A 72089-nucleotide genomic window follows, 5' to 3' on the forward strand; every position below is an offset into this window, starting at 1 on the left:
CAGAAATTTCATCGGAATTAAATAAAAAAGGCACAATGCCGACTTATGTACAAGAAAACTGACACTTCTTACTGTCTATGTTTGAACCAATCATGTGACACTAGTTATAGATTCCGATGCTTCACTTCGGTTTTACTGTATCCCTCTGACCTTCTTATTGACGATGAAACACAGAAATTGCATCGGAATTAAATACTAAAGGCACAATGACGACATAAGTACAGAAAAACTGACTCTTCTTACTGTCAATGTTTGAACAATTCCTGTGACACTAGTTATTGATTCCGATGCTTTACTTCAGGTTTACTGTATACCTCTGACCTTCTTATTGACGAAGAAACACAGATATTGCATCGGAGTTATATACAAAAGGCACAATGCCGACTTAAGTACAAGAAAACTGACTCTTCTTACAGTCTATGTTTTGAACCATTCCTGTGACACTAGTTATAGATTCCGATGCTTCACTTCAGGTTTACTGTATCCCTCTGACCTTCTTGTTGACGATGAAACACAAAAATTGCATCGGAATTAAATACAAAAGGCACAATGCCGTCTTAAGTACATGAAAACTGAGTCTTCTTACTGTCTATGTTTTGAACCATTCCTGTGACACTAGTTATAGATTCTGATGCTTCACTTCAGTTTTAATGTATCCGTCTGACCGTCTTATTGACGATAAAACACAGATATTGCATCGGAATCAAATACATAAGGCACAATGCCGACTCAAGTGCAAGTACTCGGGCTCTTCTTACTGTCTATGATTTGAACCTTACCTGTGAGACCGGTTTCAGATTGCGATGCTTCACTTCAGGTTTACTGTATCCCTTGGACCTTCTTATTGACGACGAACTCTGAAATTGCATCGGAATTAAATGGAAAATGCACAATGCCGACTTCAGTACAAGATAACTGACACTTTTTCTAGTCTATGTTTTGAACCAATCCTGTGACACTAGTTATAGATTCCGATCCTTCATTTCAGGTTTACTGTATCCCTCTGACCCTCTTATTGACGATGAAACACAGAAATAGCATCGGAATTAAATACAAAAGGTACAATGCCGACTTAAGTACAAGAAAACTGACTCTTCTTACTGTCCATGTTTTAAACCATTCATGTGACACTATTTATAGATTCCGATGCCTTACTCCAGGTTTACTGTAACCCTCTGACCTTCTTATTGACGATGAATCACAGAAATTACTTCAGAATTAAATACAAAAGGCACAATGCCGACTTACGTACAAGAAAGCTGACTCTTCTAACTGTCTATGTATTGTACCATTCATGTGACACTAGTTATAGATTCCGATGCTTCACTTCAGGTTTACTGTATCCCTCTGACCTTCTTATTGAAGATGAAACACAGGAACAGCATCGGAATTAAATACAAAAGGCACAATGCCGACTTAAGTACAAGAAAACTGACTCTTCTTACTGTCTATGGTTTGAACCATTCCTGTGGCACTAGTTATAGATTCCGATGCTTCACTTCAGGTTTACTGTATCCCTCTGACCTTCTTATTGACGATGAAACACAGAAATTGCATCTGAATTAAATACAAGAGGCACAATGCCGACTTAGGTACAAGAAAACTGACTCTTCTTACTGTCTATGATTTAACCATTCATGTGACACTAGTTGTATATTCCGATGCTTTACTCCAGGTTTACTGTATCCCTCTGACCTTCTTATTGACGATGAATCACAGAATTTGCTTCGGAATTAAATACAAATGGCACAATGCCGACTTAAGTACAAGAAAACTGACTCTTCTTACTGTCTATGTTTTGATCCATTCCTGTGTCACTAGTTTTAGATTCCGATGCTTCACTTCAGTTTTACTGTATCTTCGTGACCTTCTTATTGACGATGATACACAGAACTTGCATCGGAATTAAATACAAAAGGCACAATGCCGACTTATGTACAAGAAAACTGACTCTTCTTACTGTCTATGTTTGAACCATTCATGTAACACTAGTTATAGATTCCGATGCTTCACTTCAGGTTTACTGTATCCCTCTGACCTTATAATTGACGATGAAACACAAAAATTGCATCGGAATTAAATATAAAAGGCACAATGCCGACTTAAGTACATGAAAACTGAGTCTTCTTACTGTCTATGATTTGAACCATTCCTGTGACACTAGTTATAGATTCCGATGCTTCACTTCAGTTTTAATGTATCCGTCTCACCGTCTTATTGACGATGAAACACAGAAATAGCATCGGAATTAAATACAAAAGGCACAATGCCGACTTATGTACAAGAAAACTGACTCTTCTTACTGTCTATGTTTTAAACCATTCATGTGACACTATTTATAGATTCCGATGCTTTACTCCAGGTTTACTGTATCCCTCTGACCTTCTTATTGACGATGAATCACAGAAATTGCTTCGGAATTAAATACAAATGGCACAATGCCGACTTAAGTACAAGAAAACTGACTCTTCTTACTGTCTATGTTTTGATCCATTCCTGTGTCACTAGTTATAGATTCCGATGCTTCACTTCAGGTTTACTGTATCCCTCTGACCTTCTTATTGACGATGAAACACACAAATTGCATCGGAATAAAATAGAAAAGGCACATTGCCGACTTGAGTACAAGAAAACTGACTCTTCTTGCTGTCTATGTTTGAACAATTCCTGTGACACTAGTTATAGATTCCGATGCTTCACTTCAGTTTTAATGTATCCGTCTCACCGTCTTATTGACGATGAAACACAGATATTGCATCGGAATTAAATACATAAGGCACAATGCCGACTCATGTGCAAGTACTCTGTCTCTTCTTACTGTCTATGATTTGAACCTTTCCTGTGAGACCGGTTTCAGATTCCGATGCTTCACTTCAGGTTTACTGTATCCCTTGGACCTTCATATTGACGACGAACTCTGAAATTGCATCGGAATTAAATGGAAAATGCACAATGCCGACTTTAGTACAAGATAACTGACTCTTTTTCCTGTCTATGTTTTGAACCATTCCTGTGACACTAGTTATAGATTCCGATGCTTCACTTCAGGTTTACTGTATCCCTCTGACCTTCTTATTGACGATGAAACACAGAAATAGCATCGGAATTAAATACAAAAGGCACAATGACGACTTAAGTACTAGAAAACTGACTCTTCTTACTGTCTATGGTTTGAACCATTCCTGTGACACTAGTTATAGATTCCGATGCTTCACTTCAGGTTTACTGTATCCCTCTGACCTTCTTATTGACGATGAACCACAGAAATTGCATCGGAATTAAATACAAGACGCACAATGCCGTCTTAAGTACAAGAAAACTGACTCTTCTTACTGTCTATGATTTAACCATTCATGTGACACTACTTATATATTCCGATGCTTTACTCCAGGTTTACTGTATCCCTCTGACCTTCTTATTGACGATGAATCACAGAAATTGCTACGGAATTAAATACAAATGGCACAATGCCGACTTCAGTACAAGAAATCTGACTCTTCTTACTGTCTATGTTTTGATCCATTCCTGTGTCACTAGTTATAGATTCCGATGCTTCACTTCAGGTTTACTGCATCCCTCTGACCTTCTTATTGACGATGAAACATACAAATTGCATCGGAATAAAATAGAAAAGGCACAATGCCGACTTAAGTTCAAGAAAACTGACTCTTCTTAATGTCTATGTTTTGAACCATTCCTGTGACACTAGTTATAGATTCCGATGCTTCACTTCAGGTTTACAGTATCCCTCTGACCTTCTTGTTGACTATGAAACACAGAAATTGCATCGGAATTAAACACAAAAGGCACAATGCCGACTTTAGTACAAGAAAACTGACTCTTCTCACTCCCTATGTTTTGAACCATTCATGTGACACAAATTATAGTTTCCGATGCTTCACTTCAGGTTTACTGTATCTTTGTGACCTTCTTATTGACCATGATACACAGAACTTGCATCGGAATTAAATACAGAAGGCACAATGCCGACTTATGTACAAGAAAACTGACCCTTCTTACTGTCTATGTTTGAACCATTCATGTAACACTAGTTACAGATTCCGATGCTTCACTTCAGGTTTACTGTATCCCTCTGACCTTCTTATTGACGATGAAACACAGAAATTGCATCGGAATTAAATACAAAAGGCACAATGCCGACTTAAGTACATGAAAACTGACTCTTCTTACTGTCTATGTTTTGAACCAATCCTGTGACACTAGTTATAGATTCCGATGCGACACTTCAGTTTTAATGAATCCGTCTGACCGTCTAATTGACGATGAAACACAGATATTGTATCGGTATTAAATACATAAGGCACAATGCGGACTCAAGTGCATGTACTCTGGCTCTTCTTACTGTCTATGATTTGACCCTTTCCTGTGAGACCGGATTCAGATTCCGATGCTTCACTTCAGGTTTACTGTATCCCTTGGACCTTCTTATTGACAACGAACTCAGAAATTGCATCGGAATTAAATAGAAAATGCACAATGCCGACTTCAGTACAAGATAACTGACTCTTCTTACTGTCTTTGTTTTGAACCATTCCTGTGACACTAGCTATAGATTCCGATGCTTCACTTCCGGTTAACTGCATCGCTCTGACCTTCTTATTGACGATGAAACACAGAAATTGAATCGGAATTACATACAAAAGGCACAACGCCGACTTAAGTACAAGAAAACTGACTCTTCTTACTGTTTATGTTTTGAAAGGTTCCTGTGACACTAGTTATAGATTCCGATGCTTCACGTCAGGTTTACTGTATCCCTCTGACGTTCTTATTGACGATGAAACACAGAAATTGCATCGGAATTAAATACAAAAGACACAATGCCGACTTAAGTACAAGAAAACTGACTCTTCTTACTGTCTATGTTTTAAACCATTCATGTGACACTATTTATAGATTCCGATGCTTTACTCCAGGTTTACTGTATCCCTCTGACCTTCTTATTGACAATGAATCACAGAAATTTCTTCGGAATTTAATACAAAAGGCACAATGCCGACTTAATTACAAGAAAACTGACTCTTCTTACTGTCTATGTTTTCATCCATTCCTGTGACACTAGTTATAGATTCCGATGCTTCACTTCAGTTTTACTGTATCCGTCTGACCGTCTTATTGACGATGAAACACAGATGTTGCATCGGAATTAAATACATAAGGCACAATGCCGACTCAAGTGCAAGTACTCTGTCTCTTCTTACTGTCTATGATTTGAACCTTTCCTGTGAGTCCGGTTTCAGATTCCGATGCTTCACTTCAGGTTTACTGTATCCCTTGGACCTTCTTATTGACGACGAACTCATAAATTGCATCGGAATTAAAATGGAAATGGACAATGCCGACTTCAGTACAAGATAACTGACTCTTTTTCCTGTCTATGTTTTGAACCATTCCTGTGACACTAGTTATAGATTCCGATGCTTCATTTCAGGTTTACTGTATACCTCTGACCTTCTTATTGACGATGAAACACACAAATTGCATCGGAATAAAATAGAAAAGGCACAATGCCGACTTAAGTACAAGAAAACTGACTCTTCTTAATGTCTATGTTTTGTACCATTCATGTGACCATAGTTATTGATTCCGATGCTTCACTTCAGGTTTATTGTATCCCTCTGACCTTCTTATTGACGATGAAACACAGAAATAGCATCGGAATTAAATACAAAAGGCACAATGCCGACTTAAGTACAAGAAAACTGACTCTTCTTACTGTCTATGGTTTGAACCATCCCTGTGACACTAGTTATAGATTCCGATGCTTCACTTCAGGTTTACTGTATCCCTCTGACCTTCTTATTGACGATGAAACACAGAAATTGCATCTGAATTAAATACAAGAGGCACAATGCCGACTTAAGTACAAGAAAACTGACTCTTCTTACTGTCTATGATTTAACCATTCATGTGACACTAGTTATATATTCCGATGCTTTACTCCAGGATTACTGTATCCCTCTGACCTTCTTATTGACGATGAATCACAGAAATTGCTTCGGAATTAAATACAAATGGCACAATGCCGACTTAAGTACAAGAAAACTGACTCTTCTTACTGTCTATGTTTTGATCCATTCCTGTATCACTAGTTATAGATTCCGATGCTTCACTTCAGGTTTACTGTATACCTCTGACCTTCTTATTGACGATGAAACACACAAATTGCATCGGAATAAAATAGAAAAGGCACAATGCCGACTTAAGTACAAGAAAACTGACTCTTCTTAATGTCTATGTTTTGAACCATTCCTGTGACACTAGTTATAGATTCCGATGCTTCACTTCAGGTTTACTGTATCCCTCTGACCTTCTTGTTGACGATGAAACACAGAAATTGCATCGGAATTAAATACAAAAGGCACAATGTTGACTTTAGTACAAGAAAACTGACTCTTCTTACTCTCTTTGTTTTGAACCATTCATGTGACACAAATTATAGATTCCGATGCTTCACTTCAGTTTTACTGTATCTTTGTGACCTTCTTATTGACGATGATACACAGAACTTGCATCGGAATTAAACACAAAAGGCACAACGCCGACTTATGTACAAGAAAACTGACTCTTCTTACTGTCTATGTTTTGAACCATTCCTGTGACACTAGTTATAGATTCCGATGCTTCACTTCAGTTTTAATGTATCCATCTCACCGTCTTATTGACGATGAAACACAGATATTGCATCGGAGTTAAATACATAAGGCCCAATGCCAACTCAAGTGCATGTACTCTGGCTCTTCTTACTGTCTATGATTTGACCCTTTCCTGTGAGACCGGTTTCAGATTCCGATGCTTCACTTCAGGTTTACTGTATCCCTTGGACCTTCTTATTGACAACGAACTCAGAAATTGCATCGGAATTAAATAGAAAATGCACAATGCCGACTTCAGTACAAGATAACCGACTCTTCTTACTGTCTTTGTTTTGAACCATTCCTGTGACACTAGTTATAGATTCCGATGCTTCACTTCAGGTTTACTGTATCCCTCTGACCTTCTTATTGACGATGAAACACAGAAATAGCATCGGAATTAAATACAAGAGGCACAATGCCGACTTAAGTACAAGAAAACTGACTTTTCTTACTGTGTATGTTTTGAACCATTCCTGTGACACTAGTTATAGATTCCGATGCTTCACTTCAGGTTCACTGTACCCTCTGACCTTCTTATTGACGATGAAACACTGAAATTGCATCGGAATTAAATACAAAAGGCTCAATGCCGACTTAAGTACAAGAAAACTGACTCTTCTTACTGTCTTTGTTTTGAACCATTCCTGTGACACTAGCTATAGATTCCGATGCTTCACTTCAGGTTAACTGTATCCCTCTGACCTTCTTATTGACGATGAAACACAGAAATTGCATCGGAATTAAGTACAAAAGACACAATGCCGACTTAAGTACAAGAAAACTGACCCTTCTTACTGTCTCTGTTTTAAACCATTCATGTGACACTATTTATAGATTCCGATGCTTTACTGCAGGTTTACTGTATCCCTCTGACCTTCTTATTGACGATGAATCACAGAAATTACTTCAGAATTAAATACAAAAGGCACAATGCCGACTTAAGTACAAGAAAGCTGACTCTTCTAACTGTCTATGTTTTGTACCATTCATGTGACACTAGTTATAGATTCCGATGCTTCACTTCAGTTTTAATGAATCCGTCTGACCGTCTAATTGACGATGAAACACAGATATTGTATCGGAATTAAATACAAAAGGCACAATGCCGACTCAAGTGCATGTACTCTGGCTCGTCTTACTGTCTATGATTTGACCCTTTCCTGTGAGACTGGTTTCAGATTCCGATGCTTCACTTCAGGTTTACTGTATCCCTTGGACCTTCTTATTGACAACGAACTCAGAAATTGCATCGGAATTAAATAGAAAATGCACTATGCCGACTTCAGTACAAGATAACTGACTCTTCTTACTGTCTTTGTTTTGAACCATTTCTGTGACACTAGCTATAGATTCCGATGCTTCACTTCCGGTTAACTGTATCCCTCTGACCTTCTTATTGACGATGAAACACAGAAATTGAATCGGAATTACATACAAAAGGCACAACGCCGACTTAAGTACAAGAAAACTGACTCTTCTTACTGTCTATGATTTGAACCATTCCTGTGACAGTAGTTATAGATTCCGATGCTTCACTTCAGGTTCACTGTATCCCTCTGACCTTCTTATTGACGATGAAACACAGAAATTGCTTCGGAATTAAATACAAAAGGCACAATGCCGACTTAAGTACATGAAAACTGACTTTTCTTACTGTTTATGTATTGAACCATTCGTGTGACACTAGTTATAGATTCCGATGCTTCACTTCAGGTGTACTATATCCCTCTGACCTTCTTATTGACGATGAAACACAGAAATTGCATCGGAATTAAATACAAAAGGCACAATGCCGACTTAAGTACAAGAAAACTGACTCTTCTTACTGTCTACGTTTTGAACCATTCCTGTGACACTAGTTATAGATTCCGATGCTTCACTTCAGGCTCACTGTATCCCTCTGACCTTCTTATTGACGATCAAACACTGAAATTGCATCGGAATTAAATACAAAAGGCACAATGCCGACTTAAGTACAAGAAAACTGACTCATCTTACTGTCTACGATTTGAACCATTCCTGTGACACTAGTTATAGATTCCGATGCTTCACTTCAGGTTTACTGTAACCCTCCGACCTTCTTATTGACGATGAAACACAGAAATTGCATCGGAATTAAATACAAAAGGCACAATGCCGACTTAAGTAGAAGAAAACTGACTCTTCTTACCCCTCTATGTTTTGAACCATTCCTGTGACACTAGTTATAGACTCCGATGCTTCACTTCAGGCTCACTGTATCCCTCTGACCTTCTTATTGACGATCAAACACTGAAATTGCATCGGAATTAAATACGAAAGGCACAATGCCGACTTAAGGACAAGAAAACTGACTCTTCTTACTGTCTATGATTTAAACCATTCCCGTGACACTAGTTATAGATTACGATGCTTCACTTCAGGTCCACTGATTCCCTGTGACGTTCTTATTGACGATGAAACACAGAAATTGCATTGGAATTAAATACAAAAGGCACAACGCCGACTTAAGTACAAGAAAACTGACTCTTCTTACTGTCTATGTTTTGAACCATTCCTGTGACACTAGTTTAAGATTCCAATGCTTCACTACAGGTATACTATATCCCTCTGAACTTCTTATTGACGATGAAACATAGAAATTGCATCGGAATGAAATAGAAAAGGAACAATGCCGACTTAAGTACAAGAAAACTGACTCTTCTTACTGTCTATGTTTTTAACCATTCCTGTGACACTAGTTATAGATTCCGAAGCTTCACTTCAGGTTTACTGTATCCCGCTGACCTTATATTGACGTTGAAACACAGAAATTGCATCGGAATTAAATACAAAAGGCTCAATGCCGACTTAAGTACAAGAAGACTATCTCATCTTACTCTCTATGTTTTGAACCATTCCTGTTACGCTAGTTATAGTTTCATATGCTTCACTTCAGCTTTACTGTAGCCCTCTGACCTTCTTATTGACGATGAAACACAGAAATTGCATCGGAATTAAATACAAAAGGCACAATTCCGACTCAAGTTCCAGAAGACTGGCTCTTCTTACTGTCTATGTTTTGAACCATTCCTTTGACACTAGTTATAGATTCCGATGCTTCACTTCAGGTTTACTGTATCCCTCTGACCTCCTTATTGTCGATGAAACGCAGAAATTGCATCGGAATTAAATACAAAAGGCACAATGCCGACTCAAGTACAAGAAGTCTGAATCTTCTTACTGTCTATGATTTGAACCATTCCTGTCACACTAGTTATGGATTCGGATGCTCGACTTCAGGTTCACAGCCTCCCTCTGAACTTCTCATTGGCGGTGAAACAAAGTAATTGCATCGGAATTAAATACAAAAGGCACAATGCCGACTTAATTACAAGAAAACTGACTCTTCTTACTGTCTATGTTTTGAACCATTCCTGTGACACTAGTTATAGATTCCGATGCTTCACTTCAGGTTTACTGTATCCCTCTGACCTTCTTATAGACGATGAAACACAGATATCGCATCGGAATTAAATACAAAAGGCACAATGCCGACTTAAGTACAAGAAAACTGACTCTTCTTACTGTCTATGTTTTGAACCATTCCTGTGACACTAGGTATACTTTCCGATGTTTCACTTCAGGTTTACTGTATCCATCTGTCCTTCTTATTGACGAGGAACACAGAAATTGCATCGGAATTAAATACAAAATGCACAATGCCGACTTAAGTACAAGAAAACTGAGTCTTCTTACTGTCTATGTTTTGAACCATTCCTGTGACACTAGTTATAGATTCCGATGCTTCACTTCAGGTTTACTGTATCCCTCTGACCTTCTTATTGACGAAGAAACACAGAAATTTCATCGGAATTAAATACAAAGGGCACAATTAAGACTTAAGTACAAGATAACTGACTCTTGTTACTGTCTATGTTTTGAACCATTCCTGTGACACTAGTTATAGATTCCGATGTTTCTCTTCAGGTTTACCGTATCCCTCTGACCTTCTTATTGACGATGAAACACAGAAATTGCATTATAATTAAATAGAAAACGCACAATGCCGACTTAAGTACACGAAAATTGACTCTTCTTACTGTCTATGTTTTGAACCATTCCTGTGACACTAGTTATAGATTCCGATGCTTCACCCCATGTTTACTGTATCCCTCTGACCTTCTTATTGACGATGAAACACAGAAAGTGCATCTGAATTAAATACAAAAAGCACAATGCCGAAATAAGTTCAAGAGAACTGACTCTTGTTAGTGTCTAAGTTTTGAACCTTTCCTGTGACACTAGTTATGGATTCCGATGCTTCACTTCAGCATTACTGTATCCCTCTGACCTTCTTATTGACGATGAGACACAGAAATTGCATCGGAATTAAATACAAAAGGCACAATGCTGACTCAAGTACAAGAAGGCAGGCTCTTCATACTGTCTATGTTTTGAACCTTTCCTGTGAGACCGGTTTTAGATTCCGATGCTTCACTTCAGGTTTACTGTATCCCATGGACCTTCTTATTGACCACGACACACAGAAATTGCATCGGAATTAAATACAAAAGGCACAATGCCTACTTAAGTACAAGAAAACTGACTCTTCTTACTGTCTATGTTTTGAACCATTCCTGTGACACTAGTTATAGATTCCGATGCTTCACTTCAGGTTTACTGTACCCTCTGACGATCATATTGACGATGAAACACAGAAATTGCATCGAAATTAAATACGAAAGGGACAATGCCATCTTAAGTACAAGAAAACTGACTCTTCTTACTGTCTATGTTTTGAACCATTCATGTGTCTCTAGTTATAGATTCCGATGCTTCACTTTAGGTTTACTGTATCCCTCTGACCTTCTTACTGACGATGAAACACAGAAATTGCATCGGAATTAAATACAAAAGGCACAATGACGACTTAAGTACAAGAAAACTGACTCTTCTAACTGTCTATGTTTGAACCATTCCTGTGACACTAGTTATAGATTCCGATGCTTCACTTCAGGTTTACTGTATCTCTCTGACCTTCTTATTGACGATGAAACACAGAAAGCGGATCGGAATTAAATAGAAAAACCACAATGCCGACATAAGTTCAAGAAAACTGACAATTCTTAGTGTCTACGTTTTGAACCACTCCTGTGACACTAGTTATGGATTCCGATGCTTCACTTCAGCTTTACTGTATCCCTCTGGCCTTCTTATTGACGATGAAGCACAGAAATTGCATCAGAATTAAAGACAAAAGGCACAACGCTGACTCAAGTACAAGAAGGCTGGCTCTTCATACTGTCTATGTTTTGAACCTTTCCTGTGAGACCGGTTTTAGATTCCGATGCTTCACTTCAGGTATACTGTATCCCATGGACCTTCTTATTGACCACGAAACACAGAAATTGCATCGGAATTAAATACAAAAGGCACAATGCCTACTTAAGTACAAGTAAACTGACTCTCCCAACTGTCTATGTTTTGAACCATTCCTGTGACACTAGTTATAAATTCCGATGCTTCACCTTAGGTTTACTGTACCCTCTGACGATCTTATTCACGATGAAACACAGAAATTGCATCGAAATTAAATACAAAAGGGACAATGCCAACTTAAGTACAAGAAAACTGACTCTTCTTACTGTCTATGTTTTGAACCATTCATGTGACACTAGTTATAGATTCCGATGCTTCACTTCAAGCTTACTGTATCCCTCTGACCTTCTTTTTGACGATGAAACACAGAAATTGCATCGGAATTAAATACGAAAAGCACAATGCCGACTGAAGTACAAGAAAACTGGCTCTTCTTACTGTCTATGTTTTGAACCATTCCTGTGACACTAGTTATGGATTCCGATGCCTCACATCAGGTTTACGGTACCCTCTGACGATCATTTTGACGATGAAACACAGAAAATGCATCGTAATTAAATACGTAAGGGACAATGCCAACTTAAGTACAAGAAAACTGACTCTTTTTACTGTCTATGTTTTGAACCATTCCTGTGACACTAGTTATAGATTCCGATGCTTCACTTCAGGTTTACTGTATCCCTCTGACCTCCTTATTGTCGATGAAACACAGAAATTGCATCGGAATTAAATACAAAAGGCACAATGTTGACTCAAATACAAGAAGTCTGGCTCTTCTTACTGTCTATGCTTTGAACCATTCCTGTCACACTAGTTATGGATTCGGATGCTCGACTTCAGGTTCAGTGCCTCCCTCTGAACTTCTTATTTGCGGTGAAACACAGTAATTGCATCAGAATTAAATACAAAAGGCACAATCCCGACTTAAGTACACGAAAACTGACTCTTCTTACTGTCTATGCTTTGAACCATTCCTGTGACACTAGTTATAGATTCCGATGCTTCACTTCAGGTTTCCTGTATTCCTCTGACCTTCTTATAGACGATGAAACACAGAAATTGCATCGGAATTAAATACAAAAGACTCAATGCCGACTTAAGTACAAGAAGACTCTCTCATCTTACTCTCTATGTTTTGAACCATTCCTGTGACACTAGTTATAGATTCCGATGTTACACTTCAGGTTTACCGTATCCCTCTGACCTTCTTATTGACGATGAAACACAGAAATTGCATCGGATATAAATAGAAAAGGCACAATGCCGACTTAAGTACACGAAAATTGACTCTTCTTACTGTCTATGTTTTAAACCATTCCTGTGACACTAGTTATAGATTCCGATGCTTCACCTCAGGTTTACTGTATCCCTCTGACCTTCGTATTGACTATGAAACACAGAAATTGCAACGGAATTGAATACAAATGGCACAATGCCGACTTAACTACAAGAAATCTGACTCTTCTTACTGTCTATGTTTGAACCATTCCTGTGACACTAGTTATAGATTCCGATGCTTCACTTCAGGTTTACTGTATCCCTCTGACCTTCTTATTGACGATGAAACACAGAAATTGCATCGGAATTAAATACAAAAGGCACAATTCCGACTCAAGTACAAGAAGACTGGCTCTTCTTACTGTCTATGCCTTGAACCATTCCTGTGACACTAGTAATAGATTCCGATGCTTCACTTTAGGTTTACTGTATCCCTCCGACCTCGTTATTGACGATGAAACTCAGAAATTGCATCGGAATGATATACAAAAGGCACAATGCCTACTTAAGTACAAGAAAACTGACCCTTCTTACTGTCTATGTTTTGAACCATTCCTGTGACACTAGTTATAGATTCTGATGCTTCACTTCAGGTGTACTGTATCCGTCCGACCTTCTTATTGACGATGAAACACAGAAATTTCATCGGAACTAAATACAAAAGCACAATGCCTACTTAAGGACAAGATAACTGACTCTTCTTACTGTCAACGTTTTGAACCATTCCTGTGAAACTGGTTACAGATTTCGATGCTTCACATCAGGTTTATTGTATCCCTCTGACCTTCTTATTGACGATGAAACACAGATATTGCATCGGAATTAAATACAAAAGGCACAATGCCGTCTTAAGTACACGAAAACTTAATCTTCTTACTGTCTATATTTTGAACCATTCCTGTGACACTAGTTATAGATTCCGATGCTTCACGTCAGGTTTACTGTATCCCTCTGACCTTCGTATTGACGATGAAACACCGAAATTTCATCGGAATTAAATACAAAAGTGACAATGTCCACTTAAGTACAAGAAAACTGACTCGTCTTACTGTCTATGTTTTGAACCATTCCTGTGACACTAGTTAAATATTCCGATGCTTCACTTCAAGCTTACTGTATCCATCTGACCTTCTTATCGACGATGAAACACAGAAATTGCATCGGAATTAAATACAAAAGGCTCTATGCCGACTTAAGTACAAGAAGACTGACTCTTCTTACTGTCTATGCTTTTAACCATTCCTGTGACACTAGTTATAAATTCCGATTCTTCACTTCAGGATTACTGTATCCCTTGGCCCTTATTATTGACGACGAAACACAGAAATTGCATCGGAATTTAATACAAAAGGCACAATGCCGACTTAAGTACGAAAAAACTGACTCTTCTTACTATCTATGTTTTGAACCATTCCTGTGACACTAGTTATAGATTCCGATGCTTCACTTCAGGTTACTGTATCCCTCTGACCTCCTTATTGACGATGAAACACAGAAAATGCATCGGAATTAAATACAAAAGGCACAATGCCGACTCAAGTACAAGAAGACTAGCTCTTCTTACTGTCTATGTTATAAACCATTCCTGTGACACTAGTTATAGATTCCGATGCTTCAATTCAGTTTTACTGCATCCCTCTGACCTTCTTACTGACGATGAAACAAGAAATTGCATCGGAGTTAAATACAAAAAGCACAATGCCGACTTAAGTACAAGAAAACTTACTCTTCTTACTGTCTAAGTTTTGAACCATTCCTGTGACACTAGTTATAGATTCCGATGCTTCACCTCTGATTTATTGTATCCCTCTGACTTTCTTATTGACGATGAAACACAGAAATTGCATCGGAATTAAATACAAAAGCACAATGCCCACTTAAGTACAAGATAACTGACTCTTCTTACTGTCTATGTTTTGAACCATTCCTGTGCTAGTAGTTATAGATTCCGTTGCTTCACATCAGGTTTATTGTATCCCTCTGACCTTCTTGTTGACGATGAAACACAGATATTGCATCGGAATTAAATACAAAAGGCACAATGCCGTCTTAAGTACAAGAAATCTGAATCTTCTTACTGTCAATGATTTGAACCATTCCTGTGTCACTAGTTATAGATTCCGATGCTTCACTTCAGGTTTACTGTATACCTCTGACCTTCTTATTGACGATGAAACACAGAAATTTCATCGGAATTAAATACAAAAGACACAATGTCCACTTAAGTACAAGAAAACTGACTCGTCTTAGTGTCTATGTTTTGAACCATTCCTGTGACACTAGTTATTTATTCTGATGCTTCACTTCAAGCTTACTGTATCCCTCTGACCTTCTTATTGACGATTAAACACAGAAATTGCATCGGAATTAAATACAAAGAGCACAATGCCGACTGAAGTACAAGAAAACTGACTCTTCTTACTGTCTATGTTTTGAACCACTCCTGTGACACTAGTTATGGATTCTGATGCTTCACTTTAGGTTTACGGTACCCTCTGACGATCTTATTGACGATGAAACACAGAAATTGCATCGTAATTAAATACAAAAGGGACAATGCCAACTTAAGTACAAGAAAACTGACTCTTCTTACTGTCTATGTTTTGAACCATTCCTGTGACACTAGTTATAGATTCCGATGCTTCACTTCAGGTTTACTGTATCCCTCTGACCTTATATTGACGATGAAACACAGAAATTGCATCGGAATTAAATACAAAATGCTTAATGCGGACTTAAGTACAAGAAGATTCTCTCATCTTACTCTCTATGTTTTGAACCATTCCTGTCACTAGTTATAGATTCCGATGTTACACTTCAGGTTTACCGTATCCCTCTGACCTTCTTATTGACGATGAAACACAGAAATTGCATCGGAATTAAATAGAAAAGGCACAATGCCGACTTAAGTACAAGAAATCTGACTCTTCTTACAGTCTATGTTTGAACCATTCCTGTGACATTAGTTATAGATTCCGATGCTTCACTTCAGGTTTACTGTATCCCTCTGACCTTCTTATTGACGATGAAACACAGAAATTGCATCGGAATTAAATACAAAATGCACAATTCCGACCCAAGTACAAGAAGACTGGCTCTTCTTACTGTCTATGCCTTGAACCAATCCTGTGACACTAGTAACAGATTCCGATGCTTCACTTTAGGTTTACTGTTTCCCTCCGACCTCCTTATTGACGATGAAAGTCAGAAATTGCATCGGAATGATATACAAAAGGCACAATGCCTACTAAAGTACATGAAAACTGACTCTTCTTACTGTCTAAGTTTTGAACAATTCCTGTGACACTAGTTAAACATTCTGATGCTTCACTTCAGGTGTACTGTATCCGTCCGACCTTCTTATTGACGATGAAACACAGAAATTGCATCGGAATTAAATACAAAAGCACAATGCCTACTTAAGGACAAGATAACTGACTCTTCTTACTGTCTACGTTTTGAACCATTCCTGTGCCACTGGTTACAGATTTCGATGCTTCACATCAGGTTTATTGTATCCCTCTGACCTTCTTATTGACGATGAAACACAGATATTGCATCGGAATTAAATACAAAAGGCACAATGCCGTCTTAGGTACACGAAAACTTAATCTTCTTGCTGTCTATGTTTTGAACCATTCCTGTGACACTAGTTATAGATTCCGATGCTTCACTTCAGATTTATTGTATCCCTCTGACCTTCTTATTGACGATGAAACACAGAAATTGCATCGGAATTAAACACAAAAGGGACAATGCCGACTCAAGTACAAGAAGGCTGGCTCTTCATACTGTCTGCGTTTTGAACCTTTCCTGTGAGACCGGTTTTAGATTCCGATGCTACACTTCAGTTTTACTGTATCCCATGGACCTTCTTATTGACCACGAAACACAGAAATTGCATCGGAATTAAATACAAAAGGAACAATGCCTACTTAAGAACATGAAAACTGACTCTTGTCACTGTCTATGTTTTGAACCATTCCTGTGACACTAGTTATAGATTCCGATGCTTCACTTCAGGTTTACTGTACCCTCTGACGATCTTATTGACGATGAAACACAGAAATTGCATCGGAATGAAAAACAAAAGGGACAATGCCAACTTAAGTACAAGAAAACTGACTCTTCTTACTGTCTATGTTTTTACCCTTACTGTGACACTACTTATAAATTCCGATGCTTCACTTCAGGTTTACTTTATCCTTCTGACCTTATATTGACGATGAAACACAGAAAATGCATCGGAATTAAATACAAAAGGCTCAATGCCGACTTAAGTACAAGAAGACTGTCTCATCTTACTCTCTATGCTTTGAACCATTCCTGTGACACTAGTTATAGATTCCGATGCTTCGCTTCAGCTTTACTGTATCCCTCTCACCTTCTTATTGACGATGAAACACAGAAATTGCATCGGAATTAAATACAAAAGGCACAATTCCGACTCAAGTACAGGAAGACTGGCTCTTCTTCTGTCTATTTTTTGAACCATTCCTGTGACACTAGTTGTAGATTCCGATGCTCACGTCAGGTTTACTGTATCCCTCTGACCTCCTTATTGTCGATGAAACACAGTTATTGCATCGGAATTAAATACAAAAGGGTTAATGCCGACTCAAGTAGAAGAAGACTGGCTCTTCTTACTGTCTATGTTTTGAACCATTCCTGTGACACTAGTTATGGATTCGGATGTTCGACTTCAGGTTCACTGCCTCCCTCTGAGCTTCTTATTAGCGGTGAAACACAGAAATTGCATTGGAATTAATTACAAAAGGCACAATGCCGACATAAGTATAAGGAAACTGACTCTTCTTACAGTCTATGTTTTGAACCATTCCTGTGACACTAGTTATAGATTCCGATGCTTCACTTCAGGTTTACTGTATCCCTCTGACCTTCTTATAGACGAAGAAACACAGAAATTGCATCGGAATTAAATACAAAAGGCACAATGCCGACTTAAGAACAAGAAAACTGACTCTTCTTAATGTCTACGTTTGAACCATTCCTGTGCCACTAGTTACAGATTTCGATGCTTCACATCAGGTTTATTGTATCCCTCTGACCTTCTTATTGACGATGAAACACAGATACTGCATCGGAATTAAATACAAAAGGCACAATGCCGTCTTAAGTAGATGAAATCTTAATCTTCTTACTGTCTATGTTTTGATCCATTCCTGTGACACTAGTTATAGATTCCGATGCTTCACTTCAGGTTTACTGTATCCCTCTGACCTTCGTATTGACGATGAAACACCGAATTTTCATCGGAAGTAAATACAAAAGTCAAAATGTCCACTTAAGTACAAGAAAACTGACTCGTCTTACTGTCTATGTTTTGAACCATTCCTGTGACACTAGTTATATATTCCAATGCTTCACTTCAAGCTTACTGTATCCCTCTGACCTTCTTATTGACGATGAAAGACAGAAATTGCATCGGAATTAAATACAAAAGGCTCAATGCCGACTTAAGTACAAGAAGACTGACTCTTCTTACTGTCTATGCTTTGAACCATTCCTGTGACACTAGTTATAGATTCCGATTCTTCACTTCAGGTTTACTGTATCCCTAGGACCTTATTATTGACGACGAAACACAGAAATTGCATCGGAATTAAATACAAAAGGCACAATGCCGACTTAAGTACAAAAAAACTGACTCTTCTTACTGTCTATGTTTTGAACCATTCCTGTGACACTAGTTATAGATTCCGATGCTTCACTTAAGGTTTACTGTATCCCTCTGACCTTCTTACTGACGATGAAACACAGAAATTGCATCGGAATTAAATACAAAAGGCACAATGCCGACTTAAGTACAAGAAAACAGACTCTTCTTACTGTCAATGCTTTGAATCACTCCTGTGACACTAGTTATAGTTTCGGATGCTTCACTTCAGGTTTACTGTATCCCTCGGACCTTCTTATTGAAGATGAAACATAGAAATTGCATTGGAATTTCAAACAAAATGCACAAAGCCGACTTAAGTACAAGAAGACTGACTCTTCTTACTGTCTATGTTTTGAACCATTCCTGTGCCACTAGTTACAGATTCCGATGCTTCACTTTAGGTTTATTGTATCCCTCCGACCTCCTTATTGACGATGAAACTCAGAAATTGCATCGAAATTAAACAAAAAAGGCACAATGCTGACTTAAGTACAAGAGGACTGGCTCTTCCTACTGTCTAAGATTTGAACTATTCCTGTGACACTAGTTATAGATTCCGATGCTTCACTTCAGGTTTACTGTACCCTCTGACGATCTTATTGACGATGAAACACAGAAATTGCATCGGAATGAAATACAAAAGGGACAATGGCAACTTAAGTACAAGAAAACTGACTCTTCTTACTGTCTATGTTTTTACCCTTACTGTGACACTACTTATAAATTCCGATGCTTCACTTCAGGTTTACTTTATCCTTCTGACCTTATATTGACGATGAAACACAGAAAATGCATCGGAATTAAATACAAAAGGCTCAATGCCGACTTAAGTACAAGAAGACTGTCTCATCTTACTCTCTATGTTTTGAACTATTCCTGTGACACTAGTTATAGATTCCGATGCTTCGCTTCAGCTTTACTGTATCCCTCTCACCTTCTTATTGACGATGAAACACAGAAATTGCATCGGAATTAAATACAAAAGGCTTAATGCCGACTCAAGTAGAAGAAGACTGGCTCCTCTTACTGTCTATGTTTTGAACCATTCCTGTGACACTAGTTATGGATTCGGATGCTCGACTTCAGGTTCACTGCCTCCCTCTGAACTACTTATTAGCGGTGGAACACAGAAATTGCATATGGAATTAATTACAAAAGGCACAAAGCCGACATAAGGATAAGAAAACTGACTCTTCTTACTGTCTATGTTTTGAACCATTCCTGTGACACTAGTTATAGATTCCGATGCTTCACTTTAGGTTTACTGTATCCCTCTGACCTTCTTATAGACGAAGAAACACAGAAATTGCATCGGAATTAAATACAAAAGGCACAATGCCGACTTAAGTACAAGAAAACTGACTCTTCTTAATGTCTACGTTTTGAACCATTCCTGTGCCACTAGTTACAGATTTCGATGCTTCACATCAGGTTTATTGTATCCCTCTGACCTTCTTATTGACGATGAAACACAGAAATTGCATCGAAATTAAATACAAAAGGCACAATGCCGACTTAAGTACAAGAAAACAGACTCTTCTTACTGTCAATGCTTTGAATCACTCCTGTGACACTAGTTATAGTTTCGGATGCTTCACTTCAGGTTTACTGTATCCCTCGGACCTTCTTATTGAAGATGAAACATAGAAATTGCATTGGAATTTAATACAAAATGCACAAAGCCGACTTAAGTACAAGAAGACTGACTCTTCTTACTGTCTATGTTTTGAACCATTCCTGTGACACTAGTTATAGATTCCGATGCTTCACTTTAGGTTTATTGTATCCCTCCGACCACCTTATTGACGATGAAACTCAGAAATTGCATCGGAATTAAATAAAAAAGGCACAATGCTGACTTAAGTACAAGAGGACTGGCTCTTCCTACTGTCTAAGTTTTGAACTATTCCTGTGACACTAGTTATAGGTTCCGATGCTTCACTTCAGGTGTACTGTATCAGTCTGACCTTCTTATTGACGATGAAACACAGAAATTGCATCGGAATTATAAACAAAAGGCACAATGCCCACTTAAGTACAAGAAAACTGACTCTTCTTACTGTCTATGTTTTGAACCATTCCTGTGCCAGTAGTTATAGATTCCGATGCTTCACACCAGGTTTATTGTATCCATCTGACCCTCTTATTGACGATGAAACACAGATATTGCATCGGAATTAAATACAAAAGGCACAATGCCGTCTTAAGTACAAGAAATCTGAATCTTCTTACTGTCTATGTTTTGAACCATTCCTGTGACACTAGTTCTAGATTCCGATGCTTCACTTCAGGTTTACTGTATCCCTCTGACCTTCTTATTGACGATGAAACACAGAAATTTCATCGGAATTAAATACAAAAGACACAATATCCACTTAAGTACAAGAAAACTGACTCGTCTTACTGTCTATATTTTGAACCATTCCTGTGACACTAGTTATTTATTCCGATGCTTCACTTCAAGCTAACTGTATCCCTCTGACCTTCTTATTGACGATGAAACACAGAAATTGCATCAGAATTAAATACAAAAAGCACAATGCCAACTGAAGTACAAGAAAACTGACTCTTCTTACTCTCTATGTTTTGAACCATTCCTGTGACACTAGTTATGGATTCCTATGCTTCACTTCAGGTTTGCGGTACCCTCTGACGATCTTTTTGACGATGAAACACAGAAATTGCATCGTAATTAAATACAAAAGGGACAATGCCAACTTAAGTACAAGAAAACTGACTCTTCTTACTGTCTATGTTTTGAACCATTCCTGTGACACTAGTTATACATTTCGATGCTTCACCTCAGGTTTACTGTATCCCTCTGAACTTCGTATTGACTATGAAACACAGAAATTGCAACGGAATTAAATACAAAAGGCACAATGCCGACTTAAGTTCAAGAAATCTGACTCTTCTTACTGTCTATGTTTGAACCATTCCTGTGACAATAGTTATACATTCCGATGCCTCACTTCATGTTTACTGTATCAGTCTGACCTTCTTATTGACGATGAAACACAGAAATTGCATCGGAATTATATACAAAAGGCAAAATGCCTACTTAAGTACAAGAAAACTGACTCTTCTTACTGTCTATGTTTTGAACCATTCCTGTGACGCTAGTTATAGATTCTGATGCTTCACTTCAGGTGTACTGTATCCCTCCGACCTTCTTATTGACGATGAAACATAGAAATTGCATCGGAATTAAATACAAAAGCACAATGCATACTTAAGTACAAGATAACTGACTCTTCTTACTGTCTACGTTTTGAACCATTCCCGTGCCACTAGTTACAGATTTCGATGCTTCACATCAGGTTTATTGTATCCCTCTGACCGTCTTATTGACGATGAAACACAGATATTGCATCGGAATTAGTTACAAAAGGCACAATGCCGTCATAAGTACACGAAAACTTAATCTTCTTACTGTCTATGTTTTGAACCATTCCTGTGACACTAGTTATAGATTCCGATGCTTCACTTCAGGTTTACTGTATCCCTCTGACCTTCGTATAGACAATGAAACACCGAAATTTCATCGGAATTAAATACAAAAGTCACAATGTCCACTTAAGTACAAGAAAACTGACTCGTCTTACTCTCTATGTTTGTAACCATTCCTGTGACACGAGTTATATATTCCGATGCTTCATTTCAAGCTTACTGTATCCCTCTGACCTTCTTATTGACGATGAAACACAGAAATTGCATCGGAATTAAATACAAAAGACTCTATGCCGACTTAAGTACATAAGACTGACTCTTCCTACTGTCTATGCTTTGAACCATTCCTGTGACACTAGTTATAGATTCCGATTCTTCACTTCAGGTTTACTGTATCCCTTGGACCTTATTATTGACGACGAAACACAGAAATTGCATCGGAAATAAATTCCAAAGGCACAATGCCGACTTAAGTACAAAAAAACCGACTCTTCTTACTATCTATGTTTTGAACCATTCCTGTGACACTAGTTATAGATTCCGATGCTTCACTTCAGGTTTACTGTATCCCTCTGACCTCCTTATTGACGATGAAACACAGAAAATGCATCGGAATTAAATACAAAAGGCACAATGCCGACTCAAGTACAAGAAGACTGGCTCTTCTTACTGTCTATGTTATAAATTATTCCTGTGACACTAGTTATAGATTCCGATGCTTCAAATCAGTTTTACTGCATCCCTCTGACCTTCTTATTGACGATGAAACACAGAAATTGCATCGGAATTAAATACAAGAGGGACAATGCCAACTTAATTACAAGAAAACTGACTCTTCTTACTGTCTATGTTTTGACCCTTACTGTGACACTCTTTATAAATTCCGATGCTTCACTTCAGGTTTACTGTATCCCTCTGACATTATATTGACGATGAAACACAGAAGATGCATCGGAATTAAATACAAAAGGCTCAACGCCGACTTAAGTACAAGAAGACTGTCTCATCTTACTCTCTATGTTTTGAACCATTCCTGTGACACTAGTTATAGATTCCGATGCTTCGCTTGAGCTTTACTGTATCCCTCTCACCTTCTTATTGACGATGAAACACAGAAATTGCATCGGAATTAAATACAAAAGGCACAATTCCGACTCAAGTACAGGAAGACTGGCTCTTCTTACTGTCTATGTTTTGAACCATTCCTGTGACACTAGTTATAGATTCCGAGCTCACGTCAGGTTTACTGTATCCCTCTGACCTCCTTACTGTCGATGAAACACAGTTATTGCATCGGAATTAAATACAAAAGGCTTAATGCCGACTCAAGTAGAAGACGACTGGCTCTTCTTACTGTCTATGTTTTGAACCATTCCTGTGACACTAGTTATGGATTCGGATGCTCGACTTCAGGTTCACTGCTTCCCTCTGAACTTCTTAGTAGCGGTGAAACACAGAAATTGCATTGGAATTAATTTCCAAAGGCACAATGCCGACATAAGTACAAGAAAACTGACTCTTCTTACTGTCTATGTTTTGAACCATTCCTGTGACACTAGTTATAGATTCCGATGCTTCACTTCAGGTTTACTGTATCCCTCTGACCTTCTTATAGACGATGAAACACAGAAATTGCATCGGAATTAAATACAAAAGGCACAATGCCGACTTAAGTACAAGAAAACCGACTCTTCTTACCGTCTACGTTTTGAACCATTCCTGTGAACTAGTTACAGATTTCGATGCTTCACATCAGGTTTATTGTGTCCCTCTGACCTGCTTATTGACATTGAAACACAGATATTGCATCGGAATTAAATACAAAAGGCACAATGCCGTCTTAAGTACACGAAATCTTAATCTTCTTACTGTCTATGTTTTGAACCATTCCTGTGACACTAGTTATAGATTCCGATGCTTCACTTCAGGTTTACTGTATCTCTCTGACCTTCGTATTGACAATGAAACACCGAAATTTCATCGGAAGTAAATACAAAAGTCACAATGTCCACTTAAGTACATGAAAACTGACTCGTCTTACTGTCTATGTTTTGAACCATTCCTGTGACACTAGTTATATATTCCGATGCTTCACTTCAAGCTTACTGTATCCCTCTGACCTTCTTATTGACGGTGAAACACAGAAATTGCATCGGAATTAAATACAAAAGGCTCAATGCCGACTTAAGTACAAGAAGACTGACTCTTCTTACTGTCTATGTTTTGAACCATTCCTGTGACACTAGTTATAGATTCCGATGCTTCACTTAAGGTTTACTGTATCCCTCTGACCTTCTTACTGACGATGAAACATAGAAATTGCATCGGAAATTAATACAAAACGCACAATGCCGACATAAGTACAAGAAAACTGACTCTTCTTACAGTCAATGCTTCGAATCACTCCTGTGACACTAGTTATAGTTTCGGATGCTTCACTTCAGGTTTACTGTATCCCTCGGACCTTCTTATTGAAGATAAAACATAGAAATTGCATTGGAATTTAATACAAAATGCACAAAGCCGACTTAAGTACAAGAAGACTGACTCTTCTTACTGTCTATGTTCTGAACCATTCCTGTGACACTAGTTATAGATTCCGATGCTTCACATTAGGTTTACTGTATCCCTCCGACCTCCTTGTTGACGATGAAACTCAGAAATTGCATCGGAATTAAATAAAAAACTCACAATGCTGACTTAAGTACAAGAAGACTGGCTCTTCTTACTGTCTAAGTTTTGAACTATTCCTGTGACACTAGTTATAGGTTCCGATGCTTCACTTCAGGGGTACTGTATCAGTCTGACCTTCTTATTGACGATGAAACACAGAAATTGCATCGGAATTATATACAAAAGGCACAATGCCTACTTAAGTACAAGAAAACTGACTCTTCTTACTGTCTATGTTTTGAACCATTCCTGTGCCAGTAGATATAGATTACGATGCTTCACACCAGGTTAATTGTATCCCTCTGACCTTCTTATTGTTGATGAAACACAGATATTGCATCCGAATTAAACACAAAAGGCACAATGCCGTCTTAAGTACAAGAAATCTGAATCTTTTTACTGTCTATGTTTTGAACCATTCCTGTGACACTAGTTATAGATTCCGATGCTTCACTTCAGGGTTACTGTATCCCTCTGACCTTCTAATTGACGATGAAAAACAGAAATTTCATCGGAATTAAATACAAAAGGCACAATGTCCACTTAAGTACAAGAAAACTGACTCGTCTTACTGTCTACATTGTGAACCATTCCTGTGACACTAGTTATTTATTCCGATGCTTCACTTCAAGCTAAATGTATCCCTCTGACCTTCTTATTGAGGATGAAACACAGAAATTTCATCGGAATTAAATACAAAATGCACAATGCCAACTGAAGTACAAGAAAACTGACTCTTCTTACTCTCTATGTTTTGAACCATTCCTGTGACACTAGTTATGGATTCCGATGCTTCACTTCAGGTTTACGGTACCCTCTGACGATCTTATTGACGATGAAACACAGAAATTGCATCGTAATTAAATACAAAAGGGACAATGCCAACTTAAGTACAAGAAAACTGACTCTTCTTACTGTCTATGATTTGAACCATTCCTGTGACACTAGTTATACATTTCGATGCTTCACCTCAGGTTTACTGTCTCCCTCTGACCATCGTATTGACGATGAAACTCAGAAATTGCATCGGAATTAAATACAAAAGGCACAATGACAACTTAAGTACAAGAAAACTGACTCTTCTTACTGTCTATGTTTTGAACCATTCCTGTGACACTAGTTATAGATTCCGATGCCACACTTCATGTTTACTGTATCAGTCTAACCTTCTTTTTGACGATGAAACACAGAAATTGCATCGGAATTATATACAAAAGGCACAATGGCTACTTAAGTACAAAAAAACTGACTCTTCTTACTGTCTATGTTTTGAAGCATTCCTGTGAGACTAGTTACAGATTCTGATGCTTCACTTCAAGCTTACTGTATCCCTCTGACCTTATATTGACGATGAAACACAGAAAATGCATCGGAATTAAATACAATAAGCTCAATGCCGACTTAAGTACAAGAAGACTGTCTCATCTTACTCTCTGTTTTGAACCATTCCTGTGACACTAGTTACAGATTCCGATGCTTCACTTCAGCTTTACTGTATCCCTCTCACCTTCTTATTGACGATGAAACACAGAAATTGCAACGGAATTAAATACAAAAGGCACAATGCCGACTTAAGTACAAGAAATCTGACTCTTCTTACTGTCTATGTTTGAACCATTCCTGTGACACTAGCTATAGATTCCGATGCTTCACTTCAGGTTTACTGTATCCCTCTGACCTTCTTATTGACGATGAAACACAGAAATTGCATCGGAATTAAATACAAAAGGGACAATGCCGACTTAAGTACAAGAAGGCTGGCTCTTCATACTGTCTACGTTTTGAACCTTACCTGTGAGACCGGTTTTAGATTCCGATGCTTCACTTCAGGTTTACTGTATCACATGGACCTTGTTATTGACCACGAAACACAGAAATTGCATCGGAATTAAATACAAAATGCACAATGCCTACTTAAGTACTGGAAAACTGACTCTTCTTACTGTCTATGTTTTGAACCATTCCTGTGACACTAGTTATAGATTCCGATGCTTCACTTCAGGTTTACTGTACCCTCTGACGATCTTATTGACGATGAAACACAGAAATTGCATCGGAATGAAATACAAAAGGACAATGCCAACTTAAGTACAAGAAAACTGACTCTTCTTACTGTCTATGCTTTGACCCTTACTGTGTCACTACTTACAAATTCCGATGCTTCATTTCAGGTTTACTGTATCCCTCTGACCTTATATTGACGATGAAACACAGAAAATGCATCGGAATTAAATACAAAAGGCTCAATGCCGACTTAAGTACAAGAAGACTGTCTCATCTTACTCTCTGTTTTGAACCATTCCTGTGACACTAGTTACAGATTCCGATGCTTCACTTCAGCTTTACTGTATCCCTCTCACCTTCTTATTGACGATGAAACACAGAAATTGCATCGGAATTAAATACAAAAGGCACAATTCCGTCTCAAGTACAGGAAGACTGGCTCTTCTTACTGTCTATGTTTGAACCAATCCAGTGACACTAGTTATAGATTCCGATGCTTCACGTCAGGTTTACTGTATCCCTCTGACCTCCTTATTGTCGATGAAACACAGTTATTGCATCGGAATTAAATACAAAAGGCACAATGCCGACTCAAGTACAAGAAAACTGGCTCTTCTTACTGTCTATGTTCTGAACCATTCCTGTGACACTAGTTATGGATTCGGATGCTCGACTTCAGGTTCCTGCCTCCCTCTGAACTTCTTATTGGCGGTGAAACACAGAAATTGCATTGGAATTAATTACAAAAGGCACAATGCCGACTTAAGTACAATAAAACTGACTCTTCTTAGTGTCTAAGTTTTGAACCATTCCCGTGACACTACTTATAGATTCTGATGCTTCACTTCAGGTTTACTGTATCCCTCTGACCTTCTTACTGACGATGAAACATAGAAATTGAATCGGAATTAAATACAAAAGGCACAATGCCGACTCAAGTACAAGAAGACTGTCTCCTCTTACTGTCTATGCTTTGAACCAATCCTGTGACACTAGTTATAGAATCCGATGCTTCACTTCAGGTTTACTGTATCCCTCTGACCTTCTTATTGACGATGAAACACAGAAATTGCATCGGAATTAAATACATAGGCACAATGCCGACTCAAGTACAAGAGAACTGACTCATCTTGCTGTCTATGTTTCGAACCATTCCTGTGACACTAGTTATAGATTCCGATGCTTCACTTCAGGTTTTTTGTATCCCACTGACCTTCTTATTGACGATGAAACACAGAAATTCCATCGGAATGAAGTACAAAAGGCACAATGCCGACCCATGTACAAGAAGACTGGCTCCTATTACTGTCTATGCTTTGAACCATTCCTGTGACACTAGTTATAGATTCCGATGCTTCACTTCGGGTTTACTGTATCCCTCTGACCTTCTTACTGACGATGAAACATAGAAATTGAATCGGAATTAAATACAAAAGGCGCAATGCCGACTCAAGTACAAGAGGACTGTCTCCTCTTACTGTCTATGCTTTGAACCAATCCTGTGACACTAGTTATAGATTCCGATGCTTCACTTCAGGTTTACTGTATCCCTCTGACCTTCTTATTGACGATGAAACACAGAAATTGCATCGGAATTAAATACATAGGCACAATGCCGACTCAAGTACAAGAAGACCTGCTCTTCTTACTGTCTGTGGGGTGAACCATTCCTGTGACACTAGTTATAGATTCCGATGCTTCACGTCAGGTTTACTGTATCCCTCTGACATTCTTATTGACGATGAAACACAGAAATTGCATCGGAATTAAATAGAAAGGCACAATGCCGTCTTAAGTACAAGAAAACTGACTCTTCTTGCTATCTATGTTTGACCCATTCCCGTGACACTAGCTAATGATTCCGATGCTTCACTTCATGTTTACTGTATCCCTCTGACCTTCTTATTGTCGATGAAACACAGAAATTGCATCGGAATTAAATACATAAGTACAGTGCCGACTCAGGAACAAGAGACTGGCTCTTCTTACTGTCTATGGTTTGAACCAATCCTTTGACCCTAGTTATAGATTCCGATGCTTCACTTCAGGTTTACTATATCCCTCTGACATTCTTATTGACGAAGAAACACAGAAATTGCATCGGACTTAAATAGAAAAGGCACAATGCCGTCTTAAGTACAAGAAAATTGACTGTTCTTACTATCTATGTTCTGACCCATTCCCGTGACACTAGTTATTGATTCCGATGCTTCACTTCATGTTTACTGTATCCCTCTGACCTTCTTATTGTCGATGAAACACAGAAATTGCATCGGAATTAAATACAGAAGCACAATGCCGACTGAAGTACAAGAGAACAGACTCTTCTTACAGTCTATGTTTTGAACCATTCCTGTGACACTAGTTATAGATTCCGTTGCTTCACTTCAGGTTCACTGTATCCCATTGACCTTCTTATTGACGGTGAAACACAGAATTTGCATCGAAATGAAATACAAAACGCACAATGCCGACTCAAGTTCAAGAAGACTGGCTCTTCTTACTGTCTTTGTATTGATCGATTCCTGTGACACGAGTTATAGATTCCGATGCTTCACTTCAGGCTTACTGTATCCCTCTGACCTTCTTATTGTCGATGAAACACAGAAATCGCATCGGAATTTAATAGAAAAGGCACAATGCCGACTTAAGAACATGAAAACTGATTCATCTTACTATCTATGTTTTGAGCCATTCCTGTGACACTAGTTATAGATTACGATGCTTCACTTCAGGTATACTATATCTCTCTGACCTTCTTATTGACGATGAAACACAGCAATTGCATCGGAGTTAAATACAAAAGGCACAACGCCAACTTAAGTACAAGAAAGCTGACTCTTCTTACTGTCTAAGTTTTGAACCATTCCTGTGACACTAGTTATAGTTACCGATGCTTCACTTCAGGATCACTGTTTCCCTCTGACCTTGTTATTGACGATGAAACGCTGAAATTCCTTCGGAATTAAATACAAAAGGCACAATGCCGACTTAAGTACTAGAAAACTGACTCTTCTTACTGTCTATGTTTTGAACCATTCCTGTGACACTAGTTATAGATTCCGATGCTTCACTTCAGGTTTACTGTATCCCTCTGACCTCCTTATTGACGATGAAACACAGAAATTGCATCGGAATTCAATACAAAAGGCACAATGCCGACTCAAGTACAAGAAGACTGACTCTTATTACTGTCTATGTATTGAACCGTTCCTGTGCCACTAGTTATAGATTCCGATGCTCCACTTCAGGTTCACTGTATCTCTCTGACCTTCTTATTGACGATGAAACACTGAAATTCCATCTGAATTAAATACAAGGGCACAATGCCGACTTAAGTACAAGGAAACTGACTCTTCTTACTGTCTATGATTTGAACCATTCCTTTGACACTAGTTATAGATTCCGATGCTTCACTTCAGGGTTACTGTATCCCTCTGACCTTCTTATTGACAATGAAACACAGAAATTGAATCAGAATTAAATAGAAAAGGCACAATGCTGACTTAAGTACAAGAAATCTAACTCTTCTTACTGCCTATGCTTTGAACCTTTCCTGTGAGACCAGTTTTAGGGTCCGATGCTTCACTTCAGGTTTACTGTATCCCTTGGACCTTCTTATTGACGATGAAACACAGAAATTGCATCGGAATTAAATACAAAAGGCACAATGCCGATTTAAGTACAAGAAGACTGACTCTCCTTACCTACTATGTTTTGAACATTTCCTGTGAGACCAGTTTTAGATTCTGATGCTTCACTATATGTTTACTGTATCCCTTGGACCTTCGTATTGACGATGAAACACAGAAATTGCATCGGAATTAAATACAAAAGGCACAATGCCTACTTAAGTTCAAGAAGACTGACTCTTCTTACTGTCTATCTTTTGAACATTTCCTGTGAAACCAGTTTTAGATTCCGATGCTTCACTATATGATTACTGTATCCCTTGGACCTTCTTATTGACGATGAAACACAGAAATTGCATCAGAATTAAATACAAAAGGCACAATGCTGACTTAAGTACAAGAAGACTGACTATTCCTACTGACTATGATTTCAACATTTCCTGTGAGACCAGTTTTATATTCCGATGCTTCACTATATGTTTACTGTCTCCCTTGGACCTTCATATTGACGATGGAACACAGAAATTGCATCGGAAATAAATAGAAAAGGCACAATGCGGACTTAAGTACAAGAAAACTGACTCTTCGTACTGCGTATGTTTTGAACCATTCCTGTGACACAAGTTATAGATTCCGATGCTTCACTTCATATATACTATATCTCTCTGACCTTCTTGTTGACGATGAAACACAGAAATTGCATCGGAATTAAATACAAAAGGCACAATGCCGACTCAAGTACAAGAAGACTGGCTCTTCTTACTGTCTATGCTTTGAAACTTGCCTGTGAGACTGGTCTTAGATTCCGATGCTTCACTTCAGGTTTACTGTATCCCTTGGATCTTCTTATTGACGACGAAACACAGAAATTGCATCGGAATTAAATAGAATAGGCAAAATGCCGACATAAGTACAGGAAAATTGACTCTTCTTACTGTCTATGTTTTGAACCATTCCTGTGACACTAGTTACACATTCCGATGCTTCACTTCAGGTTTACTGTATCCCTCTGACCTTCTTATTGACGATGAAACACAGAAATTGCTGCGGAATTAAATACAAAAGGCAAAATGCCGACTAAAGTACAAGAAATCCGACTCTTCTTACTGTCTTTGTTTTGAGCCATTCCTATGACACTAGTTATAGATTTCGATGCTTCACTTCAGGATTACTGCATCCCTCTGACCTTCTTATTGACGATGAAACACAGAAATTGCATCGGAATTAAGTACAAAAGGCACAATGCCGACTTAAGTGCAAGAAATCTGACTCTTCTTACTGTCTATGTTTTGAACCATTCATGTGGCACTACTTATAGATTCCGATGCTTCACTTCAGGTTTACTGTATCCCTCTGACCTTCCTATTGACGATGACACACTGAAATTCCATCGGAATTAAATTCAAAGGCACAATGCCGACTTAAGTACAAGGAAACTGACTCTTCTTCCTGTCTATGATTTGAACCATTCCTGTGACACTAGTTATAGAATCCGATGCTTCACTGAAGGTTTACTGTATCCCTCTGACCTTCTTATTGACGATGAAACACAGAAATTGAATCAGAATTAAATAGAAAAGGCACGATGCTGAGTTAAGTACAAGAAAACTAACTCTTCTTACTGTCTATGTTTTGAAACTTTCCTGTGAGACCAGTTTTAGCGTCCGATGCTTCACTTCAGGTTTACTGTATCCCTTGGACCTTCTTATTGACGATGAAACACAGAAATTGCATCGGAATTAAATACAAAAGGCACAATGCCGACATAAGTACAAGAAAACTGACTCTTCTGACTGTCTATGTTTTGAACAATTATGTGACACTAGTTATAGATTCCGATGCTTCACTTCAGGTTTACTGTATCCCTCTGCCCTTCTTATTGACGATGAAACACAGAAATTGCATCGGAGTTAAATACAAAAGGCACAATGCCAACTTAAGTACAAGAAGACTGACTCTTCTTACTGTCTAAGTTTTGAACCATTCCTGTGACACTAGTTATAGATTCCGATGCTTCACTTCAGGATCACTGTATCCCTCTGACCGTCTTATTGACGATGAAGCACTGATATTCCTTCGGAATTAGGTACAAAAGGCACAATGCCGACTTATGTTCAAGAAAACTGACTCTTCTTACTGTCAATGTTTTGAACCATTCCTGTGACACTAGTTATAGATTCCGATGCTTCACTTCAGGTTCACTGTATCCCTCTGACCTTCCTATTGACGATGACACACTGAAATTCCATCAGAATTAATTACAAAGGCACAATGCCGACTTAAGAACAAGGAAACTGACTCTTCTTACTGTCTATGATTTGAACCATTCCTGTGACACTAGTTATAGAATCCGATGCTTCACTTCAGGTTTACTGTATCCCTCTGACCTTCTTATTGACGATGAAACACAGAAATTGAATCAGAATTAAATAGAAAAGGCACAATGCTGACTTAAGTACAAGAAAACTGACTCTTCTGACTGTCTATGTTTATAACCATTATGTGACACTAGTTATAGATTCCGATGCTTCACTTCAGGTTTACTGTATCCCTCTGACCTCCTTATTGACGATTAAACACAGAAATATCATCGGAGTTAAATACAAAAGGCACAATGCCAACTTAAGTACAAGAAAACTGACTCTTCTTACTGTCTGTGTTTTGAACCATTCATGTGACACTAGTTATAGATTCCGATGCTTCACTTCAGGTTTACTGTATCACTCTGACCTTCTTATTCACGATGAAACACAGAAATTGCATCGGAATTAAATACAAGAGGGAAAATGCCGACTTAAGTACAAGAAAACTGACTCTTCTGACTGTCTATGTTTTGAACCATTATGTGACACTAGTTATAGATTCCGATGCTTCACTTCAGGTTTACTGTATCCCTCTGACCTTCGTATTGACGATGAAACACCGAATTTTCATCGGAAGTAAATACAAAAGTCACAAAGTCCACTTAAGTACAAGAAAACTGACTCGTCTTACTGTCTATGTTTGAACCATTCCTGTGACACTAGTTATAGATTTCGATGCTTCACTTCAGGTTTACTGAATGCCTCTGACCTTCTTATTGACGATGAAACAAAGAATTCGCATCGGAATTAAATACAAAAGGCACAGTGCCGACTTAAGTACAAGAAGACTGACTCTTATTACTGTGTATGTTTGAACCACTCCTGTGACACTAGTTACAGATTCCGATGCTTCAATTCAGGTTCAATGTATCCCTCTGACCTTCTTATTGACGATGACACACTGAAAATCCATCGGAATTAAATAAAAAGGCACAATGCTGACTTAGGTTCAAGAAAACTGACTCTTCTTACTGTCTATGTTTTCAACCATTCCTGTGACACTAGTTATAGATTTCGATGCTTCACTTCAGGTTTACTGAATGCCTCTGACCTTCTTATTGACGATGAAACAATGAATTTGCATCGGAATTAAATACAAAAGGCACAGTGCCGACTTAAGTACAAGAAGACTGACTCTTATTACTGTCTATGTTTTAAACCATTCCTGTGACACTAGTTATAAATTCCGATGCTTCAGTTCAGGTTCACTGTATCCCTCTGACCTTCTTATTGACGATGACACACTGAAATTCCATCGGAATTAAATACAAAGGCACAATGCCGACTTAAGTACAAGGAAACTGACTCTTCTTACTGTCTAAGATTTGAACCATTCCTGTGACACTAGTTATATAATCCGATGCTTCACTTCAGGTTTACTGTATCCCTCTGACCTTCTTATTGACGATGAAACACAGAAATTGCATCGGAGTTAAATACAAAAGGCACAATGCCAACTTAAGTACAAGATAACTGTATCTTCTTACTGCCTAAGATTTGAACCATTCCTGTGACACTAGTTATAGATTCCGATGCTTCACTTCAGGTTCACTGTATCCCTCTGACCTTCCTATTGACGATGACACACTGAAATTCCATCGGAATTTAATACAAAGGCACAATGCCGACTTAAGTACAAGGAAACTGACTCTTCTTACTGTCTAAGATTTGAACCATTCCTGTGACACTAGTTATATAATCCGATGCTTCACTTCAGGTTTACTGTATCCCTCTGACCTTCTTATTGACGATGAAACACAGAAATTGAATCAGAATTAATTGGAAAAGGCACAATGCTGACTTAAGTACAAGAAAACTGACTCTTCTGACTGTCTATGTTTTGAACCATTATGTGACACTAGTTATAGATTCCGATGCTTCACTTCAGGTTTACTGTATTCCTCTGACCTTCTTATTGACGATTAAACACAGAAATATCATCGGAGTTAGATACAAAAGGAACAATGCCAACTTAAGTACAAGAAAACTGACTGTCCTTACTGTCTGAGTTTTGAACCATTCCTGTGATACTAGTTATAGATTCCGATGCTTCACTTCAAGATCACTGTATCCCTCTGACCTTCTTATTGACGATGAAACACTGATATTCCTTCGGAATAAAATACAAAAGGCACAATGCCGACTTTCGTTCAAGAAAACTGACTCTTCTTACTGTCTATGTTTGAACCATTCCTGTGACACTAGATATAGATATCGATGCTTCACTTCAGGTTTACTGAATGCCTCTGACCTTCTTATTGACGATGAAAGAAAGAATTTGCATCGGAATTAAATACAAAAGGTACAATGCCGACTTAAGTACAAGAAAAATCACTCTTCTTAGTGTCTACGTTTTGAAACTTTCCTGTGAGACCAGTTTTAGGGTCCGATGCTTCACTTCAGGTTTACTGTATCCCTTGGACCTTCTTATTGACGATGAAACACAGAAATTGCATCGGAATTAAATACAAAAGGCACAATGCCGACATAAGTACAAGAAAACTGACTCTACTGACTGTCTTTGTTTTGAACAATTATGTGACACTAGTTACAGATTCCGATGCTTCACTTCAGGTTTACTGTATCCCTCTGACCTTCTTATTGACGATGAAACACAGAAATTGCATCGGAGTTAAATACAAAAGGCACAATGCCAACTTACGTTCAAGAAAACTGACTCTTCTTACTGTCTATGTTTGAACCATTCCTGTGACACTAGTTATAGATTCCGATGCTTCACTTCAGGTTCACTGTATCCCTCTGACCTTCCTATTGACGATGACACACTGAAATTCCATCGGAATTAAATACAAAGGCACAATGCCGACTTAAGTACAAGGAAACTGACTCTTCTTACTGTCTAAGATTTGAACCATTCCTGTGACACTAGTTACAGATTCCGATGCTTCACTTCAGGATCACTGTATCCCTCTGACCTTCTTATTGACGATGAAACACTGATATTCCTTCGGAATAAAATACAAAAGGCACAATGCCGACTTACGTTCAAGAAAACTGACTCTTCTTACTGTCTATGTTTGAACCATACCTGTGACACTACATATAGATTTCCATGCTTCACTTCAGGTTTACTGAATGCCTCTGACATTCTTATTGACGATGAAACAAAGAATTTGCATCGGAATTAAATACAAAAGGTACAATGCCGACTTAAGTACAAGAAAACTGACTCTTCTTACTGTCTGTGTTTTGAACCATTCATGTGACACTAGTTATAGGTTCCGATGCTTCACTTCAGGTTTACTGTATCACTCTGACCTTCTTATTCACGATGAAACACAGAAATTGCATCGGAATTAAATACAAGGGGGACAATGCCGACTTAAGTACAAGAAAACTGACTGTTCTGACTGTCTATGTTCTGAACCATTATGTGACACTAGTTATAGATTCCGATGCTTCACTTCAGGTTTACTGTATCCCTCTGACCTTCTTATTGACGATGAAACACAGAAATTGCATCGGAGTTAAATACAAAAGGCACAATGCCAACTTAAGTACAAGAAAAATCACTCTTCTTAGTGTCTAAGATTTGAACCATTCCTGTGACACTAGTTATAGATTCCGATGCTTCACTTCAGGAACACTGTATCCCTCTGACCTTCTTATTGACGATGAAACACTGATATTCCTTCGGAATAAAATACAAAAGGCACAATGCCGTCTTAAGTTCAAGAAAACTGACTCTTCTTGCTGTCTATGTTTGAACCATTCCTGTGACACTAGTTATAGATTTCGATGCTTCACTTCAGGTTTACTGAATGCCTCCGACCTTCTTATTGACGATGAAACAAAGAATTTGCATCGGAATTAAATACAAAAGGCACAGTGCCGACTTAAGTACAAGAAGACTGACTCTTATTATTGTCTATGTTCTGAACCATTCCTGTGACACTAGTTATAGATTCCGATGCTTCACTCCAGGTTCACTGTATCCCTGTGACCTTCTTATTGACGATGCCACACTGAAATTCCATCGGAATTAAATAAAAAGGCACAATGCCGACTTAAGTACAAGGAAACTGACTCTTCTTACTGTCTATGATTTGAACCATTCCTGTGACACTACTTATAGGATCCGATGCTTCACTTCAGGTTTACTGTATCCCTCTTACCTTCTTATTGACGATGAAACACAGAAATTGAATCAGAATTAAATAGAAAAGGCACAATGATGACTTAAGTACAAGAAAACTAACTCTTCTTACTGTCTATGTGACACTAGTTATAGAATCCGATGCTTCACTTCAGGTTTACTGTATCCCTCTTACCTTCTTATTGACGATGAAACACAGAAATTGAATCAGAATTAAATAGAAAAGGCACAATGATGACTTAAGTACAAGAAAACTAACTCTTCTTACTGTCTATGTTTTGAACCATTCATGTGACACTAGTTATAGATTCCGATGCTTCACTTCTGGTTTACTGTATCCCTCTGACCTTCTTATTGACGATGAAGCACAGAAATTGCATCGGAGTTAAATACAAAAGACACAATGCCAACTTAAGTACAAGAAAAATCACTCTTCTTAGTGTCTAAGTCTTGAACCATTCCTGTGACACTAGTTATAGATTCCGATGCTTCACTTCAGGTTCACTGTATCCCTCTGACCTTCTTATTGACGATGACACACTGAAATTCCATCGGAATTAAATTCAAAGGCAGAATGCCGACTTAAGTACAAGGAAACTTACTCTTCTTACTGTCTATGATTTGAACCATTCCTGTGACACTAGTTACAGAATCCGATGCTTCACTTCAGGTTTACTGTATCCCTCTGACCTTCTTATTGACGATGAAACACAGAAATTGAATCAGAATTAAATAGAATAGGCACAATGCTGACTTAACTACAAGAAGACTGACTCTTATTACTGTCTATGCTTTGAGCCATTCCTGTGACACTAGTTATAGATTCCGATGCTTCACTTCAGGTTTACTGTATCCCTCTGACATTCTTATTGACGATGAAACACAGAAATTTATTCAGAATTAAACAGAAAAGGCACAATGCTGACTTAAGTACAAGAAAACTAACTCCTCTTACTGTCTATGTTTTGAAACTTTCCTGTGAGACCAGTTTTAGGGTCCGATGCTTCACTTCAGGTTTACTGTATCCCTTGGACCTTCTTATTGACGATGAAATACAGAAATTGCATCGGGACTAAATACAAAAGGCCCAATGCCGACTTAAGTACAATTAGACTGACTCTCCTTACTGACCATAATTTGAACATTTCCTGTGAGATCAGTTTTAGATTTCGATGCCTCACTATATGTTTACTGTATCCCTTGAACCTTCTTACTGACGATTAAACACAGAAATTGCATCGGAATTATATACAAAAGGCAGAATGCCTAATAACTACAAGAAGACTGACTATTCCTACTGACTATGATTTCAACATTTCCTGTGAGACCAGTTTTATATTCCGATGCTTCACTATACGTTTACTGTATCCCTTGGACTTTCTTATTGACGATGGAACACAGAAATTGCATCGGAAATAAATAGAAAAGGCACAATGCGGACTTAAGTACAAGAAAACTGACTCTTCGCACTGCGTATGTTTTGAACCATTCCTGTGACACTAGTTATAGATTCCGATGCTTCACTTCAGGTATACTATATCTCTCTGACCTTCTTATTGACGATGAAACACAGAAATTGCATAGGAATTAAATACAAAAGGCACAATGCCGACTCAAGTACAAGATGACTGACTCTTCTTACTGTCTATGTTTTAAAACTTTCCTGTGAGACCGGTTTTAGATTCCGATGCGTCACTTCAGGTTTACTGTGTCCCTTGGATCTTCTTACTGACGACGAAACACAGAAATTGCATCGTAATTAAATAGAATAGGCACAATGCCGACTTAAGTAGAAGAAAACTGACTCTTCTTACTGTCTATGATTTGAACAATTCCTGTGACACTAGTTACACATTCCGATGCTTCACTTCAGGTTTACTGTATCCCTCGGACCTTCTTATTGACGATGAAACACAGAAATTGCAGCGGAATTAAATGCAAAAGGGAAAATGCTGACTTAAGTACAAGAAATCCGGCACTTCTTACTGTCTTTGTTTTGAACCATTCCTGTGACACTAGTTATAGATTTCGATGCTTCACTTCAGGTTTACTGTATCCCTCTGACCTTCCTATTGACGATGAAACACAGATATTGCATCGGAATTAAATATGAAAGGCACAATGCCGACTTAAGTACAAGAAATCTGACTCCTCTTGCTGTCTATGTTTTGAACCATTCCTGTGACACTAGTTATCGTTTCCGATGCTTCACTTCGGGTTTACTGTATCGCTCTGACCTTCTTCGTGACGATGAAACACAGAAATTGCATCGGAATTAAATACAAAAGGTACAATGCCGAATTAAGTACAAGAAAACTGACTCTTCTTACTGTCTATGTTTTGAACCAATCCTGTGACACTAGTTATAGATTCCGATGCTTCACTTCAGGTTTACTGCATCCCTCCGACCTTCTTATTGACGATGAAACACAGAAATTGCATCAGAATTAAATAGATAAGACACAATGCCGACTTATCTACAAGAGAACTGACTCTTCTTACTGTCTATGTTTTGAAGCATTCCCGTGACACTAGTTATAGATTTCGATGCTTCACTTCAGGTTCACTGTATCCCTCTGACTTTCTTATTGACGATGAAACACAGAAATTGCATCGTAATTAAATACAAAAGCACAAAGCCGACTTCAGTACAAGACAACTGATTTTTCCTACTGTCTATGTTTTGAACCTTCCTGTGACACTAGTAACAGATTCCGATGCTACACTTCATGTTTACTGTATCCCTCTGACATTCTTATTGAAGATGAAACACAGAAATTGCATCGGAATTAAATACAAAAGGCACAATACCGACTTAAGTACAAGAAGACTGACTCCTCTTACTGTTATGTTTTGAACTATTCCTGTGACACTAGTCACAGATTCCGATGCTTCACTTCAGCTTTACTGTATCCCTCTGACCTTCTTATTGTGGATGAAACACAGAAATTGCATGTTAATTAAATACAAAAGGCACAATGACGAATCAAGAACAAGAAGACTGGCTCCTTCTACTGTCTATGCTTTGAAACATTCCTGTGACACTAGTTATAGATCCCGATGCTTCACTTCAGGTTTACTGTATCCCTCTGACCTTATTGAAGATGAAACACAGAAATTGCATCGGAATTAAATACAAAAGGCACAATGCCGACTTAAGTACGAGAAGACTGACTCTTCTTACTGTCTATGTTTTGAACTATTCCTGTGACACTAGTTATAGATACCGATGCTTCACTTCAGCTTTACAGTATCCCTCTGACCTTCTTATTGACGATGAAACACAGAAATTGCATCGGAATTAAATACAAAAGGCACAATGCCGAATCAAGGACAAGAAGACTGGCTCTTCCTACAGCCTATGTTTTGAACCATTGCTGTGACACTAGTTATAGATCCCGATGCTTCACTTCAGGTGTACTGTATCCCTCTGACCTTATTATTGACGATGAAAAACAGAAATTGCATCGGAATAAAATACAAAATGCACAATGCCGACTTAAGTACAAGAAAACTGGCTCTTCTTACTGTCTATGTTTGAACCATTCCTGTAACACAAGTTGTAGTTTCTGATGCTTCACTTCCGGTTTACTGTATCCCTCTGACCCTATTATTGACGATGAAACACAGAAATAGGATCGGAATAAAATACAAAAGGCACAATGCCGACTTAAGTACAGGAAAACTGACTCTTCTTACTGTCTATGTTTTGAACCATTCCTGTGACACTAGTTATAGATTCCGATGCTTCACTTCAGGTATACTGTATCCCTCTGACCTTGTTATTGACGATGAAACACAGATATTGCAAGGGAATTAAATACAAAAGGTACAATGCCAACTTAAGTACAAGAAAGCTGACTCTTCTTACTGTCTGTGTTTTGAACCATTCATGTGACACTAGTTATAGATTCCGATCCTTCACTTCAGGTTTACTCTATCACTCTGACCTTCTTATTCACGATGAAACACAGAAATTGCACCGGAATTAAATACAAGAGGCACAATGCCGAATTAAGTACAAGAAGACTGACTCTTCTTACTTCCTATGTTTTGAACCATTCCTGTGACACTAGTTGTATATCCCGATGCTACACTTCAGGTTTACTGTATCCCTCTGACCTTCTTATTGACGATGAAACACAGAAATTGCATCGGAATTAAATAGAAAATTCACAATGCCGACTTAAGTACAAGAAAACTGAGTCTTCTTACTGTCTATGTTTTGAACCACTTATGTGACGCAAGTTATAGACTCCGATGCTTCACTTCAGGTTTACTGTATACCTCTGACCTTCATATTGACGACTGAAACACAGAAATTGCATCGGAATTAAATACAAAACTCACAATGCCGACTTAAGTACAAGAAAGCTGACCCTTCTTACTGTCTATGCTTTGATCCATTCCTGTGACACTAGTTATTGATTCCGATGCTTCACCTCAGGTTTACTGTATCCCTGTGACCATCTTATTGACAATGAAACACAGAAATTGCATCGGAATTAAATACAAAAGGCACAATGCGGACTTAAGTACAAGAAAACTGACTCTTCTTACTGTCTATGCTTTGAACCATTCATGTGACACTAATCATAGATTCCGATGCTTCACTTCAGGTTTACTGTATCCCTCTGACCTTCTTATTGACGATGAAACACAGAAATTGCATGGGAATTAAATAGAAAAGGCACAATGCCGAATTAAGTAGAAGAAGAATGACTCTTCTTACTGTCTATGTTTTGAACCATTCCTGTGACACCAGTTATAGATTCCGATGCTACACTTCAGGTTAACTGTATCCCTCTGACCTACTTATTGACGATGAAACACAGAAATTGCATCGGAATTAAATACAAAAGGCACTACGTCGACTTAAGTACAAGAAAACTGACTCTTCTTACTGTCTATGTTTTGAACCATACCTGTGACACTAGTTATAGATTCTGATGCTTCACTTCAGATTTACTGTATACCTCTGACCTTCTTATTGACGATGAAACACAGAAATTGCATCGGAATTAAATACAAATGGCACAATGCCGACTTAAGTACAAGAAAACTGACTCTTCTTACTGTCTATGTTTTGAACCATTTCTGTGACACTAGTTATAGATCCCGATGCTTCACTTCAGGTTTACTGTATCCCTCTGACCTTCTTATTGACGATGAAACACAGAAATTGTATCGGAATTAATACAAAAGGCACAATGCCGACTTAAGTACAAGAAAACTGGCTCTTCTTACTGTCTATGTTTGAACCATTCCTGTGACACTAGTTATAGATTCCGATGCTTCACCTCCGGTTTACTGTATCCCTCTGACCTTATTAATGACGATGATACACAGAAATTGCATCGGAATAAAATACAAAAGGCACAATGCCGACTTAAGTACAAGAAAACTGACTCTTCTTACTGTCTATGTTTTGAATCATTCCTGTGACACTAGTAATAGATTCCGATGCTACACTTCATGTTTAATGTATCCCTCTGACATTCTCATTGAAGATGAAACACAGAAATTGCATCGGAATTAAATACAAAAGGCACAATGCGGACTTAAGTACAAGAAAACTGACTCTTCTTACTGTCTATGCTTTGAACCATTCATGTGACACTAATCATAGATTCCGATGCTTCACTTCAGGTTTACTGTATCCCTCTGACCTTCTTATTGACGATGAAACACAGAAATTGCATGGGAATTAAATAGAAAAGGCACAATGCCGAATTAAGTAGAAGAAGAATGACTCTTCTTACTGTCTATGTTTTGAACCATTCCTGTGACACCAGTTATAGATTCCGATGCTACACTTCAGGTTAACTGTATCCCTCTGACCTACTTATTGACGATGAAACACAGAAATTGCATCGGAATTAAATACAAAAGGCACTACGTCGACTTAAGTACAAGAAAACTGACTCTTCTTACTGTCTATGTTTTGAACCATACCTGTGACACTAGTTATAGATTCTGATGCTTCACTTCAGATTTACTGTATACCTCTGACCTTCTTATTGACGATGAAACACAGAAATTGCATCGGAATTAAATACAAATGGCACAATGCCGACTTAAGTACAAGAAAACTGACTCTTCTTACTGTCTATGTTTTGAACCATTCCTGTGACACTAGTTATAGATCCCGATGCTTCACTTCAGGTTTACTGTATCCCTCTGACCTTCTTATTGACGATGAAACACAGAAATTGTATCGGAATTAATACAAAAGGCACAATGCCGACTTAAGTACAAGAAAACTGGCTCTTCTTACTGTCTATGTTTGAACCATTCCTGTGACACTAGTTATAGATTCCGATGCTTCACCTCCGGTTTACTGTATCCCTCTGACCTTATTAATGACGATGATACACAGAAATTGCATCGGAATTAAATACAAAAGGCACAATGCCGACTTAAGTACAAGAAGACTGACTCCTCTTACTGTTATGTTTTGAACTATTCCTGTGACGCTAGTCATAGATTCCGATGCTTCACTTCAGCTTTACTGTATCCCTCTGACCTTATTATTGACGATGAAAAACAGAAATTGCATTGGAATAAAATACAAAATGCACAATGCCGACTTAAGTACAAGAAAACTGGCTCTTCTTACTGTCTATGTTTGAACCATTCCTGTAACACTAGTTGTAGTTTCTGATGCTTCACTTCCGGTTTACTGTATCCCTCTGACCCTATTATTGACGATGAAACACAGAAATAGGATCGGAATAAAATACAAAAGGCACAATGCCGACTTAAGTACAGGAAAACTGACTCTTCTTACTGTCTATGTTTTGAACCATTCCTGTGACACTAGTTATAGATTCCGATGCTTCACTTCAGGTATACTGTATCCCTCTGACCTTGTTATTGACGATGAAACACAGATATTGCAAGGGAATTAAATACAAAAGGTACAATGCCAACTTAAGTACAAGAAAGCTGACTCTTCTTACTGTCTGTGTTTTGAACCATTCATGTGACACTAGTTATAGATTCCGATCCTTCACTTCAGGTTTACTGTATCACTCTGACCTTCTTATTCACGATGAAACACAGAAATTGCACCGGAATTAAATACAAGAGGCACAATGCCGAATTAAGTACAAGAAGACTGACTCTTCTTACTTCCTATGTTTTGAACCATTCCTGTGACTCTAGTTGTATATCCCGATGCTACACTTCAGGTTTACTGTATCCCTCTGACCTTCTTATTGACGATGAAACACAGAAATTGCATCGGAATTAAATAGAAAATTCACAATGCCGACTTAAGTACAAGAAAACTGACTCTTCTTACAGTCTATGTTTTGAACCACTTATGTGACGCAAGTTATAGACTCCGATGCTTCACTTCAGGTTTACTGTATACCTCTGACCTTCATATTGACAACTGAAACACAGAAATTGCATCGGAATTAAATACAAAACTCACAATGCCGACTTAAGTACAAGAAAGCTGACCCTTCTTACTGTCTATGTTTTGATCCATTCCTGTGACACTAGTTATTGATTCCGATGCTTCACCTCAGGTTTACTGTATCCCTGGTACCATCTTATTGACAATGAAACACAGAAATTGCATCGGAATTAAATACAAAAGGCACAATGCGGACTTAAGTACAAGAAAACTGACTCTTCTTACTGTCTATGCTTTGAACCATTCATGTGACACTAATCATAGATTCCGATGCTTCACTTCAGGTTTACTGTATCCCTCTGACCTTCTTATTGACGATGAAACACAGAAATTGCATGGGAATTAAATAGAAAAGGCACAATACCGAATTAAGTAGAAGAAGAATGACTCTTCTTACTGTCTATGTTTTGAACCATTCCTGTGACACCAGTTATAGATTCCGATGCTACACTTCAGGTTAACTGTATCCCTCTGACGTACTTATTGACGATGAAACACAGAAATTGCATCGGAATTAAATACAAAAGGCACTACGTCGACTTAAGTACAAGAAAACTGACTCTTCTTACTGTCTATGTTTTGAACCATACCTGTGACACTAGTTATAGATTCTGATGCTTCACTTCAGATTTACTGTATACCTCTGACCTTCTTATTGACGATGAAACACAGAAATTGCATCGGAATTAAATACAAATGGCACAATGCCGACTTAAGTACAAGAAAACTGACTCTTCTTACTGTCTATGTTTTGAACCATTCCTGTGACACTAGTTATAGATCCCGATGCTTCACTTCAGGTTTACTGTATCCCTCTGACCTTCTTATTGACGATGAAACACAGAAATTGTATCGGAATTAATACAAAAGGCACAATGCCGACTTAAGTACAAGAAAACTGGCTCTTCTTACTGTCTATGTTTGAACCATTCCTGTGACACTAGTTATAGATTCCGATGCTTCACCTCCGGTTTACTGTATCCCTCTGACCTTATTAATGACGATGATACACAGAAATTGCATCGGAATAAAATACAAAAGGCACAATGCCGACTTAAGTACAAGAAAACTGACTCTTCTTACTGTCTATGTTTTGAATCATTCCTGTGACACTAGTAATAGATTCCGATGCTACACTTCATGTTTAATGTATCCCTCTGACATTCTCATTGAAGATGAAACACAGAAATTGCATCGGAATTAAATACAAAAGGCACAATGCCGACTTAAGTACAAGAAGACTGACTCCTCTTACTGTTATGTTTTGAACTATCCCTGTGACGCTAGTCATAGATTCCGATGCTTCACTTCAGCTTTACTGTATCCCTCTGACCGTCTTATTGACGATGAAACACAGAAATTGCATCGGAATTAAATATATAGGCACAATGCCGACTCAAGTACAAGAAGACTGGCTCTTCTTACTGTCTATGTTTTGAACCATTCCTGTGACACTAGTTATAGATTCCGATGCTTCACTTCAGGTTTACTGTATCCCTCTGACCTTCTTATTGACGATGAATCATAGAAATTGCATCAGAATTAAATTCAAAATTCACAATGCCGACTTAAATACAAGAAAACTGACTCTTCTTACTGTCTATGTTTTGAAGCATTCCCGTGACTCTAGTTATAGATTCCGATGCTTCACTCCTGGTTTACTGTATCCCTCTGACCTTCTTATTGACGATGAAAAACAGAAATTGCATCGGAATTAAATACAAAAGGCACAATGCCGACTCAAGTACAAGAAGACTGGCTCTTCCTACTGTCTATGCTTTGAAACTTTCCTGTGAGACCGGTTTAAGATTCCGATGCTTCACTTCATGTTTACTGTTTCCCTCTGACCTTCTTATTGACGATGAAACACAGAAATTGCATCGGAATTAAATAGAAAAGGCACAGTGCCGATTAAGTACATGAAAACTGATTTTTCTTACTATCTATGTTTTGAACAGTTTCTGTGACACAAGTTATAGATTCCGATGATTCACTTCAGGTTTACTGTATCCCTCTGACCTTCTTATTGACGATGGAACACAGATATTGCATCGGAATTAAATTTAAAAGGCACAATGCCGACTTAAGTACAAGAAAACTGGCTCTTCTTACTGTCAATGTTTGAACCATTCCTGTGACACTAGTTATAGATCCCGATGCTTCACTTCAGGTTTACTGTATCCCTCTGACTTTCTTATTGACGATGAAACATAGAAATTGTATCGGAATTATATACAAAAGGCACAATGCCGACTTAAGTACAAGAAAACAGGCTCTTCTTACAGTCTATGTTTGAACCATTCCTGTGACACTAGTTATAGATTCTGATGCTTCACCTCCGGTTTACTGTATCCCTCTGACCCTATTATTGACGATGAAACACAGAAATTGCATCGGAATAAAATACAAAAGGCACAATGCCGACTTAAGTACAAGAAAACTGACTCTTTTTACTGTCTAAGTTTTGAACCATTCCTGTGACACTAGTTATAGATTCCGATGCTTCACTTCAGGTATACTGTATCGCTCTGACCTTGTTATTGACGATGAAACACAGATATTGCAACGGAATTAAATACAAAAGGTACAATGCCGACTTAAGTACAAGAAAGCTGACTCTTCTTACTGTCTGTGTTTTGAACCATTCATGTGACACTAGTTATAGATTCCGATCCTTCACTTCAGGTTTACTGTATCACTCTGACCTTCTTATTCACGATGAAACACAGAAATTGCACGGGAATTAAATACAAGAGGCACAATGCCGACTTAAGTACAAGAAAACTGACTCTTCTTAATTCCTATGTTTTGAACCATTCCTGTGACACTAGTTGTATATCCCGATGCTACACTTCAGGTTTACTGTATCCCTCTGACCTTCTTATTGACGATGAAACACAGAAACTGCATCGGAATGAAATAGAAAAGGCACAACGCCGACTTATGTACAAGAAAACTGACTCTTCTTACTGTCTATGTTTTGAACCATTCCTGTGACCCTAGTTATAGATTCCGATGCTTCACCTCAGGTTTACTGTATCCCTCTGACCTTCTTATTGACGATGAAACACAGAAATTTCATCGGAATTAAATACAAAAGGCACAACGCCGACTTACGTACAAGAGAACTGACCCTTCTTACTGTCTTTGTTTTGAACCATTCCTGTGACACTAGTTTTAGATTCCGATGCTTCACTTCAGGTTTACTGTATCCCTCTGACCTTTTTATTGACGATGAAACACAGAAATTGCATCGGAATTAAATAAAAAAGGCACAACGTCGACTTACGTACAAGAGAACTGACCCTTCTTACTGTCCATGTTTGACCCCTTCCTGTGACACTAGTTATAGATTCCGATGATTCACTTCAGGTTTACTGTATCCCTCGGACCTTCTTATTGACGATGAAACACAGAAATTGCATCGGAATTAAATAGAAAAGTCACAATGCCGACTTAAGTACAAGGAAACTGACTCTTCTTACTGTCAATGCTTTGAACCATTCCTGTGACACTAGTTATAGATTCCGATGCTTCACTTCTGGTTTACTGTATCCCTTTGACCTTCATATTGACGATGAAACACAGAAATTTCATCGGAATTCAATACAAAAGGCACAATGGAGACTTAAGTACAAGAAAACTGACTCTTCTTACTGTCTATGTTTTGAACCATTCCTTCGACACTAGTTATAGATTCCGATCCTTCACCTCAAGTTTACTGTATCCCTCTGACCTTCTAATTGACGATGAAACACAGAAATTACATCGGAATTATATAGAAAAGGCACAATGCCGACTTAAGTACAAGAAAACTGACTCTTCTTACTGTCTATGATTTGAACCATTCCTGTGACACTAGTTATAGATTCCGATGCGTCACCTCAGGTATACTGTATCCCTTTGACCTTCTTATTGACGATGAATCACAGAAGTTACAAACGGAATTAAATACAAAAGGCACAATGCCGACTTAAGTACAAGAAAACTGACTCTTCTTACTGTCTATGTTTTGAACCATTATTTTGACACTAGTTACAGTTTCCGATTCTTCAGTTCACGTTTACTGTATCCCTGTGACCTTCTTATTGACGATGAAACACAAAAACTGCATCGGAATTAAATACAAAAGGCACAATGCCGACTGAAGTACAAGAAAACTGACTCTTCTTACTTTTTATGTTTTGAACCATTCATGTGACACTAATCATAGATTCCGATGCTTCACATCAGCTTTACTGTATCCCTCTGACCTTCTTATTGACGATGAAACACAGAAATTGCATCGGACCTAAAAACAAAAGGCACAATGCCGACTGAAGTACAAGAAAACTGACTCTTCTTAACGTCTATGTTTTGAACCATTCCTGTGACACTAGTTATAGATTCCGATGCTTCACTTCAGGTTTACTGTATCCCTCTGACCTTCTTATTGACGATGAAACACAGAAATTGCATGGGAATTAAATAGAATAGGCACAATGCCGCCTTAAGTAGAAGAAAAATGACTCTTCTTACTGTCTATGTTTTGAACCATTCCTGTGACACCAGTTATAGATTCCGATGCATCACTTCAGGTTAACTGTATCCCTCTGACCTTCTTATTGACGATGAAACACAGAAATTGCATCGGAATTAAAAACAAAAGGCACAACGTCGACTTAAGTACAAGAAAACTGACTCTTCTTACTGTCTATGTTTTGAACCATACCTGTGACACTAGTTATAGATTCCGATGCTTTACTTCAGGTTTACTGTATACCTCTGACCTTCTTATTGACGATGAAACACAGAAATTGCATCGGAATTAAATACAAATGGCACAATGCCGACTTAAGTACAAGAAAACTGACTCTTCTTACTGTCTATGTTTTGAACCATTCCTGTGACACTAGTTACAGATGCCGATGCTTCACTTCAGGTTTACTGTATCCTTCTGACCTTGTTATTGACGATGAAACACAGAAATTCTATCGGAATTAATACAAAAGGCACAATGCCGACTTAAGTACAAGAAAACTGGCTCTTCTTACTGTCTATGTTTGAACCATTCCTGTGACACTAGTTATAGATTCCGATGCTTCACCTCCGGTTTACTGTATCCCTCTGACCTTATTATTGACAATGATACACAGAAATTGCATCGGAATAATATAAAAAAGGCACAATGCCGACTTAAGTACAAGAAAACTGACTCTTCTTACTGTCTATGTTTTGAATCATTCCTGTGACACTAGTTATAGATTCAGATGCTTCACTTCAGGTTGACTGTATCCCTCTGACCTTCTTATTCCCGATGAAACACAGAAATTGAATCGGAATTAAATACAAGAGGCACAATGCCGACTTAAGTACAAGAAAACTGACTCTTCTTACTTTCTATGCTTTGAACCATTCCTGTGGCACTAGTTGTATATCCCGATGCTACACTTCAGGTTTACTGTATCCCTCTGACCTTCTTATTGACGATGAAACACAGAAATTGCATCGGAATTAAATACAAAAGACACAATGCCGACTTAAGTACAAGAATACTGACTCTTCTTACTGTCTATGTTTTGAACCATACCTGTGACACTAGTTGTATATCCCGATGCTACACTTCAGGTTTACTGTATCCTTCTGACCTTCTTATTGACGATGAAACACAGAAATTGCATCGGAATTAAATAGAAAAGGCACAATGCCGACTTAAGTACAAGAAAACTGACTCTTCTTACTGTCTATGTTTTGAACCACTTATGTGACACTAGTTATAGATTCCGATGCTTCACTTCAGTTTTACTGTATCCCTCTGACCTTCTTATTGACGACTGAAACACAGAAATTGCATCGGAATTAAATACAAAACTCACAATGCCGACTTAAGTACAAGAAAGCTGACCCTTCTTACTGTCTATGTTTTGATCCATTCCTGTGACACTAGTAATTGATTCCGATGCTTCACCTCAGGTTTACTGTATCCCTGTGACCTTCTTATTGACGATGAAACACAGAAATTGCATCGGAATTAAATACAAAAGGCACAATGCCGACTAAAGTACAAGAAAACTGACTCTTCTTACTTTTTATGTTTTGAACCATTCATGTGACACTAATCATAGATTCCGATGTTTCACTTCATGTTTACTGTATCCCTCTGACCATCTTATTGACGATGAAACACAGAAATTGCATCGGAATTATATAAAAAAGCCACAATGCCGACTTAAGTACAAGAAAAGCTGACTCTTCTTACTGTCTATGTTTTCAACCATTCCTGTGACACTAGTTATGGATTCCGATGCTTCACATCAGCTTTACTGTATCCCTCTGACCTTCTTATTGACGATGAAACACAGAAATTGCATCGGACCTAAAAACAAAAGGCACAATGACGACTGAAGTACAAGAAAACTGACTCTTCTTAACGTCTATGTTTTGAACCATTCCTGTGACACTAGTTATAGATTCCGATGCTTCACTTCAGGTTTACTGTATCCCTCTGACCTTCTTATTGACGATGAAACACAGAAATTGCATGGGAATTAAATAGAATAGGCACAATGCCGCCTTAAGTAGAAGAAAAATGACCCTTCTTACTGTCTATGTTTTGAACCATTCCTGTGACACCAGTTATAGATTCCGATGCTTCACTTCAGGTTTACTGTATCCCTCTGACCTTCTTATTGACGATGAAACACAGAAATTGCATCGGAATTAAATACAAAAGGCACAATGCCGACTTAAGTACAAGAATACTGACTCTTCTTACTGTCTATGTTTTGAACCATACCTGTGACACTAGTTATAGATTCCGATGCTTCACTTCAGGTTTACTGTATCCCTCTGACCTTCTTATTGACGACTGAAACACAGAAATTGCGTCGGAATTAAATACAAAAGGCACAATGCCGACTTAAGTACAAGAAAACTGACTCCTCTTACTGTCTATGTATTGAACCATTCCTGTGCACTAGTTATAGATTCCGATGCTTCACTTCAGGTTTACTGTATCCCTCTGACCTTCGTATTGACGATGAAACACAGAAATTGCATCGGAATTAAATACAAAATGCACAATGCCGACTTAAGTACAAGAAAACTGACTCTTCTTAATTTCTATGTTTTAAACCATTCCTGTGACACTAGTTATAGATTCCGATGCTTCACTTCAGGTTCACTGTATCCCTCTGACCTACTTTTTGACGATGAAACACTGACATTCCATCGAAAGTAAATACAAAAGGCACAATGCCGACTTAAGTACAATAAAACTAACTCTTCTTACTGTCTATGTTTTGAACCATTCCTGTGACACTAGTTATAAATTCCGATGCTTCACTTCAGGTTTACTGTATGCCTCCGACCTTCTTATTGACGATGAAACTCAGAATTTGCATCGGAATTGAATACAAAAGGCACAATGCCGACTTAAGTACAACAAAAGCTGACCCTTCTTACTGTCTATGTTTTGAACCATTCCTGTGACACTAGTTATAGATTCCGATGCTTCAGCTCAGGTGTACTGTATCCCTTTGACCTTCTTATTGACGATGAAAGGCAGAAATTGCATCGGAATTAAATACAAAAGGCACAATGCCGACTTAAGTACAAGAAAACTGACTCTTCTGACTGTCTATGTTTTGAACCATTCCCATGACACTAGTTATGGATTCCGATGGTTCACTTCAGGTTTACAGTATGCCTCTGACCTTCGTATTGACGATGAAACACAGAAGTTGCATCGTAATTAAATACAAAAGGCACAATACCGACTTAAGTACAAGAAAACAGACTCTTCTTACTGTCTATGTTTTGAACCATTCCTGTGACACTAGTTATAGATTCCGATGCTTCACTTCAGGTTTACTGTATCCCTCTGACCTTCTTATTGACGATGAAACACAGAAATTGCATCTGAATTAAATACAAAAGGCACAATGCAGACTGAAGTACAAGAAAACAGGCTCTTCTTACTGTCTATGTTTTGAACCATTCATGTGACACTCGTTACAGATTACGATGCGTTACTTCAGGTTTACTGTATCCTTCCGACCTTCTTATTGACGATGAAACACAGAGATTACTTCGGAATTAAATACAAGATGCACAATACCGACTTAAGTACAAGATAACTGACTCTTCTTCCTGTCTATGTTTTGAACCATTCCTGTGAGACTAGTTATAGATCCCGATGCTTCACTTCAGGTTTAATGTATCCCTCTGACCTTCGTATTGACGATGAAACACAGAAATTGCATCGGATTTAAATATAAAAGGCACTATGCCGACTTAAGTACAAGAAAACTGACTCTTCTTACTGTCTATGTTTTGAACCATTCCTGTGACACTAGTTATACATTCCGATGCTTCACTCCAGCTTTACTGTATCCCTCTGACCTTCTTATTGACGATGAAACACAGAAATTGCATCAGAATTAAATACAAAAGGCACAATGCCGACTTAAGTACAAGAAAACAGACTCTTCTTACTGTCTATGCTTTGAACCATTCCTGTGACACTAGTTATAGATTCCGACGCTTCACTTCAGGTTTAGTGTATCCCTTTGACCTTCTTATTGACGATGAAACACAGAAATTGCATGGGAATTAAATAGAAAAGGCACAATGCCGACTTAAGTAGAAGAAAACTGACTCTTCTTACTGTCTATGTTTTGAAACATTCCTGTGACACGAGTTATAGATTCCGATGCTTCACTTCAGGCTTACTGTATCCCTCTGACCTCCTTATTGACGATGAAACACAGAAATTGCATCGGAATTAAATACAAAAGGCACAATGCCGACTAAAGAACAAGAAAACTGACTCTTCTTACTGTCTATGTTTTGAACCATTCCGGTGACACTAGTTATAGATACCGATGCTACACTGCAGGTTTACTGTATCCCTCTAACCTTCTAATTGACGATGAAACACAGAAATTGCATCGGATTAAATACAAAAGGCACAATGTCAACTTTAGTACAAGAAAACTGACTATTCTTACTGTCTATGTTTTGAACCATTCATGTGAAACTAGTTATAGATTCCGATGCTTCACTGCAGGTTTACTGTATCCCTCTGACCTTCTTATTGACGATGAAACACAGAAATTGCATCGGAATTAAATAGAAAAGGCACAATGCCGACTTAAGTACAAGAAAACTGACTCTTCTTACTGTCTATGTTTTGAACAATTCCTCTGACACTAGTTATAGATTCCGATGCTTCACTTCAGGTTTACCGTATCCCTCCGACCTTCTTATTGTCGATGAAACACAGAAATTGCATCGGATTAAATACAAAAGGCACAATGCCGACTTAAGTACAAGAAAACTGATCCTCTTACTGTCTATGTTTTGAACCATTCCTGTGACACTAGTTATAGAATCCGATGCTTCACTTTAGGTTCACTAAATTTCTCTGACCTTCTTATTGACGATGAAATACTGAAATTGCATCGGAATTATATACAAAAGGCACAATGCCGACTTAAGTACAAGTAAACTGACTCTTCTTACTGTCTATGTATTGAACCATTCCTGTGACGCTAGATATAGATTCCGATGCTTCACTTCAGGTTTACTGTATGCCTCTGACCTTCTTATTGACGATGAAACACAGAAATTGCATCGGAATAAAATACAAAAGGCACAAAGCCGACTTAAGTACAAGAAAACTGACTCTTCATACTGTCTATGTTTTGAACCATTCCTGTGACACTAGTTATAGATTCCGATGCTTCACTTCAGGTTTATTGTATCCCTCTGACCTTCTTATTGACGATGAAACACAGAAATTGCATCGGAATTAAATAAAAAAGGTACAATGGCGCCTTAAGTACTAAAAAACTGACTCTCTTACTGTCTATATTTTGAACCATTCATGTGACACTCGTTACAGATTACGATGCTTTACTTCAGGTTATTGAATCCCTCTGACCTTCATCTTGACGATGAAACACAGAAATTGCATCGGAATTAAATACAAAAGGCACAATTCCGACTAAAGTACAAGAAAACTGACTCTTCTTACTGTCTATGTTTTGAACCATTCCTGTGACACTAGTTATAGATTCCGATGCTTCACTTCAGGTTTACTGTATGCCTGAGACCTTCTAATTGACGATGAAACACAGAAATTGCTTCGTAATTATATACAAAAGGCACAACGCCGACTTATGTAGAAGAAAACTGACTCTTCTTACTGTCTATGTTTTGAACCATTCCTGTGACACTAGTTAAATATTCCGATGCTTCACTTCATTTTTACTGTATCCCTCTGACCTTCTTATTGACGATGAAACACAGCAATTGCGTCGGAATTAAATATAAAAGGCACAATGCCGACTTAAGTGCAAGAAAACTGAATCTTCTTACTGTCTATGTTTTGAACCAATCCTGTGACACTAGTTATAGATTCCGATGCTTCACTTCATGTTTACTGTATCCCTCTGACCTTCAAATTGACGATGAAACACAGAAATTGCATCGGAATTAAATACAAAAGGCACAATGCCGACTTAAGTACAAGAAGACTGACTCTTCTAACTGTCTATGTTTTGAACCATTCCTGTGACACTAGGTATAGATTCCGATGTTTCACTTCAGGTTTTGCAGTATCCCTCTGACCTTCTTATTGACGATGAAGCACAGATATTGCATCGGAACTAAATTCAAAAGGCACAATGCCGACTTAAGCACAAGAAACCCGACACTTCTTACTGTCTATGTTTTGAACCATTCCTGTGACGCTAGATATAGAGTCCGATGCTTCACTTCAGGTTTACTGTATGCCTCTGACCTTCTTATTGACGATGAAACACAGAAAATGCATCGGAATAAAATACAAAAGGCACAAAGCCGACTTAAGTTCAAGAAATCTGACTCTTCATACTGTCTATGTTTTGAACCATTCCTGTGACACTAGTTATAGATTCCGATGCTTCACTTCAGGTTTATTGTATCCCTCTGACCTTCTTATTGACGATGAAACACAGATATTGCATCGGAATTAAATTCAAAACGCACAATGCCGACTTAAGCACAAGAAACCCGACACTTCTTACTGTCTATGATTTGAACCATTCCTGTGACACTAGTTATAGATTCCGATGCTTCATTTCAGGTTCACTGTATCCCTCTGACCTTCTTATTGACGATGAAACACTGAAATTACATTGGAACTAAATACAAAAGGCACAATGCCGTCTTAAGTACAAGAAAACTGACTCTTTTTACTGTCTATGTTTTGAATCATTCCTGTGACACTAGTTATAGATTCCGATGCTTCACTTCAGGTTTACTGTATGCCTGAGACTTTCTAATTGACGATGAAACACAGAAATTGCTTCGTAATTATATACAAAAGGCACAACGCCGACTTATGTACAAGAAAACTGACTCTTCTTACTGTCTATGTTTTGAACCATTCCTGTGACACTAGTTATAGATTCTGATGCTTCACTTCATGCTTACTGTATCCCTCCGACCTTCTTATTGTCGATGAAAAACAGAAATTGCTTCGGAATTAAATACAAAATGCACAATACCGACTTAAGTACAAGATAACTGACTCTTCTTCCTGTCTATGTTTTGAACAATTCCTGTGACACTAGTTATAGATTCCGATGCTTCACTTCAGGTTTACCGTATCTCTCCGACCTGCTTATTGTCGATGAAACACAGAAATTGCATCGGATTAAATACAAAAGGCACAATGCCGACTTAAGTACAAGAAAACTGATCCTCTTACTGTCTATGTTTTGAACCATTCCTGTGACACTAGTTATAGAATCCGATGCTTCACTTTAGGTTCACTAAATTTCTCTGACCTTCTTATTGACGATGAAATACTGAAATTGCACCGGAATTGTATACAAAAGGCACAATGCCAACTTAAGTACAAGTAAACTGACTCTTCTTACTGTCTATGTATTGAACCTTTCCTGTGACACTAGATATAGATTCCGATGCTTCACTTCATGCTTACTGTATCCCTCCGACCTGCTTATTGTCGATGAAACACAGAAATTGCATCGGAATTAAATACAAAAGGTACAATGCCGACTTAAGTAAAAGAAAACTGACTCTTCTTACTGTCTATATTTTGAACCATTCATGTGACACCCGTTACTGATTACGATGCTTTACATCTGGTTATTGAATCCCTCCGACCTTCATCTTGACGATGAAACACAGAAATTGCTTCGGAATTAAATACAAAAGGCACAATGCCGGCTTAAGTACAAGATAACTGACCCTTCTTACTGTCTGTGTTTTGAACCATTCCTGTGACACTAGTTAAATATTCCGATGCTTCACTTCATTTTTACTGTATCCCTCTGACCTTCTTATTGACGATGAAACACAGCAATTGCGTCGGAATTAAATATAAAAGGCACAATGCCGACTTAAGTGCAAGAAAACTGAATCTTCTTACTGTCTATGTTTTGAACCAATCCTGTGACACTAGTTATAGATTCCGATGCTTCACTTCATGTTTACTGTATCCCTCTGACCTTCTAATTGACGATGAAACACAGAAATTGCATCGGAATTAAATACAAAAGGCACAATGCCGAGTTAAGTACAAGAAGACTGACTCTTCTAACTGTCTATGTTTTGAACCATTCCTGTGACACTAGGTATAGATTCCGATGTTTCACTTCAGGTTTTGCAGTATCCCGCTGACCTTCTTATTGACGATGAAACACAGATATTGCATCGGAACTAAAGTCAAAAGGCACAATGCCGACTTAAGCACAAGAAACCCGACTCTTCTTACTGTCTATGTTTTGAACCATTCCTGTGACACTAGTTATAGATTCCGGTGCTTCATTTCAGGTTCACTGTATCCCTCTGACCTTCTTATTGACGATGAAACACTGAAATTGCATCGGAATTAAATACAAAAAACACAATGTCGTCTTACGTACAAGAAAACTGACTCTTCTTACTGTCTATGTTTTGATCCATTCCTGTGACACTAGTTATAGATTCCGATGCTTCACTTCAGGTTTACTGTATGCCTCAGACCTTCTTATTGACGATGAAACACAGAAATTGCATCGGAATTATATACAAAAGGCACAACGCCGACTTATGTACAAGAAAAATGACTCTTCTTACTGTCTATGTTTTGAACCATTCCTGTGACACTAGTTATAGATTCCGATGCTTCACTTCACGTTTACTGTATCCCTCTGACCCTCTTATTCACGATGAAACACAGAAATTCCATCGGAATTTAATACAAAAAGAACAATGCCGACTTAAGTACAAGAAAACTGACTCTTCTTACTGTCTATGTTTTGAACCATACCTGTGACACTAGTTATAGATTCCGATGCTTCACTTCAGGTTTACTGTATACCTCTGACCTTCTTATTGACGATGAAACACAGAAATTGCATCGGAATTAAATACAAAAGGCACAATGCTGACTTAAGTACAAGAAAACTGACTCTTCTTACTGTCTATGTTTTGAACCATTCATGTGACACTAGTTATAAATTCCGATGCTTTAGTGCAGGTTTACTGTATCCCTCTGACCTTCTTTTTGACGACGAAACATAGAAATTGCATCGGAATTAAATACAATAGTCACAATGCCGACTTAAGTACAAGAAAACTGACTCTTCTTACTGTCTATGTTTTGAACAACTCCTGCGACACTAGTTACAGATTCCGATGCTCCACTTCAGGTTTACTGTATCCCTCTGACCTTCTAATTGACGATGAAACACAGAAATTGCATCGGAATTAAATACGAAAGGCACAATGCCGACTTAAGTACAAGAAAACTGACTCTTCTTACTGTCTATGCTTTGAACCATTCCTGTGACACTAGTTATAGATTCCGATGCTTCACTTCAGGTTTCCTGTATGCCTCTGACCATTTTATTGACGATGAAACGCAGATATTGCATCGGAATTAATTACAAAAGGCACAATGCCGACTTAGGTACAAGGAAACAGACTCTTCTTACTGTCTATGTTTTGAACCATTCATGTGACACTCGTTATAGATTCCGATGCTTTACTTCAGGTTTACTGTATCCCTCCGACCTTCTTATTGTCGATGAAACACAGAAATTGCTTCGGAATTAAATACAAAATGCACAATACCGACTTATGTACAAGATAACTGACTCTTCTTCCTGTCTATGCTTTGAACCATTCCTGTGACACTAGTTATAGATGCCGATGCTTCACTTCAGGTTTACTGTATCCCTCTGGCCTTCGTATTGACGATGAAACACAGAAATTGCATCGGAATTAAATATAAAAGTCACGATGCCGACTTAAGTACAAGAAAACTGACTCTTCTTACTGTCTATGTTTTGAACCATTCCTGTGACACTAGTTATACATTCCGATGCTTCACTTCAGCTTTACTGTATCCCTCTGACCTTCTTATTGACGATGAAACACAGAAATTGCATCGGAATTAAATACAAAACGCACAATGCCGACCTAAGTACAAGAAAACTGACTCTTCTTACTGTCTATGTTTTGAACCATTCCTGTGACACTAGTTATAGATCCCGATGCTTCACTTCAGGTTAACTGTATCCCTCTGACATTCTTATTGACGATGAAACACAGAAATTGCATCGGAATTACATACAAAAGGCACAATGCCGACTTAAGTACAAGAAAACTGACTCTTCTTACTGTCTATGTTTTGAACCATTCATGTGACACTAGTTATTGAATCCGATGTTTCACTTCAGGTTCACTATATCCCGCTGACCGTCTTAATGTCGACGAAACACCGAAATTGCATCGGAGTTAAATACAAAAGGCACAATGCCGACTTAAGAACAAGAAAACTGATCTTCTTACTGTCTATGTTTTGAACCATTCCTGTGACACTAGTTATAGAATCCAATGTTTCATTTCAGGTTCACTATATCCCGCTGACCTTCTTATTGTCGACGAAACACTGAAATTGCACCGGAATTAAATACAAAAGGCACAATGCCGACTTAAGTACAAGAAAACTGAGCCTTCTTACTGTCTATGTTTTGAACAATTCCTGTGACACTAGTTACAGATTCCGATGCTTCACTTCAGGTTTACTGTATCCCTCTGACCTTCTTACTTACGATGAAACACAGAAATTGCATCGGAATTAAATACGAGAGGCACAATGCCGACTTAAGTACAAGAAAACTGATCTTCTTACTGTCTATGTTTTGAACCATTCCTGTGACACTAGTTATTGAATCCGATGTTTCACTTCAGGTTCACTATATCCCGCTGACCGTCTTAATGTCGACGAAACACCGAAATTGCATCGGAGTTAAATACAAAAGGCACAATGCCGACTTAAGTACAAGAAAACTGACTCTTCTTACTGTCTATGTTTTGAACCATTCCTGTGACACTAGTTATAGATTCCGATGTTTCACTTCACTTTTACTGTATCCCTCTGGCCTTCTTATTGACGATGAAACACAGAAATTACATCGGAATTAAATACAAAAGCACAATGCCGACATAAGTACAAGAAAACAGACTCTTCTTACGGTCTATATTTTGAACCATACCTGTGACACTAGTTATAGATTCCGATGCTTCACTTCAGGTTTACTGTATACCTCTGACCTTCTTATTACCGATGAAACACAGAAATTGCATCGGAATGAAATACAAAAGGCACAATGTCAACATTAGTACAAGAAAACTGACTCTTCTTACTGTCTATGTTTTGAACCATTCATGTGACACTAGTTATAGATTCCGATGCTTCACTGCAGGTTTACTGTATCCCTCTGACCCTCTTATTCACGATGAAACACAGAAATTGCATCGGAATTTAATACAAAAGGCACAATGCCGACTTAAGTACAAGAAAACTGACTCTTCTTACTGTCTATGTTTTGAACCATACCTGTGACACTAGTTATAGATTCCGATGCTTCACTTCAGGTTTACTGTATACCTCTGACCTTCTTATTGACGATGAAACACAGAAATTGAATCGGAATTAAATACAAAAGGCACAATGCCGACTTAAGTACAAGTAAACTGACTCTTCTTACTGTCTACCTTTTGAACCATTCATGTGACACTAGTTATAGATTCCGATGCTTTACTGCAGGTTTACTGTATCCCTCTGACCTTCTTCTTGACGATGAAACATAGAAATTGCATCGGAATTAAATACAAAAGGCACAATGCCGACTTAAGTACAAGAAAACTGACTCTTCTTACTGTCTATGTTTTGAACAATTCCTGTGACACTAGTTACAGATTCCGATGCTTCACTTCAGGTTTACTGTATCCCTCTGACCTTCTTATTGACGATGATACACAGAAATTGCGTCGGAATTAAATACGAAAGGCACAATGCCGACTTAAGTACAAGAAAACTGACTCTTCTTACTGTCTATGGTTTGAACCATTCCTGTGACACTAGTTATAGATTCCGATGCTTCACTTCAGGTTTACTGTATGCCTCTGACCTTCTTATTGACGATGAAACGCAGATATTGCATCGGAATTAAATACAAAAGGCACAATGCCGACTTAAGTACAAGGAAACAGACTCTTCTTACTGTCTATGTTTTGAACCATTCCTGTGACACTAGTTATAGATTCCGATGCTTCACTTCAGGTTTACTGTATCCCTCTGACCTTCTTATTGACGACGAACCACAGAAATTGCATCGGAATTAAATACAAAAGGCACAATGCCGACTTAGGTACAAGAAAACAGACTCTTCTTACTGTCTATGTTTTGAACCATTCATGTGACACTCGTTATAGATTCCGATGCTTTACTTCAGGTTTACTGTATCCCTCCGACCTTCTTACTGTCGATGAAACACAGAAATTGCTTAGGAATTAAATACAAAATGCACAATACCGACTTAAGTACAAGATAACTGACTCTTCTTCCTGTCTATGCTTTGAACCATTCCTGTGACACTAGTTATAGATTTCGATGCTTCACTTCAGGTTTACTGTATCCCTCTGGCCTTCGTATTGACGATGAAACACAGAAATTGCATCGGAATTAAATATAAAAGTCACGATGCCGACTTAAATACAAGAAAACTGACTCTTCTTACTGTCTATGTTTTGAACGATTCCTGTGACACTAGTTATACATTCCGATGCTTCACTTCAGCTTTACTGTATCCCTCTGACCTTCTTATTGATGATGAAACACAGACATTGCATCGGAATTAAATACAAAATGAACAATGCCGACTTAAGTACAAGAAAACTGACTCTTCTTACTGTCTATGTTTTGAAACATTCCTGTGACACTACTTATGGATCCCGATGCTTCACTTCAGGTTAACTGTATCCCTCTGACATTCTTACTGACGATGAAAGACAGAAATTGCATCGGAATTACATACGAAAGGCACAATGCCGACGTTAGTACAAGAAAACTGACTCTTCTTACTGTCTATGTTTTGAACCATTCATGTGACACTATTTATAGATTCCGATGCTTCACTGCAGGTTTACTGTATCCCTCTGACCTTCTAATTGACGATGAAACACAGAAATCGCATCGGATTAAATACAAAAGGCACAATGCCGACCTAAGTACAAGAAAACTGATCTTCTTACTGTCTATGTTTTGAACCATACCTGTGACACTAGTTATAGATTCCGGTGCTTCATTTCAGGTTCACTGTATCCCTCTGACCTTCTTATTGACGATGAAACACTGAAATTGCATCGGAATTAAATACAAAAGGCACAATGCCGTCTTACGTACAAGAAAACTGACTCTTCTTACTGTCTATGTTTTGATCCATTCCTGTGACACTAGTTATAGATTCCGATGCTTCACTTCCTGTTTACTGTAACCCTCTGACCCTCTTATTCACGATGAAACACAGAAATTGCATCGGAATTTAATACAATAGGCACAATGCCGACTTAAGTACAAGAAAACTGACTCTTCTTACTGTCTATGTTATGAACCATACCTGTGACACTAGTTATAGATTCCGATGCTTCACTTCAGGTATACTGTATCCCTCTGGCCTTCTTATTGACGATGAAACACAGAAATTTCATCGGAATTAAATACAAAAGCACAATGCCGTTATAAGTACAAGAAAACTGACTCTTCTTACGGTCTATATTTTGAACCATACCTGTGACACTAGTTATAGATTCCGATGCTTCGCTTCAGGTTTACTGTATACCTCTGACCTTCTTATTACCGATGAAACACAGAAATTGCATCGGAATGAAATACAAAAGGCACAATGTCAACATTAGTACAAGAAAACTGACTCTTCTTACCGTCTATGTTTTGAACCATTCATGTGACAGTAGTTATAGATTCCGATGCTTCACTGCAGGTTTACTGTATCCCTCTGACCCTCTTATTCACGATGAAACACAGAAATTGCATCGGAATTTAATACAAAAGGCACAATGCCGACTTAAGTACAAGAAAACTGACTCTTCTTACTGTCTATGTTTTGAACCATACCTGTGACACTAGTTATAGATTCCTATGCTTCACTTCAGGTTTGCTGTATACCTCTGACCTTCTTATTGACGATGAAACACAGAAATTGAATCGGAATTAAATACAAAAGGCACAATGCCGACTTAAGTACAAGAAAACTGACTCTTCTTACTGTCTATGTTTTGATCCATTCCTGTGACACTAGTTATAGATTCCGATGCTTCACTTCCTGTTTACTGTAACCCTCTGACCCTCTTATTCACGATGAAACACAGAAATTGCTTCGGAATTAAGTACAAAATGCACAATGCCGACTTAAGTACAAGAAAACTGACTCTTCTTACTGTCTATGTTTTGAAACATTCCTGTGACACTAGTTATAGATCCCGATGCTTCACTTCAGGTTAACTGTATCCCTCTGACATTCTTATTGACGATGAAACACAGAAATTGCATCGGAATTACATACAAAAGGCACAATGCCGACTTAAGTACAAGAAAACTGACTCTTCTTACTGTCTATGTTTTGAACCATTCATGTGACACTAGTTACAGATTCCGATGCTTCACTGCAGGTTTACTGTATCCCTCTGACCTTCTAATTGACGATGAAACACAGAAATTGCATCGGATTAAATACAAAAGGCACAATGCCGACCTAAGTACAAGAAAACTGATCTTCTTACTGTCTATGTTTTGAATCATTCCTGTGACACTAGTTATAGATTCCGATGTTTCACTTCAGGTTCACTATATCCCGCTGACATTCTTATTGTCGACGAAACACTGAAATTGCATCGGAATTAAATACAAAAGGCACTATGCCGACTTAAGTACTAGAAAACTGACTCTTCTTACTGTCTATGTTTTGAACCATTCCTGTGACACTAGTTATAGATTCCGATGTTTCACTTCAGGTTTACTGTATCCCTCTGACCCTCTTATTGACGCTGAAACACAGAAATTTCATCGGAAATTAATACAAAAGCACAATGCCGACATAAGTACAAGAAAACTGACTCTTCTTACGGTCTATATTTTGAACCATAGCTGTGACACTAGTAATAGATTCCGATGCTTCACTTCAGGTTTACTGTTCACCTCTGACCTTCTTATTACCGATGAAACACAGAAATTGCATCGGAATTAAATACAAAAGGCACTATGTCAACTTTAGTACAAGAAAACTGACTCTTCTTACTGTCTATGTTTTGAACCATTCATGTGACACTAGTTATAGATTCCGATGCTTCACTGCAGGTTTACTGTTTCCCTCTGACCCTCTTATTCACGATGAAACACAGAAATTGCATCGGAATTTAATACAAAAGGCACAATAACGACTTAAGTACAAGAAAACTGACTCTTCTTACTGTCTATGTTTAGAACCATACCTGTGACACTAGTTATAGATTCCGATGCTTCACTTCAGGTTTACTGTATACCTCTGACCTTCTTATTGACGATGAAACACAGAAATTGCATCGGAATTAAATACAAAAGGCACAATGCCGTCTTAAGTACAAGTAAACTGACTCTCCTTACTGTCTATCTTTTGAACCATTCATGTGACACTAGTTATAGATTCCAATGCTTCACTTCAGGTTTACTGTATGCCTCTGACCTTCTTATTGACGATGAAACGCAGATATTGCATCTTAATTAAATACAAAAGGCACAATGCCGACTTAAGTACAAGGAAACAGACTCTTCTTACTGTCTATGTTTTGAACCATTCGTGTGACACTAGTTATAGATTCCGATGCTTCACTTCAGGTTTACTGTATCCCTCTGACCTTCTTATTGACGATGAACCACAGAAATTGCATCGGAATTAAATACAAAAGGCACAATGCCGACTTAGGTACAAGAAAACAGACTCTTCTTACTGTCTATGTTTTGAACCATTCATGTGACACTCGTTATAGATTCTGATGCTTTACTTCAGGTTTACTGTATCCCTCCGACCTTCTTATTGTCGATGAAACACAGAAATTGCTTCGGAATTAAATACAAAATGCACAATACCGACTTAAGTACAAGAAAACTGACTCTTCTTACTGTCTATGTTTGGAACCATTCCTGGGACACTAGTTATAGATTCCGATGCTTCACTTCATGTTTACTGTATCCCTCTGACCCTCTTATTCACGATGAAACACAGAAATTGCATCGGAATTTAATACAATAGGCACAATGCCGACTTAAGTACAAGAAAACTGACTCTTCTTACTGTCTATGTTATGAACCATACCTGTGACACTAGTTATAGATTCCGATGCTTCACTTCAGGTATACTGTATACCTCTGACCTTCCTATTGACGATGAAACACAGAAATTGCATCGGAATTAAATACAAAAGGCACAATGCCGACTTAAGTACAAGAAAACTGTCTTTTCTTACTGTCAATGTTTTGAACCATTCATGTGACACTAGTTATAGATTCCGATGCTTTACTGGAGGTTGACTGTATCCCTCTGACCTTCTTCGTGACGATGAAACATAGAAAATGCATCGGAATTAAATACAAAAGGCACAATGCCGACTTAAGTACAAGAAAACTGACTCTTCTTACTGTCTATGCTTTGAACCATTCCTGTGACACTAGTTATGGATTCAGATGCTTCACTTCAGGTTCACTGCATCCCTCTGACCTTCTTATTGACGATGAAACACTGACATTGCATCGGAATTAAATACAAAAGGCACAAAGCCGACTTAAGTATAAGAAAACTGACTCTTCTTACTGTCTATGTTTTGAACCATTCCTGTGCCACTAGTCATAGACTCCGATGCTTCACTTCAGGTTTTACTGTATGCCTCTGACCTTCTTATTGACGATGAAACGCAGATATTGTATCGGAATTAAGTACAAAAGGCACAATGCCGACTTAAGTACAAGAAAACAGACTCTTCTTACTGTCTATGTTTTGAAAAATTCCTGTGACACTAGTTATAGATTCCGATGCTTCACTTCAGGTTTACTGTATCCCTCTGACCTTCTTATTGACGATGAAACACAGAAATTGCATCGGAATTAAATACAAAAGGCACAATGCCGACTTAGGTACAAGAAAACAGACTCTTCTTACTGTCTATGTTTTGAACCATTCATGTGACACTCGTTATAGATTCCGATGCTTTACTTCAGGTTTACTGCATCCATCCGACCTTCTTATTGTCGATGAAACACAGAAATTGCTTCGGAATTAAAGACAAAAGGCACAATGCCGACCTAAGTACAAGAAAACTGATCTTCTTACTGTGTATGTTTTGAACCATTCCTGTGACACTAGTTATAGAATCCGATGTTTCAGTTCAGGTTCACTATATCCCGCTGACCTTCTTATTGTCGACGAAACACTGAAATTGCATCGGAATTAAATACAAAAGGCACAATGCCGACTTAAGCACAAGAAAACTGACTCTTCTTACTGTCTATGTTTTGAACCATTCCTGTGACACTAGTTATAGATTCCGATGTTTCACTTCAGGTTTACTGTTTCCCTCTGACCTTCTTATTGACGATGATACACAGAAATTGCATCGGAATTAAAATCAAAAGGCACAATGCCGAATTAAGCACAAGAAACCCGACTCTTCTTACTGTCTATGTTTTGAACCATTCCTGTGACACTAGTTATAGATTCCGATGCTTCATTTCAGGTTCACTGTATCCCTCTGACCTTCTTATTGACGATGAAACACTGAAATTGCATCGGAATTAAATACAAAAGGCACAATGCCGTCTTACTTACAAGAAAACTGACTCTTCTTACTGTCTATGATTTGAACCATTCCTGTGACACTAGTTATAGATTCCGATGCTTCACTTCAGGCTTACTGTATGCCTCAGACCTTCTTATTGACGATGAAACACAGAAATTGCATCGGAATTATATACAAGAGGCACAACGCCGACTTATGTACAAGAAAACTGACTCTTCTTACTGTCTATGTTTTGAACCATTCCTGTGACACTAGTTATAGATTCCGATGCTTCACTTCAGGTTTACTGTGTGCCTCTGACCTTCTTATTGACGATGAAACGCAGATATTGCATCGGAATAAAATACAAAAGGCACAATGCCGACTTAAGTACAAGGAAACAGACTCTTCTTACTGTCTAAGTTTTGAACCATTCCTGTGACACTAGTTATAGATTCCCATGCTTCACATCAGGTTTACTGTATCCCTCTGACCTTCTTATTGACGATGAACCACAGAAATTGCATCGGAATTAAATACAAAAGGCACAATGCCGACTTAGGTACAAGAAAACAGACTCTTCTTACTGTCTATGCTTTGAACCATTCCTGTGACACTAGTTATAGATTTCGATGCTTCACTTCAGGTTTACTGTATCCCTCTGGCCTTCGTATTGACGATGAAACACAGAAATTCCATCGGAATTAAATATAAAAGTCACGATGCCGACTTAAATACAAGAAAACTGACTCTTCTTACTGTCTATGTTTGGAACTATTCCTGGGACACTAGTTATAGATTCCGATGCTTCACTTCATGTTTACTGTATCCCTCTGACCCTCTTATTCACGATGAAACACAGAACTTGCATCGGAATTTAATACAATAGGCACAATGCCGACTTAAGTACAAGAAAACTGACTCTTCTTACTGTCTATGTTATGAACCATACCTGTGACACTAGTTATAGATTCCGATGCTTCACTTCAGGTATACTGTATACCTCTGACCTTCTTATTGACGATGAAACACAGAAATTGCATCGGAATTAAATACAAAAGGCACAATGCCGACTTAAGTACAAGAAAACTGTCTTTTTTTACTGTCTATGTTTTGAACCATTCATGTGACACTAGTTATAGATTCCGATGCTTTACTGGAGGTTGACTGTATCCCTCTGACCTTCTTCGTGACGATGAAAGATAGAAAATGCATCGGAATTAAATACAAAAGGCACAATGCCGACTTAAGTACAAGAAAACTGACTCTTCTTACTGTCTATGCTTTGAACCATTCCTGTGACACTAGTTATAGATTCAGATGCTTCACTTCAGGTTCACTGCATCCCTCTGACCTTCTTATTGACGATGAAACACTGACATTGCATCGGAATTAAATACAAAAGGCACAAAGCCGACTTAAGTATAAGAAAACTGACTCTTCTTACTGTCTATGTTTTGAACCATTCCTGTGCCACTAGTCATAGATTCCGATGCTTCACTTCAGGTTTTACTGTATGCCTCTGACCTTCTTATTGACGATGAAACGCAGATATTGTATCGGAATTAAGTACAAAAGGCACAATGCCGACTTAAGTACAAGAAAACAGACTCATCTTACTGTCTATGTTTTGAAAAATTCCTGTGACACTAGTTATAGATTCCGATGCTTCACTTCAGGTTTACTGTATCCCTCTGACCTTCTTATTGACGATGAAACACAGAAATTGCATCGGAATTAAATACAAAATTCACAATGCCGACTTAGGTACAAGAAAACAGACTCTTCTTACTGTCTATGTTTTGAACCATTCATGTGACACTCGTTATAGATTCCGATGCTTTACTTCAGGTTTACTGCATCCATCCGACCTTCTTATTGTCGATGAAACACAGAAATTGCTTCGGAATTAAATACAAAAGGCACAATGCCGACCTAAGTACAAGAAAACTGATCTTCTTACTGTGTAAGTTTTGAACCATTCCTGTGACACTAGTTATAGAATCCGATGTTTCACTTCAGATTCACTATATCCCGCTGACCTTCTTATTGTCGACGAAACACTGAAATTGCATCGGAATTAAACACAAAAGGCACAATGCCGACTTAAGTACAAGAAAACTGACTCTTCTTACTGTCTATGTTTTGAACCATTCCTGTGACACTAGTTATAGATTCCGATGTTTCACTTCAGGTTTACTGTATCCCTCTGACCTTCTTATTGACGATGAAACACAGAAATTGCATCGAAATTAAAATCAAAAGGCACAATGCCGAATTAAGCACAAGAAACCCGACTCTTCTTACTGTCTATGTTTTGAACCATTCCTGTGACACTAGTTATAGATTCCGATGCTTCATTTCAGGTTCACTGTATCCCTCTGACCTTCTTATTGACGATGAAACACTGAAATTGCATCGGAATTAAATACAAAACGCACAATGCCGTCTTAAGTACAAGAAAACTGACTCTTCTTACTGTCTATGTTTTGAACCATTCCTGTGGCACTAGTTATAGATTCCGATGCTTCACTTCAGGCTTACTGTATGCCTCAGACCTTCTTATTGACGATGAAACACAGAAATTGCATCGGAATTATATACAAAAGGCACAACGCCGACTTATGTACAAGAAAACTGACTCTTCTTACTGTCTATGTTTTGAACCATTCCTGTGACACTAGTTATAGATTCCGATGCTTCACTTCATGTTTACTGTATCCCTCTGACCCTCTTATTCACGATGAAACACATAAATTGCATCGGAATTTAATACAAAACGCACAATGCCGACTTAAGTGCAAGAAAACTGACTCTTCTTACTGTCTATGATTTGAACCATACCTGTGACACTAGTTATAGATTCCGATGCTTTACTGCAGGTTTACTGTATCCCTCTGACCTTCTTCTTGACGATGAAACATAGAAATTGCATCGGATTTAAATACAAAAGGCACAATGCCGACTTAAGTACAAGAAAACTGACTCTTCTTACTGTCTATGCTTTGAACCATTCCTGTGACACTAGTTATAGATTCCGATGTTTCACTTCAGGTTCACTTTATCTCTCTGACCTTCTTATTGACGATGACACACTGAAATTGCATCGGAATTAAATACAAAAGGCACAAAGCCGACTTAAGTATAAGAAAAGTGCCCCTTCTTACTGTCTATGTTTTGAACCATTCCTGTGCCACTAGTCATAGATTCCGACGCTTCACTTGAGGTTTACTGTATGCCTCTGACCTTCTCATTGACGATGAAACGCAGATATTGCATCGGAATTAAATACAAAAGGCACAATGCCGACATAAGTACAAGAAAACAGACTCTTCTTACTGTCTATGTTTTGAACCATTCCTGTGACACTAGTTATAGATTCCGATGCTTCACTTCAGGTTAACTGTATCCCTCTGACCTTCTTATTGACGATGAAACAGAGAAATTGCTCCGGAATTAAATACAAAATGCACAATACCGACTTATGTACAAGATAACTGACTCTTCTTACTGTCTATGTTTTGAACCATTCCTGTGACACTAGTTATAGATTCCGATGCTTCATTTTAGGTTCACTGTATCCCTCTGACCTTCTTATTGACGATGAAACCCTGAAATTGCATCGGAATTAAATACAAAAGGCACAATGCCGTATTAAGTACAAGAAAACTGACTCTTCTTACTGTCTATGTTTTGAACGATTCCTGTGACACTAGTTATAGATTCCGATGCTTCACTTCAGGTTTACTGTATGCCTCAGACCTTCATATTGACGATGAAACACAGACATTGCATCGGAATTATATACACAAGGCACATAGCCGACTTATGTACAAGAAAAGTGACTCTTCTTACTGTCTATGTTTTGAACCATTCCTGTGACACTAGTTATAGATTCCGATGCTTCACTTCATGTTTACTGTATCCCTCGGACCCTCTTATTCACGATGAAACACAGAAATTGCATCGGAATTTAATACAAAAGGCACAATGCCGACTTAAGTACAAGAAAACTGACACTTCTTACTGTCTATGTTTTGAACCACACCTGTGACACTAGTTATAGATTCCGATGCATCACTTCAGGTTTACTGTATACCTCTGACCTTCTTATTGACGATGAAACACAGAAATTGCATCGGAATTAAATACAAAAGGCACAATGCCGTCTTAAGTACAAGAAGACTGACTCTTCTTACTGTCTATGTTTTTAACCATTCCTGTGACACTAGTTATACATTCCGATGCTTCACTTCAGCTTTACTGTATCCCTCTGACCTTCTTATTGACGATGAAACACAGAAATTGCATCGGAATTAAATACAAAATGCACAATGCCGACTTAAGTACAAGAAAACTGACTCTTCTTACTGCATATGTTTTGAACCATTCCTGTGACACTAGTTATAGATCCCGATGCTTCACTTCAGGTTTACTGTATCCCTCTGACATTCTTATTGACTATGAAACACAGAAATTGCATCGGAATTACATACAAAAGGCACAATGCCGACTTAAGTACAAGAAAACTGACTCTTCTTACTGTCTATGTTTTGAACCATTCATGTGACACTAGTTATAGGTTCCGATGCTTAACTGCAGGTTTACTGTATCCCTCTGACTTTCTAATTGACGATGAAACACAGAAATTGCATCGGATTAAATACAAAAGGCACAATGCCGACCTAAGTACAAGAAAACTGATCTTCTTACTGTCTATGTTTTGAAACATTCCTGTGACACTAGTTATAGAATCCGATGTTTCACTTCAGGTTCACTATATCCCGATGACCTTCTTATTGTCGACGAAACACTGAAATTGCATCGGAATTAAATACAAAAGGCACAATGCCGACTTAAGTACAAGAAAACTGACTCTCCTTACTGTCTATATTTTGAACCATTCATGTGACACTAGTTATAGATTCCGATGTTTCACTTCAGGTTTACTGTATCCCTCTGACCTTCTTATTGTCGATGAAACACAGAAATTGCATCGGAATTAAATACAAAAGCAAAATGCCGACATAAGTACAAGAAAACTGACTCTTCTTACGGTCTATGTTTTGAACCATACCTGTGACACTAGTTACAGATTCCGATGCTTCACTTCAGGTTTACTGTATACCTCTGACCTTCTTATTACCGATGAAACACAGAAATTGCATCGCAATTAAATACAAAAGGCACAATGTCATCTTTAGTACAAGAAAACTGACTCTTCTTACTGTCTATGTTTTGAACCATTCATGTGACACTAGTTATGGGTTCCGATGCTTCACTGCAGGTTTACTGTATCCCTCTGACCTTTTTATTGA

Source organism: Schistocerca americana, chromosome 1, assembly GCF_021461395.2.
Source record: "Schistocerca americana isolate TAMUIC-IGC-003095 chromosome 1, iqSchAmer2.1, whole genome shotgun sequence".
NCBI lineage: Eukaryota > Metazoa > Arthropoda > Insecta > Orthoptera > Acrididae > Schistocerca > Schistocerca americana.